The sequence below is a fragment of the Strix aluco genome, chromosome 9 (assembly GCF_031877795.1).
Source record: "Strix aluco isolate bStrAlu1 chromosome 9, bStrAlu1.hap1, whole genome shotgun sequence".
Classification (NCBI taxonomy): Eukaryota; Metazoa; Chordata; class Aves; order Strigiformes; family Strigidae; genus Strix; species Strix aluco.
Window position 1 is genome coordinate 1,649,002 of NC_133939.1, and position 68,722 is coordinate 1,717,723.

Genomic DNA, 68,722 nt, shown 5'->3' on the forward strand with positions numbered 1-68,722 from the left:
TACCAGTGGCATGTGCCAGCTGCCAGAACCGAGGGCTTGTCACCACCAGTGCAGCAGCTGACAGACTGCCCGCAGGGCTCGCGTTGCCCGCAGTACCCTTGGCAACAGCGCTGATGTCACAGGGTCGCTGGTTCCGGGGGCTGGGCGCGGTCGTCTCTAGGGGCGGGGGGGGCCACAACATGGGGGTTTCCAAGCAGGAGGGGAGGCAGAAGCTGGGATCGGACACCCCCAACAGACGCCCGCTGAATGCTCTGCTTGCAGGACTGGGTGTGCAGGCCCCGTGGCAGGCAGCAGCGTCGGCCCCCAGCACTGCCTGCCAACGGCGAGCAGGAAAAAACCCAGTGTGGCACCACAGCCTCTCTGGGGAACTCACTGACCCCTGCTCTCCGCAGCCCTTTGCCACCAGGTCCTTCCCAACAAACGTACATCAGGGAACGTGACTACTACAGGCAGTACGCACGTTTGGGTGTTAGAGAGCCGATCCGGTTACAGCCGCGGCAGGCAAGCAGTGATGTGCGAGCCCAATAAACCGAGCAGACCCAAGCAGCGTCACCCTTCCTGTCACCCCCGGCAACCCCCTCTGGCAGGCTTCCTGACCTTGCTGTCTGTGCGTTCTGTTGCTGTTCTGGGCCAGCACCGACAAGGGCGGTTGTGGCACCTGGTGCGCGTGGCCGAGGACAGGCAAGTGCAAGCCCTAAACAGAGAAGGCTGCTCCTGCTCTCAGCCCCACATGCCACTCTCCATGGCTTTGGTCAATCCTGCATCGGCCTCAGCTCGTCAGTCTGCCTTCTGCAGCTGTATGGCGGAGCCGTGCTCACATGCGGGCGTGCAGGGCAGTCACGGGAGAGAAGCAGGAGCCAGCCACCTGCGTTGCCTTTGCCGAGCAGGGCTGGGTCCCTGGAGGCCGTGGCTTGAAGAGCGGCAGCCTCAAAGCTCACGAAAGGTGTGGTGGGAGCTCCCTGCTGGCATCCTGGCTTGTGTGGATAGACATAAGGCACACAGCTGAGCGCCCAGCCTGGTCCCTAGGATGCCAGGGACTTTCTCTGTCTGAAAGTGGAACAGCTGCTCTCAGGGCCCTTGAGGTGTAGCACGGCTTCAGAGGCACCAGGGCTGGGCCCCAAACTGGACTCAAGGCTGCTTCGGTTTCTGAAAGTTGACCTGGAGGTGGTGCCCCAGATCTGCTCAGAGCAGGCAGAAGACGGCCTGAGAGAAGGCATCTTGTCTTCTCCAGAGGCCTGGCTGCTGGCAAAGAAAGAGCGTTCTGAAGGTGAAAAGTTGAACGGAAACAAAGCTTGGTGGGAACGACGGCCTCGCTTAGCTGACACCCAGTCCAGATTTCACAGGCTAGGGTAGTGGTAGCTCGTGTTCACGCTCAGAGCCCGCTTGCCCTTCACAGCCCGGTGCGTGTTTCCTTGACCTGGCTGAAAGGCGAGCGCAGCCTGTTCCCCCTTCTCCCCTCTCCTGTACGCGTATCCTCCGAGTAGCGGTACCTGACACTCCTGTCTGTCTGTCTGACAGGTCTGTTTGCACCCAGCCTCGCTTTTCCTTTCCTAAGCGTTAGCTCTGGCTTCCAAAGCCTCATTTTGATGCTCTAGGGCCTCATTTTGATGGTCCAAAGGCTCAACTGTAGTCTGCAGCATCTCCTGTGAAGGAGTTTGCGTGTGACCCCGTGGGAGGTGCGTTCTACGAGCGCACGCGTGGCTGGGTGCACGCTGTGAGCTTGCAGGTGGGCGCAGGGGTGTGTGCACGCGGGGTGCGTGCGTGCGGGGCGTGTGGGTGGGTGCGTTCCTCGTGCGTGCGTGCTGCAGCGTGTGCACGCGCTGCCTGTGCACGTGTGTGTGGGGGGTGTGTGTGTGGGTGTGTACGTGTGTGCACACTCGGGGGGTGTGTGTGAACACTGTGCGTTGCGCTCTGTGTTCCAGACGTGTGTCTTGGAGTACGGGTGTGCACACGCTGCGGGTGTGCATCGCACCTTCTCTTTGTAGCCCACGTGTGTCTCCAGGGAGCGTGTATGTGTGCACATGTCCCAAAGCTGTCTGCGTGTCACATTGATTTTTCCTGTCCTCTTTCTAGCCCCGAATGTGCCAGTCTTGTCTGTGCCGTGGTGACTCTGAGCACCCTCCTCTCCGACCAGGTCCCGGGTTCAGCCCTTCTGAGTGGCTCTTTCCCTTTGTGCCCGACCTGGCTGCCTGCAGCCTCATTTTGCAGGTGCCGGGCATGGAATCCTTGCCTTGCACAGGAGACTGAATTGGACTGCAGCGTGGTGAGCTGTGAAAATTGGCAACTTTATTTCCAGAACTGGAATGCTCAACTGGAGCGTTTGTGTGCGTGGCCAGGAGCGAGCAGGCCTTTGACACTGCGGCTGCCTTTGGATCAGCAGGCAGTGCCCCAGCAGGAGATGGTCGTGGTGCGCTGCAGCTTGAGCTGGGTCCTGCTCATGCTGCTGCCGGAGCCTTTTGACCCCACAGGCCCTGCAGGAGCTCCTGCAGCCGAGTGAAGAATTCCACCAGCTTCTGGAGTGGAAATGGACAGGCCGTAGAGCTGCCCGCTTGTGTTGGTATTGGCCTCGGCCTCTGAAAGGGGGTTGAGGTGAAGACTGGCCGTGGCGTTGGAGGAGCCGTTGCTGCTGGGTGCAGCCCCATCTGTACCAGGATCCAGTCATAGAAGTGCTGAGTGGAGGTGTAGACGCCGGGCCGTTTTGCTCTTGCGCAGCCTTTCCCCCAGCTGGTCACCCCAACAAGCCAGAAGTGGTCAGCATTGTTATCTTTGCAGACAAGAGGACCACCGCTGTCACCCTGCAGCAGAGGAGAGAGGGAGGGTTCAGGTGGTGTCGGGTGGCCGCTGGCAGCACTAGGGCTGGCTCCTTCTCTCTGCCACCAGCACCTGCCAGGGCTGTATGTGCTGCACAGAGAGGCTCTGCTCAGTGCTGGGGCCTGCAGCACCTTGTCAGGGAGAGGGTAGTAAGCCTGTGGGGTAGGGCTCTCTCTCATCTCGGCACAGCGATGCTGGCTGTGTGCAAGAGGGATGTTTTGGGATTGGGATCTGGACCTCGGGGCTGCCAGGAGCGCTGGATGGGCTTTCTGGGCAGAGCCCCGGGCCTCTGGGACAAGTGGGGCCCTGGGCAAGGAGCTGCAGCTGGGGAAGGGGAGGTGAGCCCCGCCAGCGGCGGGGACCCAGCGGTGGGAGGGCGACTTGCCAGGCAAAGCCCGTGCCGGGGTGTGTCTGGGCGGCCGTGCCGGGGCTGCCTGTGCCGCTGGGCGCTGCCTTGTCGCAGGCTCCTACCTGGCAGGTGTCGATGCCGCCCTGCGGATAGCCAGCGCACAGGTTGTGGGGGTGGACGGCCCCTGCGTACCACCGGCTGCTGTTGCAGAGGTTGACGCTGATGAGGTGGACCTTGGCCTCCTGCAGGACATCCGTTGATCCTCCGGCTGTGGGCACAGAAAGGAATTAACACCCAGCAGCTCGTTGCCAGGTCTCCTGCCCTGTCTGGGTGAACCCCTTCCCTGGGGCTTGCCCTTCTGTCTGGCCTTGGGCCCTGGGCCAGGCCCATCTCTCTATGGGCACACGTCCCCACAGCCGCACTCTGGCTCTCGCCCAAGCCACCTCCCCGAGCTCGCACTCAGGACACGAGCACTTTTGGGAACTCACATCTCGCCGTCGTGGACCCCCAGCCGCTGACGTAGCAGGTTGTCAGCTCTGACACTCGCAGGGAGGCGTCGGGCACACAGGCGAGCTGTACGTGGTAGCCGCACTGCACAGGCTGGTCCAACTCCAGCAGCGCAATGTCGTTTCTCTCCGAGATGCTGCTGTAGTGTTCGTGAACCAGCAGCCGCTTGATATTGCGCACTTGGGCCTCCGGTCCCAGATGAGTCAACTGGGTGGCCCCGATCACCACGCGCCACATGCTGATGTGCCTGGAAGGCAGATGGGGAGAGGGCTCAGAGGGAGAGGAGCCACGTGCTGCAGCAGCCCAGCAGTTCCCTGTCATCTGCTTCAGGCGGGGGAGAGGAAAGCAGCGCTACGGAGGCTGCGACTGCCCGAGCGTGCCTTGAGCTCAAGACGTGTTGAGCTGGAGGCTGCTAGGAAGCCGTGGCAGGAGCCCAGCCCTCTCCTGAGCAGCCTCTCAGCGGGGCTCTGCAGTGCCCAGGCACTGGGCGTACCGCAAGGAAAGGGGATGGGAGTAGCACGTGGTGCTGCGCACGGGGCACCCGCGAGTGCTGGGGGGAATATCCCCGTTCCTGGCCCTCCTTACCTGGCCTTGATGAAGCAGTGGGCTGCTGTGAGGACCCACTGTGGGCTGATTAGGGACCCTCCGCATATGTGCCCCGTGCCTGCTGCATAGGGATCCTGGATGCTCACGATCCAGGGCCAGGCCCCCGGCTGGGCGTCTGTGCCTCCCACAACGCGCGACGTGCCGGAGTGAGCAGCCGTGGGCCGCAGCCCGCAGGTCCTGTAACCAGAAACTCATCACCGTCCTGCTCGATGGCTCGCTGCTGTCCCGGCTGAAGGTCAGCCGTCTGCCCTCCCCACGATGCACTGCATGGACAGTGAGGCCAGAGAGCCCCGTGGGGCAGGCGGGCGGCCGCCCCCGTTTCTGCTTTAGCCCCCGCAGGCCAGTTGTGCCAGCAGCCCGGGCGCTGCAAGGAGCCGAGGCTCCCGCGTGGGGCTGGGGAAGCCATGGTGTGGCCACGGGGGACAAGCGGGCACCCTCCAGGGAACCCCATCAGGTTGCCCAAGCTCCCTCCCAGAGCCTCAGCCACTTACCCACAGCTGTCCCAGGCGCCGTGCGCAGGCCAGCACAGGGCCAGCAGGATGAGGAGCGGGAGCAAACTCATCGCTACCAGTGGCATGTGCCAGCTGCCAGAACCGAGGGCTTGTCACCACCAGTGCAGCAGCTGACAGACTGCCCGCAGGGCTCGCGTTGCCCGCAGTACCCTTGGCAACAGCGCTGATGTCACAGGGTCGCTGGTTCCGGGGGCTGGGCGCGGTCGTCTCTAGGGGCGGGGGGGGCCACAACATGGGGGTTTCCAAGCAGGAGGGGAGGCAGAAGCTGGGATCGGACACCCCCAACAGACGCCCGCTGAATGCTCTGCTTGCAGGACTGGGTGTGCAGGCCCCGTGGCAGGCAGCAGCGTCGGCCCCCAGCACTGCCTGCCAACGGCGAGCAGGAAAAAACCCAGTGTGGCACCACAGCCTCTCTGGGGAACTCACTGACCCCTGCTCTCCGCAGCCCTTTGCCACCAGGTCCTTCCCAACAAACGTACATCAGGGAACGTGACTACTACAGGCAGTACGCACGTTTGGGTGTTAGAGAGCCGATCCGGTTACAGCCGCGGCAGGCAAGCAGTGATGTGCGAGCCCAATAAACCGAGCAGACCCAAGCAGCGTCACCCTTCCTGTCACCCCCGGCAACCCCCTCTGGCAGGCTTCCTGACCTTGCTGTCTGTGCGTTCTGTTGCTGTTCTGGGCCAGCACCGACAAGGGCGGTTGTGGCACCTGGTGCGCGTGGCCGAGGACAGGCAAGTGCAAGCCCTAAACAGAGAAGGCTGCTCCTGCTCTCAGCCCCACATGCCACTCTCCATGGCTTTGGTCAATCCTGCATCGGCCTCAGCTCGTCAGTCTGCCTTCTGCAGCTGTATGGCGGAGCCGTGCTCACATGCGGGCGTGCAGGGCAGTCACGGGAGAGAAGCAGGAGCCAGCCACCTGCGTTGCCTTTGCCGAGCAGGGCTGGGTCCCTGGAGGCCGTGGCTTGAAGAGCGGCAGCCTCAAAGCTCACGAAAGGTGTGGTGGGAGCTCCCTGCTGGCATCCTGGCTTGTGTGGATAGACATAAGGCACACAGCTGAGCGCCCAGCCTGGTCCCTAGGATGCCAGGGACTTTCTCTGTCTGAAAGTGGAACAGCTGCTCTCAGGGCCCTTGAGGTGTAGCACGGCTTCAGAGGCACCAGGGCTGGGCCCCAAACTGGACTCAAGGCTGCTTCGGTTTCTGAAAGTTGACCTGGAGGTGGTGCCCCAGATCTGCTCAGAGCAGGCAGAAGACGGCCTGAGAGAAGGCATCTTGTCTTCTCCAGAGGCCTGGCTGCTGGCAAAGAAAGAGCGTTCTGAAGGTGAAAAGTTGAACGGAAACAAAGCTTGGTGGGAACGACGGCCTCGCTTAGCTGACACCCAGTCCAGATTTCACAGGCTAGGGTAGTGGTAGCTCGTGTTCACGCTCAGAGCCCGCTTGCCCTTCACAGCCCGGTGCGTGTTTCCTTGACCTGGCTGAAAGGCGAGCGCAGCCTGTTCCCCCTTCTCCCCTCTCCTGTACGCGTATCCTCCGAGTAGCGGTACCTGACACTCCTGTCTGTCTGTCTGACAGGTCTGTTTGCACCCAGCCTCGCTTTTCCTTTCCTAAGCGTTAGCTCTGGCTTCCAAAGCCTCATTTTGATGCTCTAGGGCCTCATTTTGATGGTCCAAAGGCTCAACTGTAGTCTGCAGCATCTCCTGTGAAGGAGTTTGCGTGTGACCCCGTGGGAGGTGCGTTCTACGAGCGCACGCGTGGCTGGGTGCACGCTGTGAGCTTGCAGGTGGGCGCAGGGGTGTGTGCACGCGGGGTGCGTGCGTGCGGGGCGTGTGGGTGGGTGCGTTCCTCGTGCGTGCGTGCTGCAGCGTGTGCACGCGCTGCCTGTGCACGTGTGTGTGGGGGGTGTGTGTGTGGGTGTGTACGTGTGTGCACACTCGGGGGGTGTGTGTGAACACTGTGCGTTGCGCTCTGTGTTCCAGACGTGTGTCTTGGAGTACGGGTGTGCACACGCTGCGGGTGTGCATCGCACCTTCTCTTTGTAGCCCACGTGTGTCTCCAGGGAGCGTGTATGTGTGCACATGTCCCAAAGCTGTCTGCGTGTCACATTGATTTTTCCTGTCCTCTTTCTAGCCCCGAATGTGCCAGTCTTGTCTGTGCCGTGGTGACTCTGAGCACCCTCCTCTCCGACCAGGTCCCGGGTTCAGCCCTTCTGAGTGGCTCTTTCCCTTTGTGCCCGACCTGGCTGCCTGCAGCCTCATTTTGCAGGTGCCGGGCATGGAATCCTTGCCTTGCACAGGAGACTGAATTGGACTGCAGCGTGGTGAGCTGTGAAAATTGGCAACTTTATTTCCAGAACTGGAATGCTCAACTGGAGCGTTTGTGTGCGTGGCCAGGAGCGAGCAGGCCTTTGACACTGCGGCTGCCTTTGGATCAGCAGGCAGTGCCCCAGCAGGAGATGGTCGTGGTGCGCTGCAGCTTGAGCTGGGTCCTGCTCATGCTGCTGCCGGAGCCTTTTGACCCCACAGGCCCTGCAGGAGCTCCTGCAGCCGAGTGAAGAATTCCACCAGCTTCTGGAGTGGAAATGGACAGGCCGTAGAGCTGCCCGCTTGTGTTGGTATTGGCCTCGGCCTCTGAAAGGGGGTTGAGGTGAAGACTGGCCGTGGCGTTGGAGGAGCCATTGCTGCTGGGTGCAGCCCCATCTGTACCAGGATCCAGTCATAGAAGTGCTGAGTGGAGGTGTAGACGCCGGGCCGTTTTGCTCTTGCGCAGCCTTTCCCCCAGCTGGTCACCCCAACAAGCCAGAAGTGGTCAGCATTGTTATCTTTGCAGACAAGAGGACCACCGCTGTCACCCTGCAGCAGAGGAGAGAGGGAGGGTTCAGGTGGTGTCGGGTGGCCGCTGGCAGCACTAGGGCTGGCTCCTTCTCTCTGCCACCAGCACCTGCCAGGGCTGTATGTGCTGCACAGAGAGGCTCTGCTCAGTGCTGGGGCCTGCAGCACCTTGTCAGGGAGAGGGTAGTAAGCCTGTGGGGTAGGGCTCTCTCTCATCTCGGCACAGCGATGCTGGCTGTGTGCAAGAGGGATGTTTTGGGATTGGGATCTGGACCTCGGGGCTGCCAGGAGCGCTGGATGGGCTTTCTGGGCAGAGCCCCGGGCCTCTGGGACAAGTGGGGCCCTGGGCAAGGAGCTGCAGCTGGGGAAGGGGAGGTGAGCCCCGCCAGCGGCGGGGACCCAGCGGTGGGAGGGCGACTTGCCAGGCAAAGCCCGTGCCGGGGTGTGTCTGGGCGGCCGTGCCGGGGCTGCCTGTGCCGCTGGGCGCTGCCTTGTCGCAGGCTCCTACCTGGCAGGTGTCGATGCCGCCCTGCGGATAGCCAGCGCACAGGTTGTGGGGGTGGACGGCCCCTGCGTACCACCGGCTGCTGTTGCAGAGGTTGACGCTGATGAGGTGGACCTTGGCCTCCTGCAGGACATCCGTTGATCCTCCGGCTGTGGGCACAGAAAGGAATTAACACCCAGCAGCTCGTTGCCAGGTCTCCTGCCCTGTCTGGGTGAACCCCTTCCCTGGGGCTTGCCCTTCTGTCTGGCCTTGGGCCCTGGGCCAGGCCCATCTCTCTATGGGCACACGTCCCCACAGCCGCACTCTGGCTCTCGCCCAAGCCACCTCCCCGAGCTCGCACTCAGGACACGAGCACTTTTGGGAACTCACATCTCGCCGTCGTGGACCCCCAGCCGCTGACGTAGCAGGTTGTCAGCTCTGACACTCGCAGGGAGGCGTCGGGCACACAGGCGAGCTGTACGTGGTAGCCGCACTGCACAGGCTGGTCCAACTCCAGCAGCGCAATGTCGTTTCTCTCCGAGATGCTGCTGTAGTGTTCGTGAACCAGCAGCCGCTTGATATTGCGCACTTGGGCCTCCGGTCCCAGATGAGTCAACTGGGTGGCCCCGATCACCACGCGCCACATGCTGATGTGCCTGGAAGGCAGATGGGGAGAGGGCTCAGAGGGAGAGGAGCCACGTGCTGCAGCAGCCCAGCAGTTCCCTGTCATCTGCTTCAGGCGGGGGAGAGGAAAGCAGCGCTACGGAGGCTGCGACTGCCCGAGCGTGCCTTGAGCTCAAGACGTGTTGAGCTGGAGGCTGCTAGGAAGCCGTGGCAGGAGCCCAGCCCTCTCCTGAGCAGCTTCTCAGCGGGGCTCTGCAGTGCCCAGGCACTGGGCGTACCGCAAGGAAAGGGGATGGGAGTAGCACGTGGTGCTGCGCACGGGGCACCCGCGAGTGCTGGGGGGATATCCCCGTTCCTGGCCCTCCTTACCTGGCCTTGATGAAGCAGTGGGCTGCTGTGAGGACCCACTGTGGGCTGATTAGGGACCCTCCGCATATGTGCCCCGTGCCTGCTGCATAGGGATCCTGGATGCTCACGATCCAGGGCCAGGCCCCCGGCTGGGCGTCTGTGCCTCCCACGACGCGCGACGTGCCGGAGTGAGCAGCCGTGGGCCGCAGCCCGCAGGTCCTGTAACCAGAAACTCATCACCGGTCCTGCTCGATGGCTCGCTGCTGTCCCGGCTGAAGGTCAGCCGTCTGCCCTCCCCACGATGCACTGCATGGACAGCGAGGCCAGAGAGCCCCGTGGGGCAGGCGGGCGGCCGCCCCCGTTTCTGCTTTAGCCCCCGCAGGCCAGTTGTGCCAGCAGCCCGGGCGCTGCAAGGAGCCGAGGCTCCCGCGTGGGGCTGGGGAAGCCGTGGTGTGGCCACGGGGGACAAGCGGGCACCCTCCAGGGAACCCCATCAGGTTGCCCAAGCTCCCTCCCAGAGCCTCAGCCACTTACCCACAGCTGTCCCAGGCGCCGTGCGCAGGCCAGCACAGGGCCAGCAGGATGAGGAGCGGGAGCAAACTCATCGCTACCAGTGGCATGTGCCAGCTGCCAGAACCGAGGGCTTGTCACCACCAGTGCAGCAGCTGACAGACTGCCCGCAGGGCTCGCGTTGCCCGCAGTACCCTTGGCAACAGCGCTGATGTCACAGGGTCGCTGGTTCCGGGGGCTGGGCGCGGTCGTCTCTAGGGGCGGGGGGGGCCACAACATGGGGGTTTCCAAGCAGGAGGGGAGGCAGAAGCTGGGATCGGACACCCCCAACAGACGCCCGCTGAATGCTCTGCTTGCAGGACTGGGTGTGCAGGCCCCGTGGCAGGCAGCAGCGTCGGCCCCCAGCACTGCCTGCCAACGGCGAGCAGGAAAAAACCCAGTGTGGCACCACAGCCTCTCTGGGGAACTCACTGACCCCTGCTCTCCGCAGCCCTTTGCCACCAGGTCCTTCCCAACAAACGTACATCAGGGAACGTGACTACTACAGGCAGTACGCACGTTTGGGTGTTAGAGAGCCGATCCGGTTACAGCTGCGGCAGGCAAGCAGTGATGTGCGAGCCCAATAAACCGAGCAGACCCAAGCAGCGTCACCCTTCCTGTCACCCCCGGCAACCCCCTCTGGCAGGCTTCCTGACCTTGCTGTCTGTGCGTTCTGTTGCTGTTCTGGGCCAGCACCGACAAGGGCGGTTGTGGCACCTGGTGCGCGTGGCCGAGGACAGGCAAGTGCAAGCCCTAAACAGAGAAGGCTGCTCCTGCTCTCAGCCCCACATGCCACTCTCCATGGCTTTGGTCAATCCTGCATCGGCCTCAGCTCGTCAGTCTGCCTTCTGCAGCTGTATGGCGGAGCCGTGCTCACATGCGGGCATGCAGGGCAGTCACGGGAGAGAAGCAGGAGCCAGCCACCTGCGTTGCCTTTGCCGAGCAGGGCTGGGTCCCTGGAGGCCGTGGCTTGAAGAGCGGCAGCCTCAAAGCTCACGAAAGGTGTGGTGGGAGCTCCCTGCTGGCATCCTGGCTTGTGTGGATAGACATAAGGCACACAGCTGAGCGCCCAGCCTGGTCCCTAGGATGCCAGGGACTTTCTCTGTCTGAAAGTGGAACAGCTGCTCTCAGGGCCCTTGAGGTGTAGCACGGCTTCAGAGGCACCAGGGCTGGGCCCCAAACTGGACTCAAGGCTGCTTCGGTTTCTGAAAGTTGACCTGGAGGTGGTGCCCCAGATCTGCTCAGAGCAGGCAGAAGACGGCCTGAGAGAAGGCATCTTGTCTTCTCCAGAGGCCTGGCTGCTGGCAAAGAAAGAGCGTTCTGAAGGTGAAAAGTTGAACGGAAACAAAGCTTGGTGGGAACGACGGCCTCGCTTAGCTGACACCCAGTCCAGATTTCACAGGCTAGGGTAGTGGTAGCTCGTGTTCACGCTCAGAGCCCGCTTGCCCTTCACAGCCCGGTGCGTGTTTCCTTGACCTGGCTGAAAGGCGAGCGCAGCCTGTTCCCCCTTCTCCCCTCTCCTGTACGCGTATCCTCCGAGTAGCGGTACCTGACACTCCTGTCTGTCTGTCTGACAGGTCTGTTTGCACCCAGCCTCGCTTTTCCTTTCCTAAGCGTTAGCTCTGGCTTCCAAAGCCTCATTTTGATGCTCTAGGGCCTCATTTTGATGGTCCAAAGGCTCAACTGTAGTCTGCAGCATCTCCTGTGAAGGAGTTTGCGTGTGACCCCGTGGGAGGTGCGTTCTACGAGCGCACGCGTGGCTGGGTGCACGCTGTGAGCTTGCAGGTGGGCGCAGGGGTGTGTGCACGCGGGGTGCGTGCGTGCGGGGCGTGTGGGTGGGTGCGTTCCTCGTGCGTGCGTGCTGCAGCGTGTGCACGCGCTGCCTGTGCACGTGTGTGTGGGGGGTGTGTGTGTGGGTGTGTATGTGTGTGCACACTCGGGGGGTGTGTGTGAACACTGTGCGTTGCGCTCTGTGTTCCAGACGTGTGTCTTGGAGTACGGGTGTGCACACGCTGCGGGTGTGCATCGCACCTTCTCTTTGTAGCCCACGTGTGTCTCCAGGGAGCGTGTATGTGTGCACATGTCCCAAAGCTGTCTGCGTGTCACATTGATTTTTCCTGTCCTCTTTCTAGCCCCGAATGTGCCAGTCTTGTCTGTGCCGTGGTGACTCTGAGCACCCTCCTCTCCGACCAGGTCCCGGGTTCAGCCCTTCTGAGTGGCTCTTTCCCTTTGTGCCCGACCTGGCTGCCTGCAGCCTCATTTTGCAGGTGCCGGGCATGGAATCCTTGCCTTGCACAGGAGACTGAATTGGACTGCAGCGTGGTGAGCTGTGAAAATTGGCAACTTTATTTCCAGAACTGGAATGCTCAACTGGAGCGTTTGTGTGCGTGGCCAGGAGCGAGCAGGCCTTTGACACTGCGGCTGCCTTTGGATCAGCAGGCAGTGCCCCAGCAGGAGATGGTCGTGGTGCGCTGCAGCTTGAGCTGGGTCCTGCTCATGCTGCTGCCGGAGCCTTTTGACCCCACAGGCCCTGCAGGAGCTCCTGCAGCCGAGTGAAGAATTCCACCAGCTTCTGGAGTGGAAATGGACAGGCCGTAGAGCTGCCCGCTTGTGTTGGTATTGGCCTCGGCCTCTGAAAGGGGGTTGAGGTGAAGACTGGCCGTGGCGTTGGAGGAGCCATTGCTGCTGGGTGCAGCCCCATCTGTACCAGGATCCAGTCATAGAAGTGCTGAGTGGAGGTGTAGACGCCGGGCCGTTTTGCTCTTGCGCAGCCTTTCCCCCAGCTGGTCACCCCAACAAGCCAGAAGTGGTCAGCATTGTTATCTTTGCAGACAAGAGGACCACCGCTGTCACCCTGCAGCAGAGGAGAGAGGGAGGGTTCAGGTGGTGTCGGGTGGCCGCTGGCAGCACTAGGGCTGGCTCCTTCTCTCTGCCACCAGCACCTGCCAGGGCTGTATGTGCTGCACAGAGAGGCTCTGCTCAGTGCTGGGGCCTGCAGCACCTTGTCAGGGAGAGGGTAGTAAGCCTGTGGGGTAGGGCTCTCTCTCATCTCGGCACAGCGATGCTGGCTGTGTGCAAGAGGGATGTTTTGGGATTGGGATCTGGACCTCGGGGCTGCCAGGAGCGCTGGATGGGCTTTCTGGGCAGAGCCCCGGGCCTCTGGGACAAGTGGGGCCCTGGGCAAGGAGCTGCAGCTGGGGAAGGGGAGGTGAGCCCCGCCAGCGGCGGGGACCCAGCGGTGGGAGGGCGACTTGCCAGGCAAAGCCCGTGCCGGGGTGTGTCTGGGCGGCCGTGCCGGGGCTGCCTGTGCCGCTGGGCGCTGCCTTGTCGCAGGCTCCTACCTGGCAGGTGTCGATGCCGCCCTGCGGATAGCCAGCGCACAGGTTGTGGGGGTGGACGGCCCCTGCGTACCACCGGCTGCTGTTGCAGAGGTTGACGCTGATGAGGTGGACCTTGGCCTCCTGCAGGACATCCGTTGATCCTCCGGCTGTGGGCACAGAAAGGAATTAACACCCAGCAGCTCGTTGCCAGGTCTCCTGCCCTGTCTGGGTGAACCCCTTCCCTGGGGCTTGCCCTTCTGTCTGGCCTTGGGCCCTGGGCCAGGCCCATCTCTCTATGGGCACACGTCCCCACAGCCGCACTCTGGCTCTCGCCCAAGCCACCTCCCCGAGCTCGCACTCAGGACACGAGCACTTTTGGGAACTCACATCTCGCCGTCGTGGACCCCCAGCCGCTGACGTAGCAGGTTGTCAGCTCTGACACTCGCAGGGAGGCGTCGGGCACACAGGCGAGCTGTACGTGGTAGCCGCACTGCACAGGCTGGTCCAACTCCAGCAGCGCAATGTCGTTTCTCTCCGAGATGCTGCTGTAGTGTTCGTGAACCAGCAGCCGCTTGATATTGCGCACTTGGGCCTCCGGTCCCAGATGAGTCAACTGGGTGGCCCCGATCACCACGCGCCACATGCTGATGTGCCTGGAAGGCAGATGGGGAGAGGGCTCAGAGGGAGAGGAGCCACGTGCTGCAGCAGCCCAGCAGTTCCCTGTCATCTGCTTCAGGCGGGGGAGAGGAAAGCAGCGCTACGGAGGCTGCGACTGCCCGAGCGTGCCTTGAGCTCAAGACGTGTTGAGCTGGAGGCTGCTAGGAAGCCGTGGCAGGAGCCCAGCCCTCTCCTGAGCAGCTTCTCAGCGGGGCTCTGCAGTGCCCAGGCACTGGGCGTACCGCAAGGAAAGGGGATGGGAGTAGCACGTGGTGCTGCGCACGGGGCACCCGCGAGTGCTGGGGGGATATCCCCGTTCCTGGCCCTCCTTACCTGGCCTTGATGAAGCAGTGGGCTGCTGTGAGGACCCACTGTGGGCTGATTAGGGACCCTCCGCATATGTGCCCCGTGCCTGCTGCATAGGGATCCTGGATGCTCACGATCCAGGGCCAGGCCCCCGGCTGGGCGTCTGTGCCTCCCACGACGCGCGACGTGCCGGAGTGAGCAGCCGTGGGCCGCAGCCCGCAGGTCCTGTAACCAGAAACTCATCACCGGTCCTGCTCGATGGCTCGCTGCTGTCCCGGCTGAAGGTCAGCCGTCTGCCCTCCCCACGATGCACTGCATGGACAGCGAGGCCAGAGAGCCCCGTGGGGCAGGCGGGCGGCCGCCCCCGTTTCTGCTTTAGCCCCCGCAGGCCAGTTGTGCCAGCAGCCCGGGCGCTGCAAGGAGCCGAGGCTCCTGCGTGGGGCTGGGGAAGCCGTGGTGTGGCCACGGGGGACAAGCGGGCACCCTCCAGGGAACCCCATCAGGTTGCCCAAGCTCCCTCCCAGAGCCTCAGCCACTTACCCACAGCTGTCCCAGGCGCCGTGCGCAGGCCAGCACAGGGCCAGCAGGATGAGGAGCGGGAGCAAACTCATCGCTACCAGTGGCATGTGCCAGCTGCCAGAACCGAGGGCTTGTCACCACCAGTGCAGCAGCTGACAGACTGCCCGCAGGGCTCGCGTTGCCCGCAGTACCCTTGGCAACAGCGCTGATGTCACAGGGTCGCTGGTTCCGGGGGCTGGGCGCGGTCGTCTCTAGGGGCGGGGGGGGCCACAACATGGGGGTTTCCAAGCAGGAGGGGAGGCAGAAGCTGGGATCGGACACCCCCAACAGACGCCCGCTGAATGCTCTGCTTGCAGGACTGGGTGTGCAGGCCCCGTGGCAGGCAGCAGCGTCGGCCCCCAGCACTGCCTGCCAACGGCGAGCAGGAAAAAACCCAGTGTGGCACCACAGCCTCTCTGGGGAACTCACTGACCCCTGCTCTCCGCAGCCCTTTGCCACCAGGTCCTTCCCAACAAACGTACATCAGGGAACGTGACTACTACAGGCAGTACGCACGTTTGGGTGTTAGAGAGCCGATCCGGTTACAGCTGCGGCAGGCAAGCAGTGATGTGCGAGCCCAATAAACCGAGCAGACCCAAGCAGCGTCACCCTTCCTGTCACCCCCGGCAACCCCCTCTGGCAGGCTTCCTGACCTTGCTGTCTGTGCGTTCTGTTGCTGTTCTGGGCCAGCACCGACAAGGGCGGTTGTGGCACCTGGTGCGCGTGGCCGAGGACAGGCAAGTGCAAGCCCTAAACAGAGAAGGCTGCTCCTGCTCTCAGCCCCACATGCCACTCTCCATGGCTTTGGTCAATCCTGCATCGGCCTCAGCTCGTCAGTCTGCCTTCTGCAGCTGTATGGCGGAGCCGTGCTCACATGCGGGCATGCAGGGCAGTCACGGGAGAGAAGCAGGAGCCAGCCACCTGCGTTGCCTTTGCCGAGCAGGGCTGGGTCCCTGGAGGCCGTGGCTTGAAGAGCGGCAGCCTCAAAGCTCACGAAAGGTGTGGTGGGAGCTCCCTGCTGGCATCCTGGCTTGTGTGGATAGACATAAGGCACACAGCTGAGCGCCCAGCCTGGTCCCTAGGATGCCAGGGACTTTCTCTGTCTGAAAGTGGAACAGCTGCTCTCAGGGCCCTTGAGGTGTAGCACGGCTTCAGAGGCACCAGGGCTGGGCCCCAAACTGGACTCAAGGCTGCTTCGGTTTCTGAAAGTTGACCTGGAGGTGGTGCCCCAGATCTGCTCAGAGCAGGCAGAAGACGGCCTGAGAGAAGGCATCTTGTCTTCTCCAGAGGCCTGGCTGCTGGCAAAGAAAGAGCGTTCTGAAGGTGAAAAGTTGAACGGAAACAAAGCTTGGTGGGAACGACGGCCTCGCTTAGCTGACACCCAGTCCAGATTTCACAGGCTAGGGTAGTGGTAGCTCGTGTTCACGCTCAGAGCCCGCTTGCCCTTCACAGCCCGGTGCGTGTTTCCTTGACCTGGCTGAAAGGCGAGCGCAGCCTGTTCCCCCTTCTCCCCTCTCCTGTACGCGTATCCTCCGAGTAGCGGTACCTGACACTCCTGTCTGTCTGTCTGACAGGTCTGTTTGCACCCAGCCTCGCTTTTCCTTTCCTAAGCGTTAGCTCTGGCTTCCAAAGCCTCATTTTGATGCTCTAGGGCCTCATTTTGATGGTCCAAAGGCTCAACTGTAGTCTGCAGCATCTCCTGTGAAGGAGTTTGCGTGTGACCCCGTGGGAGGTGCGTTCTACGAGCGCACGCGTGGCTGGGTGCACGCTGTGAGCTTGCAGGTGGGCGCAGGGGTGTGTGCACGCGGGGTGCGTGCGTGCGGGGCGTGTGGGTGGGTGCGTTCCTCGTGCGTGCGTGCTGCAGCGTGTGCACGCGCTGCCTGTGCACGTGTGTGTGGGGGGTGTGTGTGTGGGTGTGTACGTGTGTGCACACTCGGGGGGTGTGTGTGAACACTGTGCGTTGCGCTCTGTGTTCCAGACGTGTGTCTTGGAGTACGGGTGTGCACACGCTGCGGGTGTGCATCGCACCTTCTCTTTGTAGCCCACGTGTGTCTCCAGGGAGCGTGTATGTGTGCACATGTCCCAAAGCTGTCTGCGTGTCACATTGATTTTTCCTGTCCTCTTTCTAGCCCCGAATGTGCCAGTCTTGTCTGTGCCGTGGTGACTCTGAGCACCCTCCTCTCCGACCAGGTCCCGGGTTCAGCCCTTCTGAGTGGCTCTTTCCCTTTGTGCCCGACCTGGCTGCCTGCAGCCTCATTTTGCAGGTGCCGGGCATGGAATCCTTGCCTTGCACAGGAGACTGAATTGGACTGCAGCGTGGTGAGCTGTGAAAATTGGCAACTTTATTTCCAGAACTGGAATGCTCAACTGGAGCGTTTGTGTGCGTGGCCAGGAGCGAGCAGGCCTTTGACACTGCGGCTGCCTTTGGATCAGCAGGCAGTGCCCCAGCAGGAGATGGTCGTGGTGCGCTGCAGCTTGAGCTGGGTCCTGCTCATGCTGCTGCCGGAGCCTTTTGACCCCACAGGCCCTGCAGGAGCTCCTGCAGCCGAGTGAAGAATTCCACCAGCTTCTGGAGTGGAAATGGACAGGCCGTAGAGCTGCCCGCTTGTGTTGGTATTGGCCTCGGCCTCTGAAAGGGGGTTGAGGTGAAGACTGGCCGTGGCGTTGGAGGAGCCATTGCTGCTGGGTGCAGCCCCATCTGTACCAGGATCCAGTCATAGAAGTGCTGAGTGGAGGTGTAGACGCCGGGCCGTTTTGCTCTTGCGCAGCCTTTCCCCCAGCTGGTCACCCCAACAAGCCAGAAGTGGTCAGCATTGTTATCTTTGCAGACAAGAGGACCACCGCTGTCACCCTGCAGCAGAGGAGAGAGGGAGGGTTCAGGTGGTGTCGGGTGGCCGCTGGCAGCACTAGGGCTGGCTCCTTCTCTCTGCCACCAGCACCTGCCAGGGCTGTATGTGCTGCACAGAGAGGCTCTGCTCAGTGCTGGGGCCTGCAGCACCTTGTCAGGGAGAGGGTAGTAAGCCTGTGGGGTAGGGCTCTCTCTCATCTCGGCACAGCGATGCTGGCTGTGTGCAAGAGGGATGTTTTGGGATTGGGATCTGGACCTCGGGGCTGCCAGGAGCGCTGGATGGGCTTTCTGGGCAGAGCCCCGGGCCTCTGGGACAAGTGGGGCCCTGGGCAAGGAGCTGCAGCTGGGGAAGGGGAGGTGAGCCCCGCCAGCGGCGGGGACCCAGCGGTGGGAGGGCGACTTGCCAGGCAAAGCCCGTGCCGGGGTGTGTCTGGGCGGCCGTGCCGGGGCTGCCTGTGCCGCTGGGCGCTGCCTTGTCGCAGGCTCCTACCTGGCAGGTGTCGATGCCGCCCTGCGGATAGCCAGCGCACAGGTTGTGGGGGTGGACGGCCCCTGCGTACCACCGGCTGCTGTTGCAGAGGTTGACGCTGATGAGGTGGACCTTGGCCTCCTGCAGGACATCCGTTGATCCTCCGGCTGTGGGCACAGAAAGGAATTAACACCCAGCAGCTCGTTGCCAGGTCTCCTGCCCTGTCTGGGTGAACCCCTTCCCTGGGGCTTGCCCTTCTGTCTGGCCTTGGGCCCTGGGCCAGGCCCATCTCTCTATGGGCACACGTCCCCACAGCCGCACTCTGGCTCTCGCCCAAGCCACCTCCCCGAGCTCGCACTCAGGACACGAGCACTTTTGGGAACTCACATCTCGCCGTCGTGGACCCCCAGCCGCTGACGTAGCAGGTTGTCAGCTCTGACACTCGCAGGGAGGCGTCGGGCACACAGGCGAGCTGTACGTGGTAGCCGCACTGCACAGGCTGGTCCAACTCCAGCAGCGCAATGTCGTTTCTCTCCGAGATGCTGCTGTAGTGTTCGTGAACCAGCAGCCGCTTGATATTGCGCACTTGGGCCTCCGGTCCCAGATGAGTCAACTGGGTGGCCCCGATCACCACGCGCCACATGCTGATGTGCCTGGAAGGCAGATGGGGAGAGGGCTCAGAGGGAGAGGAGCCACGTGCTGCAGCAGCCCAGCAGTTCCCTGTCATCTGCTTCAGGCGGGGGAGAGGAAAGCAGCGCTACGGAGGCTGCGACTGCCCGAGCGTGCCTTGAGCTCAAGACGTGTTGAGCTGGAGGCTGCTAGGAAGCCGTGGCAGGAGCCCAGCCCTCTCCTGAGCAGCTTCTCAGCGGGGCTCTGCAGTGCCCAGGCACTGGGCGTACCGCAAGGAAAGGGGATGGGAGTAGCACGTGGTGCTGCGCACGGGGCACCCGCGAGTGCTGGGGGGATATCCCCGTTCCTGGCCCTCCTTACCTGGCCTTGATGAAGCAGTGGGCTGCTGTGAGGACCCACTGTGGGCTGATTAGGGACCCTCCGCGTATGTGCCCCGTGCCTGCTGCATAGGGATCCTGGATGCTCACGATCCAGGGCCAGGCCCCCGGCTGGGCGTCTGTGCCTCCCACGACGCGCGACGTGCCGGAGTGAGCAGCCGTGGGCCGCAGCCCGCAGGTCCTGTAACCAGAAACTCATCACCGGTCCTGCTCGATGGCTCGCTGCTGTCCCGGCTGAAGGTCAGCCGTCTGCCCTCCCCACGATGCACTGCATGGACAGCGAGGCCAGAGAGCCCCGTGGGGCAGGCGGGCGGCCGCCCCCGTTTCTGCTTTAGCCCCCGCAGGCCAGTTGTGCCAGCAGCCCGGGCGCTGCAAGGAGCCGAGGCTCCTGCGTGGGGCTGGGGAAGCCGTGGTGTGGCCACGGGGGACAAGCGGGCACCCTCCAGGGAACCCCATCAGGTTGCCCAAGCTCCCTCCCAGAGCCTCAGCCACTTACCCACAGCTGTCCCAGGCGCCGTGCGCAGGCCAGCACAGGGCCAGCAGGATGAGGAGCGGGAGCAAACTCATCGCTACCAGTGGCATGTGCCAGCTGCCAGAACCGAGGGCTTGTCACCACCAGTGCAGCAGCTGACAGACTGCCCGCAGGGCTCGCGTTGCCCGCAGTACCCTTGGCAACAGCGCTGATGTCACAGGGTCGCTGGTTCCGGGGGCTGGGCGCGGTCGTCTCTAGGGGCGGGGGGGGCCACAACATGGGGGTTTCCAAGCAGGAGGGGAGGCAGAAGCTGGGATCGGACACCCCCAACAGACGCCCGCTGAATGCTCTGCTTGCAGGACTGGGTGTGCAGGCCCCGTGGCAGGCAGCAGCGTCGGCCCCCAGCACTGCCTGCCAACGGCGAGCAGGAAAAAACCCAGTGTGGCACCACAGCCTCTCTGGGGAACTCACTGACCCCTGCTCTCCGCAGCCCTTTGCCACCAGGTCCTTCCCAACAAACGTACATCAGGGAACGTGACTACTACAGGCAGTACGCACGTTTGGGTGTTAGAGAGCCGATCCGGTTACAGCCGCGGCAGGCAAGCAGTGATGTGCGAGCCCAATAAACCGAGCAGACCCAAGCAGCGTCACCCTTCCTGTCACCCCCGGCAACCCCCTCTGGCAGGCTTCCTGACCTTGCTGTCTGTGCGTTCTGTTGCTGTTCTGGGCCAGCACCGACAAGGGCGGTTGTGGCACCTGGTGCGCGTGGCCGAGGACAGGCAAGTGCAAGCCCTAAACAGAGAAGGCTGCTCCTGCTCTCAGCCCCACATGCCACTCTCCATGGCTTTGGTCAATCCTGCATCGGCCTCAGCTCGTCAGTCTGCCTTCTGCAGCTGTATGGCGGAGCCGTGCTCACATGCGGGCATGCAGGGCAGTCACGGGAGAGAAGCAGGAGCCAGCCACCTGCGTTGCCTTTGCCGAGCAGGGCTGGGTCCCTGGAGGCCGTGGCTTGAAGAGCGGCAGCCTCAAAGCTCACGAAAGGTGTGGTGGGAGCTCCCTGCTGGCATCCTGGCTTGTGTGGATAGACATAAGGCACACAGCTGAGCGCCCAGCCTGGTCCCTAGGATGCCAGGGACTTTCTCTGTCTGAAAGTGGAACAGCTGCTCTCAGGGCCCTTGAGGTGTAGCACGGCTTCAGAGGCACCAGGGCTGGGCCCCAAACTGGACTCAAGGCTGCTTCGGTTTCTGAAAGTTGACCTGGAGGTGGTGCCCCAGATCTGCTCAGAGCAGGCAGAAGACGGCCTGAGAGAAGGCATCTTGTCTTCTCCAGAGGCCTGGCTGCTGGCAAAGAAAGAGCGTTCTGAAGGTGAAAAGTTGAACGGAAACAAAGCTTGGTGGGAACGACGGCCTCGCTTAGCTGACACCCAGTCCAGATTTCACAGGCTAGGGTAGTGGTAGCTCGTGTTCACGCTCAGAGCCCGCTTGCCCTTCACAGCCCGGTGCGTGTTTCCTTGACCTGGCTGAAAGGCGAGCGCAGCCTGTTCCCCCTTCTCCCCTCTCCTGTACGCGTATCCTCCGAGTAGCGGTACCTGACACTCCTGTCTGTCTGTCTGACAGGTCTGTTTGCACCCAGCCTCGCTTTTCCTTTCCTAAGCGTTAGCTCTGGCTTCCAAAGCCTCATTTTGATGCTCTAGGGCCTCATTTTGATGGTCCAAAGGCTCAACTGTAGTCTGCAGCATCTCCTGTGAAGGAGTTTGCGTGTGACCCCGTGGGAGGTGCGTTCTACGAGCGCACGCGTGGCTGGGTGCACGCTGTGAGCTTGCAGGTGGGCGCAGGGGTGTGTGCACGCGGGGTGCGTGCGTGCGGGGCGTGTGGGTGGGTGCGTTCCTCGTGCGTGCGTGCTGCAGCGTGTGCACGCGCTGCCTGTGCACGTGTGTGTGGGGGGTGTGTGTGTGGGTGTGTACGTGTGTGCACACTCGGGGGGGGTGTGTGAACACTGTGCGTTGCGCTCTGTGTTCCAGACGTGTGTCTTGGAGTACGGGTGTGCACACGCTGCGGGTGTGCATTGCACCTTCTCTTTGTAGCCCACGTGTGTCTCCAGGGAGCGTGTATGTGTGCACATGTCCCAAAGCTGTCTGCGTGTCACATTGATTTTTCCTGTCCTCTTTCTAGCCCCGAATGTGCCAGTCTTGTCTGTGCCGTGGTGACTCTGAGCACCCTCCTCTCCGACCAGGTCCCGGGTTCAGCCCTTCTGAGTGGCTCTTTCCCTTTGTGCCCGACCTGGCTGCCTGCAGCCTCATTTTGCAGGTGCCGGGCATGGAATCCTTGCCTTGCACAGGAGACTGAATTGGACTGCAGCGTGGTGAGCTGTGAAAATTGGCAACTTTATTTCCAGAACTGGAATGCTCAACTGGAGCGTTTGTGTGCGTGGCCAGGAGCGAGCAGGCCTTTGACACTGCGGCTGCCTTTGGATCAGCAGGCAGTGCCCCAGCAGGAGATGGTCGTGGTGCGCTGCAGCTTGAGCTGGGTCCTGCTCATGCTGCTGCCGGAGCCTTTTGACCCCACAGGCCCTGCAGGAGCTCCTGCAGCCGAGTGAAGAATTCCACCAGCTTCTGGAGTGGAAATGGACAGGCCGTAGAGCTGCCCGCTTGTGTTGGTATTGGCCTCGGCCTCTGAAAGGGGGTTGAGGTGAAGACTGGCCGTGGCGTTGGAGGAGCCGTTGCTGCTGGGTGCAGCCCCATCTGTACCAGGATCCAGTCATAGAAGTGCTGAGTGGAGGTGTAGACGCCGGGCCGTTTTGCTCTTGCGCAGCCTTTCCCCCAGCTGGTCACCCCAACAAGCCAGAAGTGGTCAGCATTGTTATCTTTGCAGACAAGAGGACCACCGCTGTCACCCTGCAGCAGAGGAGAGAGGGAGGGTTCAGGTGGTGTCGGGTGGCCGCTGGCAGCACTAGGGCTGGCTCCTTCTCTCTGCCACCAGCACCTGCCAGGGCTGTATGTGCTGCACAGAGAGGCTCTGCTCAGTGCTGGGGCCTGCAGCACCTTGTCAGGGAGAGGGTAGTAAGCCTGTGGGGTAGGGCTCTCTCTCATCTCGGCACAGCGATGCTGGCTGTGTGCAAGAGGGATGTTTTGGGATTGGGATCTGGACCTCGGGGCTGCCAGGAGCGCTGGATGGGCTTTCTGGGCAGAGCCCCGGGCCTCTGGGACAAGTGGGGCCCTGGGCAAGGAGCTGCAGCTGGGGAAGGGGAGGTGAGCCCCGCCAGCGGCGGGGACCCAGCGGTGGGAGGGCGACTTGCCAGGCAAAGCCCGTGCCGGGGTGTGTCTGGGCGGCCGTGCCGGGGCTGCCTGTGCCGCTGGGCGCTGCCTTGTCGCAGGCTCCTACCTGGCAGGTGTCGATGCCGCCCTGCGGATAGCCAGCGCACAGGTTGTGGGGGTGGACGGCCCCTGCGTACCACCGGCTGCTGTTGCAGAGGTTGACGCTGATGAGGTGGACCTTGGCCTCCTGCAGGACATCCGTTGATCCTCCGGCTGTGGGCACAGAAAGGAATTAACACCCAGCAGCTCGTTGCCAGGTCTCCTGCCCTGTCTGGGTGAACCCCTTCCCTGGGGCTTGCCCTTCTGTCTGGCCTTGGGCCCTGGGCCAGGCCCATCTCTCTATGGGCACACGTCCCCACAGCCGCACTCTGGCTCTCGCCCAAGCCACCTCCCCGAGCTCGCACTCAGGACACGAGCACTTTTGGGAACTCACATCTCGCCGTCGTGGACCCCCAGCCGCTGACGTAGCAGGTTGTCAGCTCTGACACTCGCAGGGAGGCGTCGGGCACACAGGCGAGCTGTACGTGGTAGCCGCACTGCACAGGCTGGTCCAACTCCAGCAGCGCAATGTCGTTTCTCTCCGAGATGCTGCTGTAGTGTTCGTGAACCAGCAGCCGCTTGATATTGCGCACTTGGGCCTCCGGTCCCAGATGAGTCAACTGGGTGGCCCCGATCACCACGCGCCACATGCTGATGTGCCTGGAAGGCAGATGGGGAGAGGGCTCAGAGGGAGAGGAGCCACGTGCTGCAGCAGCCCAGCAGTTCCCTGTCATCTGCTTCAGGCGGGGGAGAGGAAAGCAGCGCTACGGAGGCTGCGACTGCCCGAGCGTGCCTTGAGCTCAAGACGTGTTGAGCTGGAGGCTGCTAGGAAGCCGTGGCAGGAGCCCAGCCCTCTCCTGAGCAGCCTCTCAGCGGGGCTCTGCAGTGCCCAGGCACTGGGCGTACCGCAAGGAAAGGGGATGGGAGTAGCACGTGGTGCTGCGCACGGGGCACCCGCGAGTGCTGGGGGGATATCCCCGTTCCTGGCCCTCCTTACCTGGCCTTGATGAAGCAGTGGGCTGCTGTGAGGACCCACTGTGGGCTGATTAGGGACCCTCCGCATATGTGCCCCGTGCCTGCTGCATAGGGATCCTGGATGCTCACGATCCAGGGCCAGGCCCCCGGCTGGGCGTCTGTGCCTCCCACGACGCGCGACGTGCCGGAGTGAGCAGCCGTGGGCCGCAGCCCGCAGGTCCTGTAACCAGAAACTCATCACCGTCCTGCTCGATGGCTCGCTGCTGTCCCGGCTGAAGGTCAGCCGTCTGCCCTCCCCACGATGCACTGCATGGACAGTGAGGCCAGAGAGCCCCGTGGGGCAGGCGGGCGGCCGCCCCCGTTTCTGCTTTAGCCCCCGCAGGCCAGTTGTGCCAGCAGCCCGGGCGCTGCAAGGAGCCGAGGCTCCCGCGTGGGGCTGGGGAAGCCATGGTGTGGCCACGGGGGACAAGCGGGCACCCTCCAGGGAACCCCATCAGGTTGCCCAAGCTCCCTCCCAGAGCCTCAGCCACTTACCCACAGCTGTCCCAGGCGCCGTGCGCAGGCCAGCACAGGGCCAGCAGGATGAGGAGCGGGAGCAAACTCATCGCTACCAGTGGCATGTGCCAGCTGCCAGAACCGAGGGCTTGTCACCACCAGTGCAGCAGCTGACAGACTGCCCGCAGGGCTCGCGTTGCCCGCAGTACCCTTGGCAACAGCGCTGATGTCACAGGGTCGCTGGTTCCGAGGGCTGGGCGCGGTCATCTCTAGGGGCGGGGGGGGCCACAACATGGGGGTTTCCAAGCAGGAGGGGAGGCAGAAGCTGGGATCGGACACCCCCAACAGACGCCCGCTGAATGCTCTGCTTGCAGGACTGGGTGTGCAGGCCCCGTGGCAGGCAGCAGCGTCGGCCCCCAGCACTGCCTGCCAACGGCGAGCAGGAAAAAACCCAGTGTGGCACCACAGCCTCTCTGGGGAACTCACTGACCCCTGCTCTCCGCAGCCCTTTGCCACCAGGTCCTTCCCAACAAACGTACATCAGGGAACGTGACTACTACAGGCAGTACGCACGTTTGGGTGTTAGAGAGCCGATCCGGTTACAGCCGCGGCAGGCAAGCAGTGATGTGCGAGCCCAATAAACCGAGCAGACCCAAGCAGCGTCACCCTTCCTGTCACCCCCGGCAACCCCCTCTGGCAGGCTTCCTGACCTTGCTGTCTGTGCGTTCTGTTGCTGTTCTGGGCCAGCACCGACAAGGGCGGTTGTGGCACCTGGTGCGCGTGGCCGAGGACAGGCAAGTGCAAGCCCTAAACAGAGAAGGCTGCTCCTGCTCTCAGCCCCACATGCCACTCTCCATGGCTTTGGTCAATCCTGCATCGGCCTCAGCTCGTCAGTCTGCCTTCTGCAGCTGTATGGCGGAGCCGTGCTCACATGCGGGCGTGCAGGGCAGTCACGGGAGAGAAGCAGGAGCCAGCCACCTGCGTTGCCTTTGCCGAGCAGGGCTGGGTCCCTGGAGGCCGTGGCTTGAAGAGCGGCAGCCTCAAAGCTCACGAAAGGTGTGGTGGGAGCTCCCTGCTGGCATCCTGGCTTGTGTGGATAGACATAAGGCACACAGCTGAGCGCCCAGCCTGGTCCCTAGGATGCCAGGGACTTTCTCTGTCTGAAAGTGGAACAGCTGCTCTCAGGGCCCTTGAGGTGTAGCACGGCTTCAGAGGCACCAGGGCTGGGCCCCAAACTGGACTCAAGGCTGCTTCGGTTTCTGAAAGTTGACCTGGAGGTGGTGCCCCAGATCTGCTCAGAGCAGGCAGAAGACGGCCTGAGAGAAGGCATCTTGTCTTCTCCAGAGGCCTGGCTGCTGGCAAAGAAAGAGCGTTCTGAAGGTGAAAAGTTGAACGGAAACAAAGCTTGGTGGGAACGACGGCCTCGCTTAGCTGACACCCAGTCCAGATTTCACAGGCTAGGGTAGTGGTAGCTCGTGTTCACGCTCAGAGCCCGCTTGCCCTTCACAGCCCGGTGCGTGTTTCCTTGACCTGGCTGAAAGGCGAGCGCAGCCTGTTCCCCCTTCTCCCCTCTCCTGTACGCGTATCCTCCGAGTAGCGGTACCTGACACTCCTGTCTGTCTGTCTGACAGGTCTGTTTGCACCCAGCCTCGCTTTTCCTTTCCTAAGCGTTAGCTCTGGCTTCCAAAGCCTCATTTTGATGCTCTAGGGCCTCATTTTGATGGTCCAAAGGCTCAACTGTAGTCTGCAGCATCTCCTGTGAAGGAGTTTGCGTGTGACCCCGTGGGAGGTGCGTTCTACGAGCGCACGCGTGGCTGGGTGCACGCTGTGAGCTTGCAGGTGGGCGCAGGGGTGTGTGCACGCGGGGTGCGTGCGTGCGGGGCGTGTGGGTGGGTGCGTTCCTCGTGCGTGCGTGCTGCAGCGTGTGCACGCGCTGCCTGTGCACGTGTGTGTGGGGGGTGTGTGTGTGGGTGTGTACGTGTGTGCACACTCGGGGGGTGTGTGTGAACACTGTGCGTTGCGCTCTGTGTTCCAGACGTGTGTCTTGGAGTACGGGTGTGCACACGCTGCGGGTGTGCATCGCACCTTCTCTTTGTAGCCCACGTGTGTCTCCAGGGAGCGTGTATGTGTGCACATGTCCCAAAGCTGTCTGCGTGTCACATTGATTTTTCCTGTCCTCTTTCTAGCCCCGAATGTGCCAGTCTTGTCTGTGCCGTGGTGACTCTGAGCACCCTCCTCTCCGACCAGGTCCCGGGTTCAGCCCTTCTGAGTGGCTCTTTCCCTTTGTGCCCGACCTGGCTGCCTGCAGCCTCATTTTGCAGGTGCCGGGCATGGAATCCTTGCCTTGCACAGGAGACTGAATTGGACTGCAGCGTGGTGAGCTGTGAAAAATGGCAACTTTATTTCCAGAACTGGAATGCTCAACTGGAGCGTTTGTGTGCGTGGCCAGGAGCGAGCAGGCCTTTGACACTGCGGCTGCCTTTGGATCAGCAGGCAGTGCCCCAGCAGGAGATGGTCGTGGTGCGCTGCAGCTTGAGCTGGGTCCTGCTCATGCTGCTGCCGGAGCCTTTTGACCCCACAGGCCCTGCAGGAGCTCCTGCAGCCGAGTGAAGAATTCCACCAGCTTCTGGAGTGGAAATGGACAGGCCGTAGAGCTGCCCGCTTGTGTTGGTATTGGCCTCGGCCTCTGAAAGGGGGTTGAGGTGAAGACTGGCCGTGGCGTTGGAGGAGCCGTTGCTGCTGGGTGCAGCCCCATCTGTACCAGGATCCAGTCATAGAAGTGCTGAGTGGAGGTGTAGACGCCGGGCCGTTTTGCTCTTGCGCAGCCTTTCCCCCAGCTGGTCACCCCAACAAGCCAGAAGTGGTCAGCATTGTTATCTTTGCAGACAAGAGGACCACCGCTGTCACCCTGCAGCAGAGGAGAGAGGGAGGGTTCAGGTGGTGTCGGGTGGCCGCTGGCAGCACTAGGGCTGGCTCCTTCTCTCTGCCACCAGCACCTGCCAGGGCTGTATGTGCTGCACAGAGAGGCTCTGCTCAGTGCTGGGGCCTGCAGCACCTTGTCAGGGAGAGGGTAGTAAGCCTGTGGGGTAGGGCTCTCTCTCATCTCGGCACAGCGATGCTGGCTGTGTGCAAGAGGGATGTTTTGGGATTGGGATCTGGACCTCGGGGCTGCCAGGAGCGCTGGATGGGCTTTCTGGGCAGAGCCCCGGGCCTCTGGGACAAGTGGGGCCCTGGGCAAGGAGCTGCAGCTGGGGAAGGGGAGGTGAGCCCCGCCAGCGGCGGGGACCCAGCGGTGGGAGGGCGACTTGCCAGGCAAAGCCCGTGCCGGGGTGTGTCTGGGCGGCCGTGCCGGGGCTGCCTGTGCCGCTGGGCGCTGCCTTGTCGCAGGCTCCTACCTGGCAGGTGTCGATGCCGCCCTGCGGATAGCCAGCGCACAGGTTGTGGGGGTGGACGGCCCCTGCGTACCACCGGCTGCTGTTGCAGAGATTGACGCTGATGAGGTGGACCTTGGCCTCCTGCAGGACATCCGTTGATCCTCCGGCTGTGGGCACAGAAAGGAATTAACACCCAGCAGCTCGTTGCCAGGTCTCCTGCCCTGTCTGGGTGAACCCCTTCCCTGGGGCTTGCCCTTCTGTCTGGCCTTGGGCCCTGGGCCAGGCCCATCTCTCTATGGGCACACGTCCCCACAGCCGCACTCTGGCTCTCGCCCAAGCCACCTCCCCGAGCTCGCACTCAGGACACGAGCACTTTTGGGAACTCACATCTCGCCGTCGTGGACCCCCAGCCGCTGACGTAGCAGGTTGTCAGCTCTGACACTCGCAGGGAGGCGTCGGGCACACAGGCGAGCTGTACGTGGTAGCCGCACTGCACAGGCTGGTCCAACTCCAGCAGCGCAATGTCGTTTCTCTCCAAGATGCTGCTGTAGTGTTCGTGAACCAGCAGCCGCTTGATATTGCGCACTTGGGCCTCCGGTCCCAGATGAGTCAACTGGGTGGCCCCGATCACCACGCGCCACATGCTGATGTGCCTGGAAGGCAGATGGGGAGAGGGCTCAGAGGGAGAGGAGCCACGTGCTGCAGCAGCCCAGCAGTTCCCTGTCATCTGCTTCAGGCGGGGGAGAGGAAAGCAGCGCTACGGAGGCTGCGACTGCCCGAGCGTGCCTTGAGCTCAAGACGTGTTGAGCTGGAGGCTGCTAGGAAGCCGTGGTAGGAGCCCAGCCCTCTCCTGAGCAGCCTCTCAGCGGGGCTCTGCAGTGCCCAGGCACTGGGCGTACCGCAAGGAAAGGGGATGGGAGTAGCACGTGGTGCTGCGCACGGGGCACCCGCGAGTGCTGGGGGGATATCCCCGTTCCTGGCCCTCCTTACCTGGCCTTGATGAAGCAGTGGGCTGCTGTGAGGACCCACTGTGGGCTGATTAGGGACCCTCCGCATATGTGCCCCGTGCCTGCTGCATAGGGATCCTGGATGCTCACGATCCAGGGCCAGGCCCCCGGCTGGGCGTCTGTGCCTCCCACGACGCGCGACGTGCCGGAGTGAGCAGCCGTGGGCCGCAGCCCGCAGGTCCTGTAACCAGAAACTCATCACCGTCCTGCTCGATGGCTCGCTGCTGTCCCGGCTGAAGGTCAGCCGTCTGCCCTCCCCACGATGCACTGCATGGACAGCGAGGCCAGAGAGCCCCGTGGGGCAGGCGGGCGGCCGCCCCCGTTTCTGCTTTAGCCCCCGCAGGCCAGTTGTGCCAGCAGCCCGGGCGCTGCAAGGAGCCGAGGCTCCCGCATGGGGCTGGGGAAGCCGTGGTGTGGCCACGGGGGACAAGCGGGCACCCTCCAGGGAACCCCATCAGGTTGCCCAAGCTCCCTCCCAGAGCCTCAGCCACTTACCCACAGCTGTCCCAGGCGCCGTGCGCAGGCCAGCACAGGGCCAGCAGGATGAGGAGCGGGAGCAAACTCATCGCTACCAGTGGCATGTGCCAGCTGCCAGAACCGAGGGCTTGTCACCACCAGTGCAGCAGCTGACAGACTGCCCGCAGGGCTCGCGTTGCCCGCAGTACCCTTGGCAACAGCGCTGATGTCACAGGGTCGCTGGTTCCGAGGGCTGGGCGCGGTCATCTCTAGGGGCGGGGGGGGCCACAACATGGGGGTTTCCAAGCAGGAGGGGAGGCAGAAGCTGGGATCGGACACCCCCAACAGACGCCCGCTGAATGCTCTGCTTGCAGGACTGGGTGTGCAGGCCCCGTGGCAGGCAGCAGCGTCGGCCCCCAGCACTGCCTGCCAACGGCGAGCAGGAAAAAACCCAGTGTGGCACCACAGCCTCTCTGGGGAACTCACTGACCCCTGCTCTCCGCAGCCCTTTGCCACCAGGTCCTTCCCAACAAACGTACATCAGGGAACGTGACTACTACAGGCAGTATGCACGTTTGGGTGTTAGAGAGCCGATCCGGTTACAGCCGCGGCAGGCAAGCAGTGATGTGCGAGCCCAATAAACCGAGCAGACCCAAGCAGCGTCACCCTTCCTGTCACCCCCGGCAACCCCCTCTGGCAGGCTTCTTGACCTTGCTGTCTGTGCGTTCTGTTGCTGTTCTGGGCCAGCACCGACAAGGGCGGTTGTGGCACCTGGTGCGCGTGGCCGAGGACAGGCAAGTGCAAGCCCTAAACAGAGAAGGCTGCTCCTGCTCTCAGCCCCACATGCCACTCTCCATGGCTTTGGTCAATCCTGCATCGGCCTCAGCTCGTCAGTCTGCCTTCTGCAGCTGTATGGCGGAGCCGTGCTCACATGCGGGCGTGCAGGGCAGTCACGGGAGAGAAGCAGGAGCCAGCCACCTGCGTTGCCTTTGCCGAGCAGGGCTGGGTCCCTGGAGGCCGTGGCTTGAAGAGCGGCAGCCTCAAAGCTCACGAAAGGTGTGGTGGGAGCTCCCTGCTGGCATCCTGGCTTGTGTGGATAGACATAAGGCACACAGCTGAGCGCCCAGCCTGGTCCCTAGGATGCCAGGGACTTTCTCTGTCCGAAAGTGGAACAGCTGCTCTCAGGGCCCTTGAGGTGTAGCACGGCTTCAGAGGCACCGGGGCTGGGCCCCAAACTGGACTCAAGGCTGCTTCGGTTTCTGAAAGTTGACCTGGAGGTGGTGCCCCAGATCTGCTCAGAGCAGGCAGAAGACGGCCTGAGAGAAGGCATCTTGTCTTCTCCAGAGGCCTGGCTGCTGGCAAAGAAAGAGCGTTCTGAAGGTGAAAAGTTGAACGGAAACAAAGCTTGGTGGGAACGACGGCCTCGCTTAGCTGACACCCAGTCCAGATTTCACAGGCTAGGGTAGTGGTAGCTCGTGTTCACGCTCAGAGCCCGCTTGCCCTTCACAGCCCGGTGCGTGTTTCCTTGACCTGGCTGAAAGGCGAGCGCAGCCTGTTCCCCCTTCTCCCCTCTCCTGTACGCGTATCCTCCGAGTAGCGGTACCTGACACTCCTGTCTGTCTGTCTGACAGGTCTGTTTGCACCCAGCCTCGCTTTTCCTTTCCTAAGCGTTAGCTCTGGCTTCCAAAGCCTCATTTTGATGCTCTAGGGCCTCATTTTGATGGTCCAAAGGCTCAACTGTAGTCTGCAGCATCTCCTGTGAAGGAGTTTGCGTGTGACCCCGTGGGAGGTGCGTTCTACGAGCGCACGCGTGGCTGGGTGCACGCTGTGAGCTTGCAGGTGGGCGCAGGGGTGTGTGCACGCGGGGTGCGTGCGTGCGGGGCGTGTGGGTGGGTGCGTTCCTCGTGCGTGCGTGCTGCAGCGTGTGCACGCGCTGCCTGTGCACGTGTGTGTGGGGGGTGTGTGTGTGGGTGTGTACGTGTGTGCACACTCGGGGGGGGTGTGTGAACACTGTGCGTTGCGCTCTGTGTTCCAGACGTGTGTCTTGGAGTACGGGTGTGCACACGCTGCGGGTGTGCATCGCACCTTCTCTTTGTAGCCCACGTGTGTCTCCAGGGAGCGTGTATGTGTGCACATGTCCCAAAGCTGTCTGCGTGTCACATTGATTTTTCCTGTCCTCTTTCTAGCCCCGAATGTGCCAGTCTTGTCTGTGCCGTGGTGACTCTGAGCACCCTCCTCTCCGACCAGGTCCCGGGTTCAGCCCTTCTGAGTGGCTCTTTCCCTTTGTGCCCGACCTGGCTGCCTGCAGCCTCATTTTGCAGGTGCCGGGCATGGAATCCTTGCCTTGCACAGGAGACTGAATTGGACTGCAGCGTGGTGAGCTGTGAAAAATGGCAACTTTATTTCCAGAACTGGAATGCTCAACTGGAGCGTTTGTGTGCGTGGCCAGGAGCGAGCAGGCCTTTGACACTGCGGCTGCCTTTGGATCAGCAGGCAGTGCCCCAGCAGGAGATGGTCGTGGTGCGCTGCAGCTTGAGCTGGGTCCTGCTCATGCTGCTGCCGGAGCCTTTTGACCCCACAGGCCCTGCAGGAGCTCCTGCAGCCGAGTGAAGAATTCCACCAGCTTCTGGAGTGGAAATGGACAGGCCGTAGAGCTGCCCGCTTGTGTTGGTATTGGCCTCGGCCTCTGAAAGGGGGTTGAGGTGAAGACTGGCCGTGGCGTTGGAGGAGCCGTTGCTGCTGGGTGCAGCCCCATCTGTACCAGGATCCAGTCATAGAAGTGCTGAGTGGAGGTGTAGACGCCGGGCCGTTTTGCTCTTGCGCAGCCTTTCCCCCAGCTGGTCACCCCAACAAGCCAGAAGTGGTCAGCATTGTTATCTTTGCAGACAAGAGGACCACCGCTGTCACCCTGCAGCAGAGGAGAGAGGGAGGGTTCAGGTGGTGTCGGGTGGCCGCTGGCAGCACTAGGGCTGGCTCCTTCTCTCTGCCACCAGCACCTGCCAGGGCTGTATGTGCTGCACAGAGAGGCTCTGCTCAGTGCTGGGGCCTGCAGCACCTTGTCAGGGAGAGGGTAGTAAGCCTGTGGGGTAGGGCTCTCTCTCATCTCGGCACAGCGATGCTGGCTGTGTGCAAGAGGGATGTTTTGGGATTGGGATCTGGACCTCGGGGCTGCCAGGAGCGCTGGATGGGCTTTCTGGGCAGAGCCCCGGGCCTCTGGGACAAGTGGGGCCCTGGGCAAGGAGCTGCAGCTGGGGAAGGGGAGGTGAGCCCCGCCAGCGGCGGGGACCCAGCGGTGGGAGGGCGACTTGCCAGGCAAAGCCCGTGCCGGGGTGTGTCTGGGCGGCCGTGCCGGGGCTGCCTGTGCCGCTGGGCGCTGCCTTGTCGCAGGCTCCTACCTGGCAGGTGTCGATGCCGCCCTGCGGATAGCCAGCGCACAGGTTGTGGGGGTGGACGGCCCCTGCGTACCACCGGCTGCTGTTGCAGAGGTTGACGCTGATGAGGTGGACCTTGGCCTCCTGCAGGACATCCGTTGATCCTCCGGCTGTGGGCACAGAAAGGAATTAACACCCAGCAGCTCGTTGCCAGGTCTCCTGCCCTGTCTGGGTGAACCCCTTCCCTGGGGCTTGCCCTTCTGTCTGGCCTTGGGCCCTGGGCCAGGCCCATCTCTCTATGGGCACACGTCCCCACAGCCGCACTCTGGCTCTCGCCCAAGCCACCTCCCCGAGCTCGCACTCAGGACACGAGCACTTTTGGGAACTCACATCTCGCCGTCGTGGACCCCCAGCCGCTGACGTAGCAGGTTGTCAGCTCTGACACTCGCAGGGAGGCGTCGGGCACACAGGCGAGCTGTACGTGGTAGCCGCACTGCACAGGCTGGTCCAACTCCAGCAGCGCAATGTCGTTTCTCTCCGAGATGCTGCTGTAGTGTTCGTGAACCAGCAGCCGCTTGATATTGCGCACTTGGGCCTCCGGTCCCAGATGAGTCAACTGGGTGGCCCCGATCACCACGCGCCACATGCTGATGTGCCTGGAAGGCAGATGGGGAGAGGGCTCAGAGGGAGAGGAGCCACGTGCTGCAGCAGCCCAGCAGTTCCCTGTCATCTGCTTCAGGCGGGGGAGAGGAAAGCAGCGCTACGGAGGCTGCGACTGCCCGAGCGTGCCTTGAGCTCAAGACGTGTTGAGCTGGAGGCTGCTAGGAAGCCGTGGCAGGAGCCCAGCCCTCTCCTGAGCAGCCTCTCAGCGGGGCTCTGCAGTGCCCAGGCACTGGGCGTACCGCAAGGAAAGGGGATGGGAGTAGCACGTGGTGCTGCGCACGGGGCACCCGCGAGTGCTGGGGGGATATCCCCGTTCCTGGCCCTCCTTACCTGGCCTTGATGAAGCAGTGGGCTGCTGTGAGGACCCACTGTGGGCTGATTAGGGACCCTCCGCATATGTGCCCCGTGCCTGCTGCATAGGGATCCTGGATGCTCACGATCCAGGGCCAGGCCCCCGGCTGGGCGTCTGTGCCTCCCACGACGCGCGACGTGCCGGAGTGAGCAGCCGTGGGCCGCAGCCCGCAGGTCCTGTAACCAGAAACTCATCACCGTCCTGCTCGATGGCTCGCTGCTGTCCCGGCTGAAGGTCAGCCGTCTGCCCTCCCCACGATGCACTGCATGGACAGCGAGGCCAGAGAGCCCCGTGGGGCAGGCGGGCGGCCGCCCCCGTTTCTGCTTTAGCCCCCGCAGGCCAGTTGTGCCAGCAGCCCGGGCGCTGCAAGGAGCCGAGGCTCCCGCATGGGGCTGGGGAAGCCGTGGTGTGGCCACGGGGGACAAGCGGGCACCCTCCAGGGAACCCCATCAGGTTGCCCAAGCTCCCTCCCAGAGCCTCAGCCACTTACCCACAGCTGTCCCAGGCGCCGTGCGCAGGCCAGCACAGGGCCAGCAGGATGAGGAGCGGGAGCAAACTCATCGCTACCAGTGGCATGTGCCAGCTGCCAGAACCGAGGGCTTGTCACCACCAGTGCAGCAGCTGACAGACTGCCCGCAGGGCTCGCGTTGCCCGCAGTACCCTTGGCAACAGCGCTGATGTCACAGGGTCGCTGGTTCCGAGGGCTGGGCGCGGTCATCTCTAGGGGCGGGGGGGGCCACAACATGGGGGTTTCCAAGCAGGAGGGGAGGCAGAAGCTGGGATCGGACACCCCCAACAGACGCCCGCTGAATGCTCTGCTTGCAGGACTGGGTGTGCAGGCCCCGTGGCAGGCAGCAGCGTCGGCCCCCAGCACTGCCTGCCAACGGCGAGCAGGAAAAAACCCAGTGTGGCACCACAGCCTCTCTGGGGAACTCACTGACCCCTGCTCTCCGCAGCCCTTTGCCACCAGGTCCTTCCCAACAAACGTACATCAGGGAACGTGACTACTACAGGCAGTATGCACGTTTGGGTGTTAGAGAGCCGATCCGGTTACAGCCGCGGCAGGCAAGCAGTGATGTGCGAGCCCAATAAACCGAGCAGACCCAAGCAGCGTCACCCTTCCTGTCACCCCCGGCAACCCCCTCTGGCAGGCTTCTTGACCTTGCTGTCTGTGCGTTCTGTTGCTGTTCTGGGCCAGCACCGACAAGGGCGGTTGTGGCACCTGGTGCGCGTGGCCGAGGACAGGCAAGTGCAAGCCCTAAACAGAGAAGGCTGCTCGTGCTCTCAGCCCCACATGCCACTCTCCATGGCTTTGGTCAATCCTGCATCGGCCTCAGCTCGTCAGTCTGCCTTCTGCAGCTGTATGGCGGAGCCGTGCTCACATGCGGGCGTGCAGGGCAGTCACGGGAGAGAAGCAGGAGCCAGCCACCTGCGTTGCCTTTGCCGAGCAGGGCTGGGTCCCTGGAGGCCGTGGCTTGAAGAGCGGCAGCCTCAAAGCTCACGAAAGGTGTGGTGGGAGCTCCCTGCTGGCATCCTGGCTTGTGTGGATAGACATAAGGCACACAGCTGAGCGCCCAGCCTGGTCCCTAGGATGCCAGGGACTTTCTCTGTCTGAAAGTGGAACAGCTGCTCTCAGGGCCCTTGAGGTGTAGCACGGCTTCAGAGGCACCAGGGCTGGGCCCCAAACTGGACTCAAGGCTGCTTCGGTTTCTGAAAGTTGACCTGGAGGTGGTGCCCCAGATCTGCTCAGAGCAGGCAGAAGACGGCCTGAGAGAAGGCATCTTGTCTTCTCCAGAGGCCTGGCTGCTGGCAAAGAAAGAGCGTTCTGAAGGTGAAAAGTTGAACGGAAACAAAGCTTGGTGGGAACGACGGCCTCGCTTAGCTGACACCCAGTCCAGATTTCACAGGCTAGGGTAGTGGTAGCTCGTGTTCACTCTCAGAGCCCGCTTGCCCTTCACAGCCCGGTGCGTGTTTCCTTGACCTGGCTGAAAGGCGAGCGCAGCCTGTTCCCCCTTCTCCCCTCTCCTGTACGCGTATCCTCCGAGTAGCGGTACCTGACACTCCTGTCTGTCTGTCTGACAGGTCTGTTTGCACCCAGCCTCGCTTTTCCTTTCCTAAGCGTTAGCTCTGGCTTCCAAAGCCTCATTTTGATGCTCTAGGGCCTCATTTTGGTGGTCCAAAGGCTCAACTGTAGTCTGCAGCATCTCCTGTGAAGGAGTTTGCGTGTGACCCTGTGGGAGGTGCGTTCTACGAGCGCACGCGTGGCTGGGTGCACGCTGTGAGCTTGCAGGTGGGCGCAGGGGTGTGTGCACGCGGGGTGCGTGCGTGCGGGGCGTGTGGGTGGGTGCGTTCCTCGTGCGTGCGTGCTGCAGCGTGTGCACGCGCTGCCTGTGCACGTGTGTGTGTGGGGGGTGTGTGTGGGTGTGTACGTGTGTGCACACTCGGGGGGGGTGTGTGAACACTGTGCGTTGCGCTCTGTGTTCCAGACGTGTGTCTTGGAGTACGGGTGTGCACACGCTGCGGGTGTGCATTGCACCTTCTCTTTGTAGCCCACGTGTGTCTCCAGGGAGCGTGTATGTGTGCACATGTCCCAAAGCTGTCTGCGTGTCACATTGATTTTTCCTGTCCTCTTTCTAGCCCCGAATGTGCCAGTCTTGTCTGTGCCGTGGTGACTCTGAGCACCCTCCTCTCCGACCAGGTCCCGGGTTCAGCCCTTCTGAGTGGCTCTTTCCCTTTGTGCCCGACCTGGCTGCCTGCAGCCTCATTTTGCAGGTGCCGGGCATGGAATCCTTGCCTTGCACAGGAGACTGAATTGGACTGCAGCGTGGTGAGCTGTGAAAAATGGCAACTTTATTTCCAGAACTGGAATGCTCAACTGGAGCGTTTGTGTGCGTGGCCAGGAGCGAGCAGGCCTTTGACACTGCGGCTGCCTTTGGATCAGCAGGCAGTGCCCCAGCAGGAGATGGTCGTGGTGCGCTGCAGCTTGAGCTGGGTCCTGCTCATGCTGCTGCCGGAGCCTTTTGACCCCACAGGCCCTGCAGGAGCTCCTGCAGCCGAGTGAAGAATTCCACCAGCTTCTGGAGTGGAAATGGACAGGCCGTAGAGCTGCCCGCTTGTGTTGGTATTGGCCTCGGCCTCTGAAAGGGGGTTGAGGTGAAGACTGGCCGTGGCGTTGGAGGAGCCGTTGCTGCTGGGTGCAGCCCCATCTGTACCAGGATCCAGTCATAGAAGTGCTGAGTGGAGGTGTAGACGCCGGGCCGTTTTGCTCTTGCGCAGCCTTTCCCCCAGCTGGTCACCCCAACAAGCCAGAAGTGGTCAGCATTGTTATCTTTGCAGACAAGAGGACCACCGCTGTCACCCTGCAGCAGAGGAGAGAGGGAGGGTTCAGGTGGTGTCGGGTGGCCGCTGGCAGCACTAGGGCTGGCTCCTTCTCTCTGCCACCAGCACCTGCCAGGGCTGTATGTGCTGCACAGAGAGGCTCTGCTCAGTGCTGGGGCCTGCAGCACCTTGTCAGGGAGAGGGTAGTAAGCCTGTGGGGTAGGGCTCTCTCTCATCTCGGCACAGCGATGCTGGCTGTGTGCAAGAGGGATGTTTTGGGATTGGGATCTGGACCTCGGGGCTGCCAGGAGCGCTGGATGGGCTTTCTGGGCAGAGCCCCGGGCCTCTGGGACAAGTGGGGCCCTGGGCAAGGAGCTGCAGCTGGGGAAGGGGAGGTGAGCCCCGCCAGCGGCGGGGACCCAGCGGTGGGAGGGCGACTTGCCAGGCAAAGCCCGTGCCGGGGTGTGTCTGGGCGGCCGTGCCGGGGCTGCCTGTGCCGCTGGGCGCTGCCTTGTCGCAGGCTCCTACCTGGCAGGTGTCGATGCCGCCCTGCGGATAGCCAGCGCACAGGTTGTGGGGGTGGACGGCCCCTGCGTACCACCGGCTGCTGTTGCAGAGGTTGACGCTGATGAGGTGGACCTTGGCCTCCTGCAGGACATCCGTTGATCCTCCGGCTGTGGGCACAGAAAGGAATTAACACCCAGCAGCTCGTTGCCAGGTCTCCTGCCCTGTCTGGGTGAACCCCTTCCCTGGGGCTTGCCCTTCTGTCTGGCCTTGGGCCCTGGGCCAGGCCCATCTCTCTATGGGCACACGTCCCCACAGCCGCACTCTGGCTCTCGCCCAAGCCACCTCCCCGAGCTCGCACTCAGGACACGAGCACTTTTGGGAACTCACATCTCGCCGTCGTGGACCCCCAGCCGCTGACGTAGCAGGTTGTCAGCTCTGACACTCGCAGGGAGGCGTCGGGCACACAGGCGAGCTGTACGTGGTAGCCGCACTGCACAGGCTGGTCCAACTCCAGCAGCGCAATGTCGTTTCTCTCCGAGATGCTGCTGTAGTGTTCGTGAACCAGCAGCCGCTTGATATTGCGCACTTGGGCCTCCGGTCCCAGATGAGTCAACTGGGTGGCCCCGATCACCACGCGCCACATGCTGATGTGCCTGGAAGGCAGATGGGGAGAGGGCTCAGAGGGAGAGGAGCCACGTGCTGCAGCAGCCCAGCAGTTCCCTGTCATCTGCTTCAGGCGGGGGAGAGGAAAGCAGCGCTACGGAGGCTGCAACTGCCCGAGCGTGCCTTGAGCTCAAGACGTGTTGAGCTGGAGGCTGCTAGGAAGCCGTGGTAGGAGCCCAGCCCTCTCCTGAGCAGCCTCTCAGCGGGGCTCTGCAGTGCCCAGGCACTGGGCGTACCGCAAGGAAAGGGGATGGGAGTAGCACGTGGTGCTGCGCACGGGGCACCCGCGAGTGCTGGGGGGATATCCCCGTTCCTGGCCCTCCTTACCTGGCCTTGATGAAGCAGTGGGCTGCTGTGAGGACCCACTGTGGGCTGATTAGGGACCCTCCGCATATGTGCCCCGTGCCTGCTGCATAGGGATCCTGGATGCTCACGATCCAGGGCCAGGCCCCCGGCTGGGCGTCTGTGCCTCCCACGACGCGCGACGTGCCGGAGTGAGCAGCCGTGGGCCGCAGCCCGCAGGTCCTGTAACCAGAAACTCATCACCGTCCTGCTCGATGGCTCGCTGCTGTCCCGGCTGAAGGTCAGCCGTCTGCCCTCCCCACGATGCACTGCATGGACAGCGAGGCCAGAGAGCCCCGTGGGGCAGGCGGGCGGCCGCCCCCGTTTCTGCTTTAGCCCCCGCAGGCCAGTTGTGCCAGCAGCCCGGGCGCTGCAAGGAGCCGAGGCTCCCGCATGGGGCTGGGGAAGCCGTGGTGTGGCCACGGGGGACAAGCGGGCACCCTCCAGGGAACCCCATCAGGTTGCCCAAGCTCCCTCCCAGAGCCTCAGCCACTTACCCACAGCTGTCCCAGGCGCCGTGCGCAGGCCAGCACAGGGCCAGCAGGATGAGGAGCGGGAGCAAACTCATCGCTACCAGTGGCATGTGCCAGCTGCCAGAACCGAGGGCTTGTCACCACCAGTGCAGCAGCTGACAGACTGCCCGCAGGGCTCGCGTTGCCCGCAGTACCCTTGGCAACAGCGCTGATGTCACAGGGTCGCTGGTTCCGAGGGCTGGGCGCGGTCATCTCTAGGGGCGGGGGGGGCCACAACATGGGGGTTTCCAAGCAGGAGGGGAGGCAGAAGCTGGGATCGGACACCCCCAACAGACGCCCGCTGAATGCTCTGCTTGCAGGACTGGGTGTGCAGGCCCCGTGGCAGGCAGCAGCGTCGGCCCCCAGCACTGCCTGCCAACGGCGAGCAGGAAAAAACCCAGTGTGGCACCACAGCCTCTCTGGGGAACTCACTGACCCCTGCTCTCCGCAGCCCTTTGCCACCAGGTCCTTCCCAACAAACGTACATCAGGGAACGTGACTACTACAGGCAGTATGCACGTTTGGGTGTTAGAGAGCCGATCCGGTTACAGCCGCGGCAGGCAAGCAGTGATGTGCGAGCCCAATAAACCGAGCAGACCCAAGCAGCGTCACCCTTCCTGTCACTCCCGGCAACCCCCTCTGGCAGGCTTCTTGACCTTGCTGTCTGTGCGTTCTGTTGCTGTTCTGGGCCAGCACCGACAAGGGCGGTTGTGGCACCTGGTGCGCGTGGCCGAGGACAGGCAAGTGCAAGCCCTAAACAGAGAAGGCTGCTCCTGCTCTCAGCCCCACATGCCACTCTCCATGGCTTTGGTCAATCCTGCATCGGCCTCAGCTCGTCAGTCTGCCTTCTGCAGCTGTATGGCGGAGCCGTGCTCACATGCGGGCGTGCAGGGCAGTCACGGGAGAGAAGCAGGAGCCAGCCACCTGCGTTGCCTTTGCCGAGCAGGGCTGGGTCCCTGGAGGCCGTGGCTTGAAGAGCGGCAGCCTCAAAGCTCACGAAAGGTGTGGTGGGAGCTCCCTGCTGGCATCCTGGCTTGTGTGGATAGACATAAGGCACACAGCTGAGCGCCCAGCCTGGTCCCTAGGATGCCAGGGACTTTCTCTGTCCGAAAGTGGAACAGCTGCTCTCAGGGCCCTTGAGGTGTAGCACGGCTTCAGAGGCACCGGGGCTGGGCCCCAAACTGGACTCAAGGCTGCTTCGGTTTCTGAAAGTTGACCTGGAGGTGGTGCCCCAGATCTGCTCAGAGCAGGCAGAAGACGGCCTGAGAGAAGGCATCTTGTCTTCTCCAGAGGCCTGGCTGCTGGCAAAGAAAGAGCGTTCTGAAGGTGAAAAGTTGAACGGAAACAAAGCTTGGTGGGAACGACGGCCTCGCTTAGCTGACACCCAGTCCAGATTTCACAGGCTAGGGTAGTGGTAGCTCGTGTTCACGCTCAGAGCCCGCTTGCCCTTCACAGCCCGGTGCGTGTTTCCTTGACCTGGCTGAAAGGCGAGCGCAGCCTGTTCCCCCTTCTCCCCTCTCCTGTACGCGTATCCTCCGAGTAGCGGTACCTGACACTCCTGTCTGTCTGTCTGACAGGTCTGTTTGCACCCAGCCTCGCTTTTCCTTTCCTAAGCGTTAGCTCTGGCTTCCAAAGCCTCATTTTGATGCTCTAGGGCCTCATTTTGATGGTCCAAAGGCTCAACTGTAGTCTGCAGCATCTCCTGTGAAGGAGTTTGCGTGTGACCCCGTGGGAGGTGCGTTCTACGAGCGCACGCGTGGCTGGGTGCACGCTGTGAGCTTGCAGGTGGGCGCAGGGGTGTGTGCACGCGGGGTGCGTGCGTGCGGGGCGTGTGGGTGGGTGCGTTCCTCGTGCGTGCGTGCTGCAGCGTGTGCACGCACTGCCTGTGCACGTGTGTGTGGGGGGGGTGTGTGTGGGTGTGTACGTGTGTGCACACTCGGGGGGGGTGTGTGAACACTGTGCGTTGCGCTCTGTGTTCCAGACGTGTGTCTTGGAGTACGGGTGTGCACACGCTGCGGGTGTGCATCGCACCTTCTCTTTGTAGCCCACGTGTGTCTCCAGGGAGCGTGTATGTGTGCACATGTCCCAAAGCTGTCTGCGTGTCACATTGATTTTTCCTGTCCTCTTTCTAGCCCCGAATGTGCCAGTCTTGTCTGTGCCGTGGTGACTCTGAGCACCCTCCTCTCCGACCAGGTCCCGGGTTCAGCCCTTCTGAGTGGCTCTTTCCCTTTGTGCCCGACCTGGCTGCCTGCAGCCTCATTTTGCAGGTGCCGGGCATGGAATCCTTGCCTTGCACAGGAGACTGAATTGGACTGCAGCGTGGTGAGCTGTGAAAATTGGCAACTTTATTTCCAGAACTGGAATGCTCAACTGGAGCGTTTGTGTGCGTGGCCAGGAGCGAGCAGGCCTTTGACACTGCGGCTGCCTTTGGATCAGCAGGCAGTGCCCCAGCAGGAGATGGTCGTGGTGCGCTGCAGCTTGAGCTGGGTCCTGCTCATGCTGCTGCCGGAGCCTTTTGACCCCACAGGCCCTGCAGGAGCTCCTGCAGCCGAGTGAAGAATTCCACCAGCTTCTGGAGTGGAAATGGACAGGCCGTAGAGCTGCCCGCTTGTGTTGGTATTGGCCTCGGCCTCTGAAAGGGGGTTGAGGTGAAGACTGGCCGTGGCGTTGGAGGAGCCGTTGCTGCTGGGTGCAGCCCCATCTGTACCAGGATCCAGTCATAGAAGTGCTGAGTGGAGGTGTAGACGCCGGGCCGTTTTGCTCTTGCGCAGCCTTTCCCCCAGCTGGTCACCCCAACAAGCCAGAAGTGGTCAGCATTGTTATCTTTGCAGACAAGAGGACCACCGCTGTCACCCTGCAGCAGAGGAGAGAGGGAGGGTTCAGGTGGTGTCGGGTGGCCGCTGGCAGCACTAGGGCTGGCTCCTTCTCTCTGCCACCAGCACCTGCCAGGGCTGTATGTGCTGCACAGAGAGGCTCTGCTCAGTGCTGGGGCCTGCAGCACCTTGTCAGGGAGAGGGTAGTAAGCCTGTGGGGTAGGGCTCTCTCTCATCTCGGCACAGCGATGCTGGCTGTGTGCAAGAGGGATGTTTTGGGATTGGGATCTGGACCTCGGGGCTGCCAGGAGCGCTGGATGGGCTTTCTGGGCAGAGCCCCGGGCCTCTGGGACAAGTGGGGCCCTGGGCAAGGAGCTGCAGCTGGGGAAGGGGAGGTGAGCCCCGCCAGCGGCGGGGACCCAGCGGTGGGAGGGCGACTTGCCAGGCAAAGCCCGTGCCGGGGTGTGTCTGGGCGGCCGTGCCGGGGCTGCCTGTGCCGCTGGGCGCTGCCTTGTCGCAGGCTCCTACCTGGCAGGTGTCGATGCCGCCCTGCGGATAGCCAGCGCACAGGTTGTGGGGGTGGACGGCCCCTGCGTACCACCGGCTGCTGTTGCAGAGGTTGACGCTGATGAGGTGGACCTTGGCCTCCTGCAGGACATCCGTTGATCCTCCGGCTGTGGGCACAGAAAGGAATTAACACCCAGCAGCTCGTTGCCAGGTCTCCTGCCCTGTCTGGGTGAACCCCTTCCCTGGGGCTTGCCCTTCTGTCTGGCCTTGGGCCCTGGGCCAGGCCCATCTCTCTATGGGCACACGTCCCCACAGCCGCACTCTGGCTCTCGCCCAAGCCACCTCCCCGAGCTCGCACTCAGGACACGAGCACTTTTGGGAACTCACATCTCGCCGTCGTGGACCCCCAGCCGCTGACGTAGCAGGTTGTCAGCTCTGACACTCGCAGGGAGGCGTCGGGCACACAGGCGAGCTGTACGTGGTAGCCGCACTGCACAGGCTGGTCCAACTCCAGCAGCGCAATGTCGTTTCTCTCCGAGATGCTGCTGTAGTGTTCGTGAACCAGCAGCCGCTTGATATTGCGCACTTGGGCCTCCGGTCCCAGATGAGTCAACTGGGTGGCCCCGATCACCACGCGCCACATGCTGATGTGCCTGGAAGGCAGATGGGGAGAGGGCTCAGAGGGAGAGGAGCCACGTGCTGCAGCAGCCCAGCAGTTCCCTGTCATCTGCTTCAGGCGGGGGAGAGGAAAGCAGCGCTACGGAGGCTGCGACTGCCCGAGCGTGCCTTGAGCTCAAGACGTGTTGAGCTGGAGGCTGCTAGGAAGCCGTGGCAGGAGCCCAGCCCTCTCCTGAGCAGCCTCTCAGCGGGGCTCTGCAGTGCCCAGGCACTGGGCGTACCGCAAGGAAAGGGGATGGGAGTAGCACGTGGTGCTGCGCACGGGGCACCCGCGAGTGCTGGGGGGATATCCCCGTTCCTGGCCCTCCTTACCTGGCCTTGATGAAGCAGTGGGCTGCTGTGAGGACCCACTGTGGGCTGATTAGGGACCCTCCGCATATGTGCCCCGTGCCTGCTGCATAGGGATCCTGGATGCTCACGATCCAGGGCCAGGCCCCCGGCTGGGCGTCTGTGCCTCCCACGACGCGCGACGTGCCGGAGTGAGCAGCCGTGGGCCGCAGCCCGCAGGTCCTGTAACCAGAAACTCATCACCGTCCTGCTCGATGGCTCGCTGCTGTCCCGGCTGAAGGTCAGCCGTCTGCCCTCCCCACGATGCACTGCATGGACAGCGAGGCCAGAGAGCCCCGTGGGGCAGGCGGGCGGCCGCCCCCGTTTCTGCTTTAGCCCCCGCAGGCCAGTTGTGCCAGCAGCCCGGGCGCTGCAAGGAGCCGAGGCTCCCGCATGGGGCTGGGGAAGCCGTGGTGTGGCCACGGGGGACAAGCGGGCACCCTCCAGGGAACCCCATCAGGTTGCCCAAGCTCCCTCCCAGAGCCTCAGCCACTTACCCACAGCTGTCCCAGGCGCCGTGCGCAGGCCAGCACAGGGCCAGCAGGATGAGGAGCGGGAGCAAACTCATCGCTACCAGTGGCATGTGCCAGCTGCCAGAACCGAGGGCTTGTCACCACCAGTGCAGCAGCTGACAGACTGCCCGCAGGGCTCGCGTTGCCCGCAGTACCCTTGGCAACAGCGCTGATGTCACAGGGTCGCTGGTTCCGAGGGCTGGGCGCGGTCATCTCTAGGGGCGGGGGGGGCCACAACATGGGGGTTTCCAAGCAGGAGGGGAGGCAGAAGCTGGGATCGGACACCCCCAACAGACGCCCGCTGAATGCTCTGCTTGCAGGACTGGGTGTGCAGGCCCCGTGGCAGGCAGCAGCGTCGGCCCCCAGCACTGCCTGCCAACGGCGAGCAGGAAAAAACCCAGTGTGGCACCACAGCCTCTCTGGGGAACTCACTGACCCCTGCTCTCCGCAGCCCTTTGCCACCAGGTCCTTCCCAACAAACGTACATCAGGGAACGTGACTACTACAGGCAGTATGCACGTTTGGGTGTTAGAGAGCCGATCCGGTTACAGCCGCGGCAGGCAAGCAGTGATGTGCGAGCCCAATAAACCGAGCAGACCCAAGCAGCGTCACCCTTCCTGTCACCCCCGGCAACCCCCTCTGGCAGGCTTCCTGACCTTGCTGTCTGTGCGTTCTGTTGCTGTTCTGGGCCAGCACCGACAAGGGCGGTTGTGGCACCTGGTGCGCGTGGCCGAGGACAGGCAAGTGCAAGCGCTAAACAGAGAAGGCTGCTCCTGCTCTCAGCCCCACATGCCACTCTCCATGGCTTTGGTCAATCCTGCATCGGCCTCAGCTCGTCAGTCTGCCTTCTGCAGCTGTATGGCGGAGCCGTGCTCACATGCGGGCGTGCAGGGCAGTCACGGGAGAGAAGCAGGAGCCAGCCACCTGCGTTGCCTTTGCCGAGCAGGGCTGGGTCCCTGGAGGCCGTGGCTTGAAGAGCGGCAGCCTCAAAGCTCACGAAAGGTGTGGTGGGAGCTCCCTGCTGGCATCCTGGCTTGTGTGGATAGACATAAGGCACACAGCTGAGCGCCCAGCCTGGTCCCTAGGATGCCAGGGACTTTCTCTGTCCGAAAGTGGAACAGCTGCTCTCAGGGCCCTTGAGGTGTAGCACGGCTTCAGAGGCACCGGGGCTGGGCCCCAAACTGGACTCAAGGCTGCTTCGGTTTCTGAAAGTTGACCTGGAGGTGGTGCCCCAGATCTGCTCAGAGCAGGCAGAAGACGGCCTGAGAGAAGGCATCTTGTCTTCTCCAGAGGCCTGGCTGCTGGCAAAGAAAGAGCGTTCTGAAGGTGAAAAGTTGAACGGAAACAAAGCTTGGTGGGAACGACGGCCTCGCTTAGCTGACACCCAGTCCAGATTTCACAGGCTAGGGTAGTGGTAGCTCGTGTTCACGCTCAGAGCCCGCTTGCCCTTCACAGCCCGGTGCGTGTTTCCTTGACCTGGCTGAAAGGCGAGCGCAGCCTGTTCCCCCTTCTCCCCTCTCCTGTACGCGTATCCTCCGAGTAGCGGTACCTGACACTCCTGTCTGTCTGTCTGACAGGTCTGTTTGCACCCAGCCTCGCTTTTCCTTTCCTAAGCGTTAGCTCTGGCTTCCAAAGCCTCATTTTGATGCTCTAGGGCCTCATTTTGATGGTCCAAAGGCTCAACTGTAGTCTGCAGCATCTCCTGTGAAGGAGTTTGCGTGTGACCCCGTGGGAGGTGCGTTCTACGAGCGCACGCGTGGCTGGGTGCACGCTGTGAGCTTGCAGGTGGGCGCAGGGGTGTGTGCACGCGGGGTGCGTGCGTGCGGGGCGTGTGGGTGGGTGCGTTCCTCGTGCGTGCGTGCTGCAGCGTGTGCACGCACTGCCTGTGCACGTGTGTGTGGGGGGGGTGTGTGTGGGTGTGTACGTGTGTGCACACTCGGGGGGGGTGTGTGAACACTGTGCGTTGCGCTCTGTGTTCCAGACGTGTGTCTTGGAGTACGGGTGTGCACACGCTGCGGGTGTGCATCGCACCTTCTCTTTGTAGCCCACGTGTGTCTCCAGGGAGCGTGTATGTGTGCACATGTCCCAAAGCTGTCTGCGTGTCACATTGATTTTTCCTGTCCTCTTTCTAGCCCCGAATGTGCCAGTCTTGTCTGTGCCGTGGTGACTCTGAGCACCCTCCTCTCCGACCAGGTCCCGGGTTCAGCCCTTCTGAGTGGCTCTTTCCCTTTGTGCCCGACCTGGCTGCCTGCAGCCTCATTTTGCAGGTGCCGGGCATGGAATCCTTGCCTTGCACAGGAGACTGAATTGGACTGCAGCGTGGTGAGCTGTGAAAATTGGCAACTTTATTTCCAGAACTGGAATGCTCAACTGGAGCGTTTGTGTGCGTGGCCAGGAGCGAGCAGGCCTTTGACACTGCGGCTGCCTTTGGATCAGCAGGCAGTGCCCCAGCAGGAGATGGTCGTGGTGCGCTGCAGCTTGAGCTGGGTCCTGCTCATGCTGCTGCCGGAGCCTTTTGACCCCACAGGCCCTGCAGGAGCTCCTGCAGCCGAGTGAAGAATTCCACCAGCTTCTGGAGTGGAAATGGACAGGCCGTAGAGCTGCCCGCTTGTGTTGGTATTGGCCTCGGCCTCTGAAAGGGGGTTGAGGTGAAGACTGGCCGTGGCGTTGGAGGAGCCGTTGCTGCTGGGTGCAGCCCCATCTGTACCAGGATCCAGTCATAGAAGTGCTGAGTGGAGGTGTAGACGCCGGGCCGTTTTGCTCTTGCGCAGCCTTTCCCCCAGCTGGTCACCCCAACAAGCCAGAAGTGGTCAGCATTGTTATCTTTGCAGACAAGAGGACCACCGCTGTCACCCTGCAGCAGAGGAGAGAGGGAGGGTTCAGGTGGTGTCGGGTGGCCGCTGGCAGCACTAGGGCTGGCTCCTTCTCTCTGCCACCAGCACCTGCCAGGGCTGTATGTGCTGCACAGAGAGGCTCTGCTCAGTGCTGGGGCCTGCAGCACCTTGTCAGGGAGAGGGTAGTAAGCCTGTGGGGTAGGGCTCTCTCTCATCTCGGCACAGCGATGCTGGCTGTGTGCAAGAGGGATGTTTTGGGATTGGGATCTGGACCTCGGGGCTGCCAGGAGCGCTGGATGGGCTTTCTGGGCAGAGCCCCGGGCCTCTGGGACAAGTGGGGCCCTGGGCAAGGAGCTGCAGCTGGGGAAGGGGAGGTGAGCCCCGCCAGCGGCGGGGACCCAGCGGTGGGAGGGCGACTTGCCAGGCAAAGCCCGTGCCGGGGTGTGTCTGGGCGGCCGTGCCGGGGCTGCCTGTGCCGCTGGGCGCTGCCTTGTCGCAGGCTCCTACCTGGCAGGTGTCGATGCCGCCCTGCGGATAGCCAGCGCACAGGTTGTGGGGGTGGACGGCCCCTGCGTACCACCGGCTGCTGTTGCAGAGGTTGACGCTGATGAGGTGGACCTTGGCCTCCTGCAGGACATCCGTTGATCCTCCGGCTGTGGGCACAGAAAGGAATTAACACCCAGCAGCTCGTTGCCAGGTCTCCTGCCCTGTCTGGGTGAACCCCTTCCCTGGGGCTTGCCCTTCTGTCTGGCCTTGGGCCCTGGGCCAGGCCCATCTCTCTATGGGCACACGTCCCCACAGCCGCACTCTGGCTCTCGCCCAAGCCACCTCCCCGAGCTCGCACTCAGGACACGAGCACTTTTGGGAACTCACATCTCGCCGTCGTGGACCCCCAGCCGCTGACGTAGCAGGTTGTCAGCTCTGACACTCGCAGGGAGGCGTCGGGCACACAGGCGAGCTGTACGTGGTAGCCGCACTGCACAGGCTGGTCCAACTCCAGCAGCGCAATGTCGTTTCTCTCCGAGATGCTGCTGTAGTGTTCGTGAACCAGCAGCCGCTTGATATTGCGCACTTGGGCCTCCGGTCCCAGATGAGTCAACTGGGTGGCCCCGATCACCACGCGCCACATGCTGATGTGCCTGGAAGGCAGATGGGGAGAGGGCTCAGAGGGAGAGGAGCCACGTGCTGCAGCAGCCCAGCAGTTCCCTGTCATCTGCTTCAGGCGGGGGAGAGGAAAGCAGCGCTACGGAGGCTGCGACTGCCCGAGCGTGCCTTGAGCTCAAGACGTGTTGAGCTGGAGGCTGCTAGGAAGCCGTGGCAGGAGCCCAGCCCTCTCCTGAGCAGCCTCTCAGCGGGGCTCTGCAGTGCCCAGGCACTGGGCGTACCGCAAGGAAAGGGGATGGGAGTAGCACGTGGTGCTGCGCACGGGGCACCCGCGAGTGCTGGGGGGATATCCCCGTTCCTGGCCCTCCTTACCTGGCCTTGATGAAGCAGTGGGCTGCTGTGAGGACCCACTGTGGGCTGATTAGGGACCCTCCGCATATGTGCCCCGTGCCTGCTGCATAGGGATCCTGGATGCTCACGATCCAGGGCCAGGCCCCCGGCTGGGCGTCTGTGCCTCCCACGACGCGCGACGTGCCGGAGTGAGCAGCCGTGGGCCGCAGCCCGCAGGTCCTGTAACCAGAAACTCATCACCGTCCTGCTCGATGGCTCGCTGCTGTCCCGGCTGAAGGTCAGCCGTCTGCCCTCCCCACGATGCACTGCATGGACAGCGAGGCCAGAGAGCCCCGTGGGGCAGGCGGGCGGCCGCCCCCGTTTCTGCTTTAGCCCCCGCAGGCCAGTTGTGCCAGCAGCCCGGGCGCTGCAAGGAGCCGAGGCTCCCGCATGGGGCTGGGGAAGCCGTGGTGTGGCCACGGGGGACAAGCGGGCACCCTCCAGGGAACCCCATCAGGTTGCCCAAGCTCCCTCCCAGAGCCTCAGCCACTTACCCACAGCTGTCCCAGGCGCCGTGCGCAGGCCAGCACAGGGCCAGCAGGATGAGGAGCGGGAGCAAACTCATCGCTACCAGTGGCATGTGCCAGCTGCCAGAACCGAGGGCTTGTCACCACCAGTGCAGCAGCTGACAGACTGCCCGCAGGGCTCGCGTTGCCCGCAGTACCCTTGGCAACAGCGCTGATGTCACAGGGTCGCTGGTTCCGAGGGCTGGGCGCGGTCATCTCTAGGGGCGGGGGGGGCCACAACATGGGGGTTTCCAAGCAGGAGGGGAGGCAGAAGCTGGGATCGGACACCCCCAACAGACGCCCGCTGAATGCTCTGCTTGCAGGACTGGGTGTGCAGGCCCCGTGGCAGGCAGCAGCGTCGGCCCCCAGCACTGCCTGCCAACGGCGAGCAGGAAAAAACCCAGTGTGGCACCACAGCCTCTCTGGGGAACTCACTGACCCCTGCTCTCCGCAGCCCTTTGCCACCAGGTCCTTCCCAACAAACGTACATCAGGGAACGTGACTACTACAGGCAGTATGCACGTTTGGGTGTTAGAGAGCCGATCCGGTTACAGCCGCGGCAGGCAAGCAGTGATGTGCGAGCCCAATAAACCGAGCAGACCCAAGCAGCGTCACCCTTCCTGTCACCCCCGGCAACCCCCTCTGGCAGGCTTCTTGACCTTGCTGTCTGTGCGTTCTGTTGCTGTTCTGGGCCAGCACCGACAAGGGCGGTTGTGGCACCTGGTGCGCGTGGCCGAGGACAGGCAAGTGCAAGCCCTAAACAGAGAAGGCTGCTCCTGCTCTCAGCCCCACATGCCACTCTCCATGGCTTTGGTCAATCCTGCATCGGCCTCAGCTCGTCAGTCTGCCTTCTGCAGCTGTATGGCGGAGCCGTGCTCACATGCGGGCGTGCAGGGCAGTCACGGGAGAGAAGCAGGAGCCAGCCACCTGCGTTGCCTTTGCCGAGCAGGGCTGGGTCCCTGGAGGCCGTGGCTTGAAGAGCGGCAGCCTCAAAGCTCACGAAAGGTGTGGTGGGAGCTCCCTGCTGGCATCCTGGCTTGTGTGGATAGACATAAGGCACACAGCTGAGCGCCCAGCCTGGTCCCTAGGATGCCAGGGACTTTCTCTGTCCGAAAGTGGAACAGCTGCTCTCAGGGCCCTTGAGGTGTAGCACGGCTTCAGAGGCACCGGGGCTGGGCCCCAAACTGGACTCAAGGCTGCTTCGGTTTCTGAAAGTTGACCTGGAGGTGGTGCCCCAGATCTGCTCAGAGCAGGCAGAAGACGGCCTGAGAGAAGGCATCTTGTCTTCTCCAGAGGCCTGGCTGCTGGCAAAGAAAGAGCGTTCTGAAGGTGAAAAGTTGAACAGAAACAAAGCTTGGTGGGAACGACGGCCTCGCTTAGCTGACACCCAGTCCAGATTTCACAGGCTAGGGTAGTGGTAGCTCGTGTTCACGCTCAGAGCCCGCTTGCCCTTCACAGCCCGGTGCGTGTTTCCTTGACCTGGCTGAAAGGCGAGCGCAGCCTGTTCCCCCTTCTCCCCTCTCCTGTACGCGTATCCTCCGAGTAGCGGTACCTGACACTCCTGTCTGTCTGTCTGACAGGTCTGTTTGCACCCAGCCTCGCTTTTCCTTTCCTAAGCGTTAGCTCTGGCTTCCAAAGCCTCATTTTGATGCTCTAGGGCCTCATTTTGATGGTCCAAAGGCTCAACTGTAGTCTGCAGCATCTCCTGTGAAGGAGTTTGCGTGTGACCCCGTGGGAGGTGCGTTCTACGAGCGCACGCGTGGCTGGGTGCACGCTGTGAGCTTGCAGGTGGGCGCAGGGGTGTGTGCACGCGGGGTGCGTGCGTGCGGGGCGTGTGGGTGGGTGCGTTCCTCGTGCGTGCGTGCTGCAGCGTGTGCACGCACTGCCTGTGCACGTGTGTGTGGGGGGGGTGTGTGTGGGTGTGTACGTGTGTGCACACTCGGGGGGGGTGTGTGAACACTGTGCGTTGCGCTCTGTGTTCCAGACGTGTGTCTTGGAGTACGGGTGTGCACACGCTGCGGGTGTGCATCGCACCTTCTCTTTGTAGCCCACGTGTGTCTCCAGGGAGCGTGTATGTGTGCACATGTCCCAAAGCTGTCTGCGTGTCACATTGATTTTTCCTGTCCTCTTTCTAGCCCCGAATGTGCCAGTCTTGTCTGTGCCGTGGTGACTCTGAGCACCCTCCTCTCCGACCAGGTCCCGGGTTCAGCCCTTCTGAGTGGCTCTTTCCCTTTGTGCCCGACCTGGCTGCCTGCAGCCTCATTTTGCAGGTGCCGGGCATGGAATCCTTGCCTTGCACAGGAGACTGAATTGGACTGCAGCGTGGTGAGCTGTGAAAATTGGCAACTTTATTTCCAGAACTGGAATGCTCAACTGGAGCGTTTGTGTGCGTGGCCAGGAGCGAGCAGGCCTTTGACACTGCGGCTGCCTTTGGATCAGCAGGCAGTGCCCCAGCAGGAGATGGTCGTGGTGCGCTGCAGCTTGAGCTGGGTCCTGCTCATGCTGCTGCCGGAGCCTTTTGACCCCACAGGCCCTGCAGGAGCTCCTGCAGCCGAGTGAAGAATTCCACCAGCTTCTGGAGTGGAAATGGACAGGCCGTAGAGCTGCCCGCTTGTGTTGGTATTGGCCTCGGCCTCTGAAAGGGGGTTGAGGTGAAGACTGGCCGTGGCGTTGGAGGAGCCGTTGCTGCTGGGTGCAGCCCCATCTGTACCAGGATCCAGTCATAGAAGTGCTGAGTGGAGGTGTAGACGCCGGGCCGTTTTGCTCTTGCGCAGCCTTTCCCCCAGCTGGTCACCCCAACAAGCCAGAAGTGGTCAGCATTGTTATCTTTGCAGACAAGAGGACCACCGCTGTCACCCTGCAGCAGAGGAGAGAGGGAGGGTTCAGGTGGTGTCGGGTGGCCGCTGGCAGCACTAGGGCTGGCTCCTTCTCTCTGCCACCAGCACCTGCCAGGGCTGTATGTGCTGCACAGAGAGGCTCTGCTCAGTGCTGGGGCCTGCAGCACCTTGTCAGGGAGAGGGTAGTAAGCCTGTGGGGTAGGGCTCTCTCTCATCTCGGCACAGCGATGCTGGCTGTGTGCAAGAGGGATGTTTTGGGATTGGGATCTGGACCTCGGGGCTGCCAGGAGCGCTGGATGGGCTTTCTGGGCAGAGCCCCGGGCCTCTGGGACAAGTGGGGCCCTGGGCAAGGAGCTGCAGCTGGGGAAGGGGAGGTGAGCCCCGCCAGCGGCGGGGACCCAGCGGTGGGAGGGCGACTTGCCAGGCAAAGCCCGTGCCGGGGTGTGTCTGGGCGGCCGTGCCGGGGCTGCCTGTGCCGCTGGGCGCTGCCTTGTCGCAGGCTCCTACCTGGCAGGTGTCGATGCCGCCCTGCGGATAGCCAGCGCACAGGTTGTGGGGGTGGACGGCCCCTGCGTACCACCGGCTGCTGTTGCAGAGGTTGACGCTGATGAGGTGGACCTTGGCCTCCTGCAGGACATCCGTTGATCCTCCGGCTGTGGGCACAGAAAGGAATTAACACCCAGCAGCTCGTTGCCAGGTCTCCTGCCCTGTCTGGGTGAACCCCTTCCCTGGGGCTTGCCCTTCTGTCTGGCCTTGGGCCCTGGGCCAGGCCCATCTCTCTATGGGCACACGTCCCCACAGCCGCACTCTGGCTCTCGCCCAAGCCACCTCCCCGAGCTCGCACTCAGGACACGAGCACTTTTGGGAACTCACATCTCGCCGTCGTGGACCCCCAGCCGCTGACGTAGCAGGTTGTCAGCTCTGACACTCGCAGGGAGGCGTTGGGCACACAGGCGAGCTGTACGTGGTAGCCGCACTGCACAGGCTGGTCCAACTCCAGCAGCGCAATGTCGTTTCTCTCCGAGATGCTGCTGTAGTGTTCGTGAACCAGCAGCCGCTTGATATTGCGCACTTGGGCCTCCGGTCCCAGATGAGTCAACTGGGTGGCCCCGATCACCACGCGCCACATGCTGATGTGCCTGGAAGGCAGATGGGGAGAGGGCTCAGAGGGAGAGGAGCCACGTGCTGCAGCAGCCCAGCAGTTCCCTGTCATCTGCTTCAGGCGGGGGAGAGGAAAGCAGCGCTACGGAGGCTGCGACTGCCCGAGCGTGCCTTGAGCTCAAGACGTGTTGAGCTGGAGGCTGCTAGGAAGCCGTGGCAGGAGCCCAGCCCTCTCCTGAGCAGCCTCTCAGCGGGGCTCTGCAGTGCCCAGGCACTGGGCGTACCGCAAGGAAAGGGGATGGGAGTAGCACGTGGTGCTGCGCACGGGGCACCCGCGAGTGCTGGGGGGATATCCCCGTTCCTGGCCCTCCTTACCTGGCCTTGATGAAGCAGTGGGCTGCTGTGAGGACCCACTGTGGGCTGATTAGGGACCCTCCGCATATGTGCCCCGTGCCTGCTGCATAGGGATCCTGGATGCTCACGATCCAGGGCCAGGCCCCCGGCTGGGCGTCTGTGCCTCCCACGACGCGCGACGTGCCGGAGTGAGCAGCCGTGGGCCGCAGCCCGCAGGTCCTGTAACCAGAAACTCATCACCGTCCTGCTCGATGGCTCGCTGCTGTCCCGGCTGAAGGTCAGCCGTCTGCCCTCCCCACGATGCACTGCATGGACAGCGAGGCCAGAGAGCCCCGTGGGGCAGGCGGGCGGCCGCCCCCGTTTCTGCTTTAGCCCCCGCAGGCCAGTTGTGCCAGCAGCCCGGGCGCTGCAAGGAGCCGAGGCTCCCGCGTGGGGCTGGGGAAGCCGTGGTGTGGCCACGGGGGACAAGCGGGCACCCTCCAGGGAACCCCATCAGGTTGCCCAAGCTCCCTCCCAGAGCCTCAGCCACTTACCCACAGCTGTCCCAGGCGCCGTGCGCAGGCCAGCACAGGGCCAGCAGGATGAGGAGCGGGAGCAAACTCATCGCTACCAGTGGCATGTGCCAGCTGCCAGAACCGAGGGCTTGTCACCACCAGTGCAGCAGCTGACAGACTGCCCGCAGGGCTCGCGTTGCCCGCAGTACCCTTGGCAACAGCGCTGATGTCACAGGGTCGCTGGTTCCGAGGGCTGGGCGCGGTCATCTCTAGGGGCGGGGGGGGCCACAACATGGGGGTTTCCAAGCAGGAGGGGAGGCAGAAGCTGGGATCGGACACCCCCAACAGACGCCCGCTGAATGCTCTGCTTGCAGGACTGGGTGTGCAGGCCCCGTGGCAGGCAGCAGCGTCGGCCCCCAGCACTGCCTGCCAACGGCGAGCAGGAAAAAACCCAGTGTGGCACCACAGCCTCTCTGGGGAACTCACTGACCCCTGCTCTCCGCAGCCCTTTGCCACCAGGTCCTTCCCAACAAACGTACATCAGGGAACGTGACTACTACAGGCAGTATGCACGTTTGGGTGTTAGAGAGCCGATCCGGTTACAGCCGCGGCAGGCAAGCAGTGATGTGCGAGCCCAATAAACCGAGCAGACCCAAGCAGCGTCACCCTTCCTGTCACCCCCGGCAACCCCCTCTGGCAGGCTTCCTGACCTTGCTGTCTGTGCGTTCTGTTGCTGTTCTGGGCCAGCACCGACAAGGGCGGTTGTGGCACCTGGTGCGCGTGGCCGAGGACAGGCAAGTGCAAGCCCTAAACAGAGAAGGCTGCTCCTGCTCTCAGCCCCACATGCCACTCTCCATGGCTTTGGTCAATCCTGCATCGGCCTCAGCTCGTCAGTCTGCCTTCTGCAGCTGTATGGCGGAGCCGTGCTCACATGCGGGCGTGCAGGGCAGTCACGGGAGAGAAGCAGGAGCCAGCCACCTGCGTTGCCTTTGCCGAGCAGGGCTGGGTCCCTGGAGGCCGTGGCTTGAAGAGCGGCAGCCTCAAAGCTCACGAAAGGTGTGGTGGGAGCTCCCTGCTGGCATCCTGGCTTGTGTGGATAGACATAAGGCACACAGCTGAGCGCCCAGCCTGGTCCCTAGGATGCCAGGGACTTTCTCTGTCCGAAAGTGGAACAGCTGCTCTCAGGGCCCTTGAGGTGTAGCACGGCTTCAGAGGCACCGGGGCTGGGCCCCAAACTGGACTCAAGGCTGCTTCGGTTTCTGAAAGTTGACCTGGAGGTGGTGCCCCAGATCTGCTCAGAGCAGGCAGAAGACGGCCTGAGAGAAGGCATCTTGTCTTCTCCAGAGGCCTGGCTGCTGGCAAAGAAAGAGCGTTCTGAAGGTGAAAAGTTGAACAGAAACAAAGCTTGGTGGGAACGACGGCCTCGCTTAGCTGACACCCAGTCCAGATTTCACAGGCTAGGGTAGTGGTAGCTCGTGTTCACGCTCAGAGCCCGCTTGCCCTTCACAGCCCGGTGCGTGTTTCCTTGACCTGGCTGAAAGGCGAGCGCAGCCTGTTCCCCCTTCTCCCCTCTCCTGTACGCGTATCCTCCGAGTAGCGGTACCTGACACTCCTGTCTGTCTGTCTGACAGGTCTGTTTGCACCCAGCCTCGCTTTTCCTTTCCTAAGCGTTAGCTCTGGCTTCCAAAGCCTCATTTTGATGCTCTAGGGCCTCATTTTGATGGTCCAAAGGCTCAACTGTAGTCTGCAGCATCTCCTGTGAAGGAGTTTGCGTGTGACCCCGTGGGAGGTGCGTTCTACGAGCGCACGCGTGGCTGGGTGCACGCTGTGAGCTTGCAGGTGGGCGCAGGGGTGTGTGCACGCGGGGTGCGTGCGTGCGGGGCGTGTGGGTGGGTGCGTTCCTCGTGCGTGCGTGCTGCAGCGTGTGCACGCACTGCCTGTGCACGTGTGTGTGGGGGGGGTGTGTGTGGGTGTGTACGTGTGTGCACACTCGGGGGGGGTGTGTGAACACTGTGCGTTGCGCTCTGTGTTCCAGACGTGTGTCTTGGAGTACGGGTGTGCACACGCTGCGGGTGTGCATCGCACCTTCTCTTTGTAGCCCACGTGTGTCTCCAGGGAGCGTGTATGTGTGCACATGTCCCAAAGCTGTCTGCGTGTCACATTGATTTTTCCTGTCCTCTTTCTAGCCCCGAATGTGCCAGTCTTGTCTGTGCCGTGGTGACTCTGAGCACCCTCCTCTCCGACCAGGTCCCGGGTTCAGCCCTTCTGAGTGGCTCTTTCCCTTTGTGCCCGACCTGGCTGCCTGCAGCCTCATTTTGCAGGTGCCGGGCATGGAATCCTTGCCTTGCACAGGAGACTGAATTGGACTGCAGCGTGGTGAGCTGTGAAAATTGGCAACTTTATTTCCAGAACTGGAATGCTCAACTGGAGCGTTTGTGTGCGTGGCCAGGAGCGAGCAGGCCTTTGACACTGCGGCTGCCTTTGGATCAGCAGGCAGTGCCCCAGCAGGAGATGGTCGTGGTGCGCTGCAGCTTGAGCTGGGTCCTGCTCATGCTGCTGCCGGAGCCTTTTGACCCCACAGGCCCTGCAGGAGCTCCTGCAGCCGAGTGAAGAATTCCACCAGCTTCTGGAGTGGAAATGGACAGGCCGTAGAGCTGCCCGCTTGTGTTGGTATTGGCCTCGGCCTCTGAAAGGGGGTTGAGGTGAAGACTGGCCGTGGCGTTGGAGGAGCCGTTGCTGCTGGGTGCAGCCCCATCTGTACCAGGATCCAGTCATAGAAGTGCTGAGTGGAGGTGTAGACGCCGGGCCGTTTTGCTCTTGCGCAGCCTTTCCCCCAGCTGGTCACCCCAACAAGCCAGAAGTGGTCAGCATTGTTATCTTTGCAGACAAGAGGACCACCGCTGTCACCCTGCAGCAGAGGAGAGAGGGAGGGTTCAGGTGGTGTCGGGTGGCCGCTGGCAGCACTAGGGCTGGCTCCTTCTCTCTGCCACCAGCACCTGCCAGGGCTGTATGTGCTGCACAGAGAGGCTCTGCTCAGTGCTGGGGCCTGCAGCACCTTGTCAGGGAGAGGGTAGTAAGCCTGTGGGGTAGGGCTCTCTCTCATCTCGGCACAGCGATGCTGGCTGTGTGCAAGAGGGATGTTTTGGGATTGGGATCTGGACCTCGGGGCTGCCAGGAGCGCTGGATGGGCTTTCTGGGCAGAGCCCCGGGCCTCTGGGACAAGTGGGGCCCTGGGCAAGGAGCTGCAGCTGGGGAAGGGGAGGTGAGCCCCGCCAGCGGCGGGGACCCAGCGGTGGGAGGGCGACTTGCCAGGCAAAGCCCGTGCCGGGGTGTGTCTGGGCGGCCGTGCCGGGGCTGCCTGTGCCGCTGGGCGCTGCCTTGTCGCAGGCTCCTACCTGGCAGGTGTCGATGCCGCCCTGCGGATAGCCAGCGCACAGGTTGTGGGGGTGGACGGCCCCTGCGTACCACCGGCTGCTGTTGCAGAGGTTGACGCTGATGAGGTGGACCTTGGCCTCCTGCAGGACATCCGTTGATCCTCCGGCTGTGGGCACAGAAAGGAATTAACACCCAGCAGCTCGTTGCCAGGTCTCCTGCCCTGTCTGGGTGAACCCCTTCCCTGGGGCTTGCCCTTCTGTCTGGCCTTGGGCCCTGGGCCAGGCCCATCTCTCTATGGGCACACGTCCCCACAGCCGCACTCTGGCTCTCGCCCAAGCCACCTCCCCGAGCTCGCACTCAGGACACGAGCACTTTTGGGAACTCACATCTCGCCGTCGTGGACCCCCAGCCGCTGACGTAGCAGGTTGTCAGCTCTGACACTCGCAGGGAGGCGTCGGGCACACAGGCGAGCTGTACGTGGTAGCCGCACTGCACAGGCTGGTCCAACTCCAGCAGCGCAATGTCGTTTCTCTCCGAGATGCTGCTGTAGTGTTCGTGAACCAGCAGCCGCTTGATATTGCGCACTTGGGCCTCCGGTCCCAGATGAGTCAACTGGGTGGCCCCGATCACCACGCGCCACATGCTGATGTGCCTGGAAGGCAGATGGGGAGAGGGCTCAGAGGGAGAGGAGCCACGTGCTGCAGCAGCCCAGCAGTTCCCTGTCATCTGCTTCAGGCGGGGGAGAGGAAAGCAGCGCTACGGAGGCTGCGACTGCCCGAGCGTGCCTTGAGCTCAAGACGTGTTGAGCTGGAGGCTGCTAGGAAGCCGTGGCAGGAGCCCAGCCCTCTCCTGAGCAGCCTCTCAGCGGGGCTCTGCAGTGCCCAGGCACTGGGCGTACCGCAAGGAAAGGGGATGGGAGTAGCACGTGGTGCTGCGCACGGGGCACCCGCGAGTGCTGGGGGGATATCCCCGTTCCTGGCCCTCCTTACCTGGCCTTGATGAAGCAGTGGGCTGCTGTGAGGACCCACTGTGGGCTGATTAGGGACCCTCCGCATATGTGCCCCGTGCCTGCTGCATAGGGATCCTGGATGCTCACGATCCAGGGCCAGGCCCCTGGCTGGGCGTCTGTGCCTCCCACGACGCGCGACGTGCCGGAGTGAGCAGCCGTGGGCCGCAGCCCGCAGGTCCTGTAACCAGAAACTCATCACCGTCCTGCTCGATGGCTCGCTGCTGTCCCGGCTGAAGGTCAGCCGTCTGCCCTCCCCACGATGCACTGCATGGACAGCGAGGCCAGAGAGCCCCGTGGGGCAGGCGGGCGGCCGCCCCCGTTTCTGCTTTAGCCCCCGCAGGCCAGTTGTGCCAGCAGCCCGGGCGCTGCAAGGAGCCGAGGCTCCCGCATGGGGCTGGGGAAGCCGTGGTGTGGCCACGGGGGACAAGCGGGCACCCTCCAGGGAACCCCATCAGGTTGCCCAAGCTCCCTCCCAGAGCCTCAGCCACTTACCCACAGCTGTCCCAGGCGCCGTGCGCAGGCCAGCACAGGGCCAGCAGGATGAGGAGCGGGAGCAAACTCATCGCTACCAGTGGCATGTGCCAGCTGCCAGAACCGAGGGCTTGTCACCACCAGTGCAGCAGCTGACAGACTGCCCGCAGGGCTCGCGTTGCCCGCAGTACCCTTGGCAACAGCGCTGATGTCACAGGGTCGCTGGTTCCGAGGGCTGGGCGCGGTCATCTCTAGGGGCGGGGGGGGCCACAACATGGGGGTTTCCAAGCAGGAGGGGAGGCAGAAGCTGGGATCGGACACCCCCAACAGACGCCCGCTGAATGCTCTGCTTGCAGGACTGGGTGTGCAGGCCCCGTGGCAGGCAGCAGCGTCGGCCCCCAGCACTGCCTGCCAACGGCGAGCAGGAAAAAACCCAGTGTGGCACCACAGCCTCTCTGGGGAACTCACTGACCCCTGCTCTCCGCAGCCCTTTGCCACCAGGTCCTTCCCAACAAACGTACATCAGGGAACGTGACTACTACAGGCAGTATGCACGTTTGGGTGTTAGAGAGCCGATCCGGTTACAGCCGCGGCAGGCAAGCAGTGATGTGCGAGCCCAATAAACCGAGCAGACCCAAGCAGCGTCACCCTTCCTGTCACCCCCGGCAACCCCCTCTGGCAGGCTTCTTGACCTTGCTGTCTGTGCGTTCTGTTGCTGTTCTGGGCCAGCACCGACAAGGGCGGTTGTGGCACCTGGTGCGCGTGGCCGAGGACAGGCAAGTGCAAGCCCTAAACAGAGAAGGCTGCTCCTGCTCTCAGCCCCACATGCCACTCTCCATGGCTTTGGTCAATCCTGCATCGGCCTCAGCTCGTCAGTCTGCCTTCTGCAGCTGTATGGCGGAGCCGTGCTCACATGCGGGCGTGCAGGGCAGTCACGGGAGAGAAGCAGGAGCCAGCCACCTGCGTTGCCTTTGCCGAGCAGGGCTGGGTCCCTGGAGGCCGTGGCTTGAAGAGCGGCAGCCTCAAAGCTCACGAAAGGTGTGGTGGGAGCTCCCTGCTGGCATCCTGGCTTGTGTGGATAGACATAAGGCACACAGCTGAGCGCCCAGCCTGGTCCCTAGGATGCCAGGGACTTTCTCTGTCCGAAAGTGGAACAGCTGCTCTCAGGGCCCTTGAGGTGTAGCACGGCTTCAGAGGCACCGGGGCTGGGCCCCAAACTGGACTCAAGGCTGCTTCGGTTTCTGAAAGTTGACCTGGAGGTGGTGCCCCAGATCTGCTCAGAGCAGGCAGAAGACGGCCTGAGAGAAGGCATCTTGTCTTCTCCAGAGGCCTGGCTGCTGGCAAAGAAAGAGCGTTCTGAAGGTGAAAAGTTGAACGGAAACAAAGCTTGGTGGGAACGACGGCCTCGCTTAGCTGACACCCAGTCCAGATTTCACAGGCTAGGGTAGTGGTAGCTCGTGTTCACGCTCAGAGCCCGCTTGCCCTTCACAGCCCGGTGCGTGTTTCCTTGACCTGGCTGAAAGGCGAGCGCAGCCTGTTCCCCCTTCTCCCCTCTCCTGTACGCGTATCCTCCGAGTAGCGGTACCTGACACTCCTGTCTGTCTGTCTGACAGGTCTGTTTGCACCCAGCCTCGCTTTTCCTTTCCTAAGCGTTAGCTCTGGCTTCCAAAGCCTCATTTTGATGCTCTAGGGCCTCATTTTGATGGTCCAAAGGCTCAACTGTAGTCTGCAGCATCTCCTGTGAAGGAGTTTGCGTGTGACCCCGTGGGAGGTGCGTTCTACGAGCGCACGCGTGGCTGGGTGCACGCTGTGAGCTTGCAGGTGGGCGCAGGGGTGTGTGCACGCGGGGTGCGTGCGTGCGGGGCGTGTGGGTGGGTGCGTTCCTCGTGCGTGCGTGCTGCAGCGTGTGCACGCGCTGCCTGTGCACGTGTGTGTGGGGGGTGTGTGTGTGGGTGTGTACGTGTGTGCACACTCGGGGGGGGTGTGTGAACACTGTGCGTTGCGCTCTGTGTTCCAGACGTGTGTCTTGGAGTACGGGTGTGCACACGCTGCGGGTGTGCATCGCACCTTCTCTTTGTAGCCCACGTGTGTCTCCAGGGAGCGTGTATGTGTGCACATGTCCCAAAGCTGTCTGCGTGTCACATTGATTTTTCCTGTCCTCTTTCTAGCCCCGAATGTGCCAGTCTTGTCTGTGCCGTGGTGACTCTGAGCACCCTCCTCTCCGACCAGGTCCCGGGTTCAGCCCTTCTGAGTGGCTCTTTCCCTTTGTGCCCGACCTGGCTGCCTGCAGCCTCATTTTGCAGGTGCCGGGCATGGAATCCTTGCCTTGCACAGGAGACTGAATTGGACTGCAGCGTGGTGAGCTGTGAAAATTGGCAACTTTATTTCCAGAACTGGAATGCTCAACTGGAGCGTTTGTGTGCGTGGCCAGGAGCGAGCAGGCCTTTGACACTGCGGCTGCCTTTGGATCAGCAGGCAGTGCCCCAGCAGGAGATGGTCGTGGTGCGCTGCAGCTTGAGCTGGGTCCTGCTCATGCTGCTGCCGGAGCCTTTTGACCCCACAGGCCCTGCAGGAGCTCCTGCAGCCGAGTGAAGAATTCCACCAGCTTCTGGAGTGGAAATGGACAGGCCGTAGAGCTGCCCGCTTGTGTTGGTATTGGCCTCGGCCTCTGAAAGGGGGTTGAGGTGAAGACTGGCCGTGGCGTTGGAGGAGCCGTTGCTGCTGGGTGCAGCCCCATCTGTACCAGGATCCAGTCATAGAAGTGCTGAGTGGAGGTGTAGACGCCGGGCCGTTTTGCTCTTGCGCAGCCTTTCCCCCAGCTGGTCACCCCAACAAGCCAGAAGTGGTCAGCATTGTTATCTTTGCAGACAAGAGGACCACCGCTGTCACCCTGCAGCAGAGGAGAGAGGGAGGGTTCAGGTGGTGTCGGGTGGCCGCTGGCAGCACTAGGGCTGGCTCCTTCTCTCTGCCACCAGCACCTGCCAGGGCTGTATGTGCTGCACAGAGAGGCTCTGCTCAGTGCTGGGGCCTGCAGCACCTTGTCAGGGAGAGGGTAGTAAGCCTGTGGGGTAGGGCTCTCTCTCATCTCGGCACAGCGATGCTGGCTGTGTGCAAGAGGGATGTTTTGGGATTGGGATCTGGACCTCGGGGCTGCCAGGAGCGCTGGATGGGCTTTCTGGGCAGAGCCCCGGGCCTCTGGGACAAGTGGGGCCCTGGGCAAGGAGCTGCAGCTGGGGAAGGGGAGGTGAGCCCCGCCAGCGGCGGGGACCCAGCGGTGGGAGGGCGACTTGCCAGGCAAAGCCCGTGCCGGGGTGTGTCTGGGCGGCCGTGCCGGGGCTGCCTGTGCCGCTGGGCGCTGCCTTGTCGCAGGCTCCTACCTGGCAGGTGTCGATGCCGCCCTGCGGATAGCCAGCGCACAGGTTGTGGGGGTGGACGGCCCCTGCGTACCACCGGCTGCTGTTGCAGAGGTTGACGCTGATGAGGTGGACCTTGGCCTCCTGCAGGACATCCGTTGATCCTCCGGCTGTGGGCACAGAAAGGAATTAACACCCAGCAGCTCGTTGCCAGGTCTCCTGCCCTGTCTGGGTGAACCCCTTCCCTGGGGCTTGCCCTTCTGTCTGGCCTTGGGCCCTGGGCCAGGCCCATCTCTCTATGGGCACACGTCCCCACAGCCGCACTCTGGCTCTCGCCCAAGCCACCTCCCCGAGCTCGCACTCAGGACACGAGCACTTTTGGGAACTCACATCTCGCCGTCGTGGACCCCCAGCCGCTGACGTAGCAGGTTGTCAGCTCTGACACTCGCAGGGAGGCGTCGGGCACACAGGCGAGCTGTACGTGGTAGCCGCACTGCACAGGCTGGTCCAACTCCAGCAGCGCAATGTCGTTTCTCTCCGAGATGCTGCTGTAGTGTTCGTGAACCAGCAGCCGCTTGATATTGCGCACTTGGGCCTCCGGTCCCAGATGAGTCAACTGGGTGGCCCCGATCACCACGCGCCACATGCTGATGTGCCTGGAAGGCAGATGGGGAGAGGGCTCAGAGGGAGAGGAGCCACGTGCTGCAGCAGCCCAGCAGTTCCCTGTCATCTGCTTCAGGCGGGGGAGAGGAAAGCAGCGCTACGGAGGCTGCGACTGCCCGAGCGTGCCTTGAGCTCAAGACGTGTTGAGCTGGAGGCTGCTAGGAAGCCGTGGCAGGAGCCCAGCCCTCTCCTGAGCAGCCTCTCAGCGGGGCTCTGCAGTGCCCAGGCACTGGGCGTACCGCAAGGAAAGGGGATGGGAGTAGCACGTGGTGCTGCGCACGGGGCACCCGCGAGTGCTGGGGGGATATCCCCGTTCCTGGCCCTCCTTACCTGGCCTTGATGAAGCAGTGGGCTGCTGTGAGGACCCACTGTGGGCTGATTAGGGACCCTCCGCATATGTGCCCCGTGCCTGCTGCATAGGGATCCTGGATGCTCACGATCCAGGGCCAGGCCCCCGGCTGGGCGTCTGTGCCTCCCACGACGCGCGACGTGCCGGAGTGAGCAGCCGTGGGCCGCAGCCCGCAGGTCCTGTAACCAGAAACTCATCACCGTCCTGCTCGATGGCTCGCTGCTGTCCCGGCTGAAGGTCAGCCGTCTGCCCTCCCCACGATGCACTGCATGGACAGCGAGGCCAGAGAGCCCCGTGGGGCAGGCGGGCGGCCGCCCCCGTTTCTGCTTTAGCCCCCGCAGGCCAGTTGTGCCAGCAGCCCGGGCGCTGCAAGGAGCCGAGGCTCCCGCGTGGGGCTGGGGAAGCCGTGGTGTGGCCACGGGGGACAAGCGGGCACCCTCCAGGGAACCCCATCAGGTTGCCCAAGCTCCCTCCCAGAGCCTCAGCCACTTACCCACAGCTGTCCCAGGCGCCGTGCGCAGGCCAGCACAGGGCCAGCAGGATGAGGAGCGGGAGCAAACTCATCGCTACCAGTGGCATGTGCCAGCTGCCAGAACCGAGGGCTTGTCACCACCAGTGCAGCAGCTGACAGACTGCCCGCAGGGCTCGCGTTGCCCGCAGTACCCTTGGCAACAGCGCTGATGTCACAGGGTCGCTGGTTCCGGGGGCTGGGCGCGGTCGTCTCTAGGGGCGGGGGGGGCCACAACATGGGGGTTTCCAAGCAGGAGGGGAGGCAGAAGCTGGGATCGGACACCCCCAACAGACGCCCGCTGAATGCTCTGCTTGCAGGACTGGGTGTGCAGGCCCCGTGGCAGGCAGCAGCGTCGGCCCCCAGCACTGCCTGCCAACGGCGAGCAGGAAAAAACCCAGTGTGGCACCACAGCCTCTCTGGGGAACTCACTGACCCCTGCTCTCCGCAGCCCTTTGCCACCAGGTCCTTCCCAACAAACGTACATCAGGGAACGTGACTACTACAGGCAGTACGCACGTTTGGGTGTTAGAGAGCCGATCCGGTTACAGCCGCGGCAGGCAAGCAGTGATGTGCGAGCCCAATAAACCGAGCAGACCCAAGCAGCGTCACCCTTCCTGTCACCCCCGGCAACCCCCTCTGGCAGGCTTCCTGACCTTGCTGTCTGTGCGTTCTGTTGCTGTTCTGGGCCAGCACCGACAAGGGCGGTTGTGGCACCTGGTGCGCGTGGCCGAGGACAGGCAAGTGCAAGCCCTAAACAGAGAAGGCTGCTCCTGCTCTCAGCCCCACATGCCACTCTCCATGGCTTTGGTCAATCCTGCATCGGCCTCAGCTCGTCAGTCTGCCTTCTGCAGCTGTATGGCGGAGCCGTGCTCACATGCGGGCGTGCAGGGCAGTCACGGGAGAGAAGCAGGAGCCAGCCACCTGCGTTGCCTTTGCCGAGCAGGGCTGGGTCCCTGGAGGCCGTGGCTTGAAGAGCGGCAGCCTCAAAGCTCACGAAAGGTGTGGTGGGAGCTCCCTGCTGGCATCCTGGCTTGTGTGGATAGACATAAGGCACACAGCTGAGCGCCCAGCCTGGTCCCTAGGATGCCAGGGACTTTCTCTGTCTGAAAGTGGAACAGCTGCTCTCAGGGCCCTTGAGGTGTAGCACGGCTTCAGAGGCACCAGGGCTGGGCCCCAAACTGGACTCAAGGCTGCTTCGGTTTCTGAAAGTTGACCTGGAGGTGGTGCCCCAGATCTGCTCAGAGCAGGCAGAAGACGGCCTGAGAGAAGGCATCTTGTCTTCTCCAGAGGCCTGGCTGCTGGCAAAGAAAGAGCGTTCTGAAGGTGAAAAGTTGAACGGAAACAAAGCTTGGTGGGAACGACGGCCTCGCTTAGCTGACACCCAGTCCAGATTTCACAGGCTAGGGTAGTGGTAGCTCGTGTTCACGCTCAGAGCCCGCTTGCCCTTCACAGCCCGGTGCGTGTTTCCTTGACCTGGCTGAAAGGCGAGCGCAGCCTGTTCCCCCTTCTCCCCTCTCCTGTACGCGTATCCTCCGAGTAGCGGTACCTGACACTCCTGTCTGTCTGTCTGACAGGTCTGTTTGCACCCAGCCTCGCTTTTCCTTTCCTAAGCGTTAGCTCTGGCTTCCAAAGCCTCATTTTGATGCTCTAGGGCCTCATTTTGATGGTCCAAAGGCTCAACTGTAGTCTGCAGCATCTCCTGTGAAGGAGTTTGCGTGTGACCCCGTGGGAGGTGCATTCTACGAGCGCACGCGTGGCTGGGTGCACGCTGTGAGCTTGCAGGTGGGCGCAGGGGTGTGTGCACGCGGGGTGCGTGCGTGCGGGGCGTGTGGGTGGGTGCGTTCCTCGTGCGTGCGTGCTGCAGCGTGTGCACGCGCTGCCTGTGCACGTGTGTGTGGGGGGTGTGTGTGTGGGTGTGTACGTGTGTGCACACTCGGGGGGTGTGTGTGAACACTGTGCGTTGCGCTCTGTGTTCCAGACGTGTGTCTTGGAGTACGGGTGTGCACACGCTGCGGGTGTGCATCGCACCTTCTCTTTGTAGCCCACGTGTGTCTCCAGGGAGCGTGTATGTGTGCACATGTCCCAAAGCTGTCTGCGTGTCACATTGATTTTTCCTGTCCTCTTTCTAGCCCCGAATGTGCCAGTCTTGTCTGTGCCGTGGTGACTCTGAGCACCCTCCTCTCCGACCAGGTCCCGGGTTCAGCCCTTCTGAGTGGCTCTTTCCCTTTGTGCCCGACCTGGCTGCCTGCAGCCTCATTTTGCAGGTGCCGGGCATGGAATCCTTGCCTTGCACAGGAGACTGAATTGGACTGCAGCGTGGTGAGCTGTGAAAATTGGCAACTTTATTTCCAGAACTGGAATGCTCAACTGGAGCGTTTGTGTGCGTGGCCAGGAGCGAGCAGGCCTTTGACACTGCGGCTGCCTTTGGATCAGCAGGCAGTGCCCCAGCAGGAGATGGTCGTGGTGCGCTGCAGCTTGAGCTGGGTCCTGCTCATGCTGCTGCCGGAGCCTTTTGACCCCACAGGCCCTGCAGGAGCTCCTGCAGCCGAGTGAAGAATTCCACCAGCTTCTGGAGTGGAAATGGACAGGCCGTAGAGCTGCCCGCTTGTGTTGGTATTGGCCTCGGCCTCTGAAAGGGGGTTGAGGTGAAGACTGGCCGTGGCGTTGGAGGAGCCGTTGCTGCTGGGTGCAGCCCCATCTGTACCAGGATCCAGTCATAGAAGTGCTGAGTGGAGGTGTAGACGCCGGGCCGTTTTGCTCTTGCGCAGCCTTTCCCCCAGCTGGTCACCCCAACAAGCCAGAAGTGGTCAGCATTGTTATCTTTGCAGACAAGAGGACCACCGCTGTCACCCTGCAGCAGAGGAGAGAGGGAGGGTTCAGGTGGTGTCGGGTGGCCGCTGGCAGCACTAGGGCTGGCTCCTTCTCTCTGCCACCAGCACCTGCCAGGGCTGTATGTGCTGCACAGAGAGGCTCTGCTCAGTGCTGGGGCCTGCAGCACCTTGTCAGGGAGAGGGTAGTAAGCCTGTGGGGTAGGGCTCTCTCTCATCTCGGCACAGCGATGCTGGCTGTGTGCAAGAGGGATGTTTTGGGATTGGGATCTGGACCTCGGGGCTGCCAGGAGCGCTGGATGGGCTTTCTGGGCAGAGCCCCGGGCCTCTGGGACAAGTGGGGCCCTGGGCAAGGAGCTGCAGCTGGGGAAGGGGAGGTGAGCCCCGCCAGCGGCGGGGACCCAGCGGTGGGAGGGCGACTTGCCAGGCAAAGCCCGTGCCGGGGTGTGTCTGGGCGGCCGTGCCGGGGCTGCCTGTGCCGCTGGGCGCTGCCTTGTCGCAGGCTCCTACCTGGCAGGTGTCGATGCCGCCCTGCGGATAGCCAGCGCACAGGTTGTGGGGGTGGACGGCCCCTGCGTACCACCGGCTGCTGTTGCAGAGGTTGACGCTGATGAGGTGGACCTTGGCCTCCTGCAGGACATCCGTTGATCCTCCGGCTGTGGGCACAGAAAGGAATTAACACCCAGCAGCTCGTTGCCAGGTCTCCTGCCCTGTCTGGGTGAACCCCTTCCCTGGGGCTTGCCCTTCTGTCTGGCCTTGGGCCCTGGGCCAGGCCCATCTCTCTATGGGCACACGTCCCCACAGCCGCACTCTGGCTCTCGCCCAAGCCACCTCCCCGAGCTCGCACTCAGGACACGAGCACTTTTGGGAACTCACATCTCGCCGTCGTGGACCCCCAGCCGCTGACGTAGCAGGTTGTCAGCTCTGACACTCGCAGGGAGGCGTCGGGCACACAGGCGAGCTGTACGTGGTAGCCGCACTGCACAGGCTGGTCCAACTCCAGCAGCGCAATGTCGTTTCTCTCCGAGATGCTGCTGTAGTGTTCGTGAACCAGCAGCCGCTTGATATTGCGCACTTGGGCCTCCGGTCCCAGATGAGTCAACTGGGTGGCCCCGATCACCACGCGCCACATGCTGATGTGCCTGGAAGGCAGATGGGGAGAGGGCTCAGAGGGAGAGGAGCCACGTGCTGCAGCAGCCCAGCAGTTCCCTGTCATCTGCTTCAGGCGGGGGAGAGGAAAGCAGCGCTACGGAGGCTGCGACTGCCCGAGCGTGCCTTGAGCTCAAGACGTGTTGAGCTGGAGGCTGCTAGGAAGCCGTGGCAGGAGCCCAGCCCTCTCCTGAGCAGCCTCTCAGCGGGGCTCTGCAGTGCCCAGGCACTGGGCGTACCGCAAGGAAAGGGGATGGGAGTAGCACGTGGTGCTGCGCACGGGGCACCCGCGAGTGCTGGGGGGATATCCCCGTTCCTGGCCCTCCTTACCTGGCCTTGATGAAGCAGTGGGCTGCTGTGAGGACCCACTGTGGGCTGATTAGGGACCCTCCGCATATGTGCCCCGTGCCTGCTGCATAGGGATCCTGGATGCTCACGATCCAGGGCCAGGCCCCTGGCTGGGCGTCTGTGCCTCCCACGACGCGCGACGTGCCGGAGTGAGCAGCCGTGGGCCGCAGCCCGCAGGTCCTGTAACCAGAAACTCATCACCGTCCTGCTCGATGGCTCGCTGCTGTCCCGGCTGAAGGTCAGCCGTCTGCCCTCCCCACGATGCACTGCATGGACAGCGAGGCCAGAGAGCCCCGTGGGGCAGGCGGGCGGCCGCCCCCGTTTCTGCTTTAGCCCCCGCAGGCCAGTTGTGCCAGCAGCCCGGGCGCTGCAAGGAGCCGAGGCTCCCGCGTGGGGCTGGGGAAGCCGTGGTGTGGCCACGGGGGACAAGCGGGCACCCTCCAGGGAACCCCATCAGGTTGCCCAAGCTCCCTCCCAGAGCCTCAGCCACTTACCCACAGCTGTCCCAGGCGCCGTGCGCAGGCCAGCACAGGGCCAGCAGGATGAGGAGCGGGAGCAAACTCATCGCTACCAGTGGCATGTGCCAGCTGCCAGAACCGAGGGCTTGTCACCACCAGTGCAGCAGCTGACAGACTGCCCGCAGGGCTCGCGTTGCCCGCAGTACCCTTGGCAACAGCGCTGATGTCACAGGGTCGCTGGTTCCGGGGGCTGGGCGCGGTCGTCTCTAGGGGCGGGGGGGGCCACAACATGGGGGTTTCCAAGCAGGAGGGGAGGCAGAAGCTGGGATCGGACACCCCCAACAGACGCCCGCTGAATGCTCTGCTTGCAGGACTGGGTGTGCAGGCCCCGTGGCAGGCAGCAGCGTCGGCCCCCAGCACTGCCTGCCAACGGCGAGCAGGAAAAAACCCAGTGTGGCACCACAGCCTCTCTGGGGAACTCACTGACCCCTGCTCTCCGCAGCCCTTTGCCACCAGGTCCTTCCCAACAAACGTACATCAGGGAACGTGACTACTACAGGCAGTACGCACGTTTGGGTGTTAGAGAGCCGATCCGGTTACAGCCGCGGCAGGCAAGCAGTGATGTGCGAGCCCAATAAACCGAGCAGACCCAAGCAGCGTCACCCTTCCTGTCACCCCCGGCAACCCCCTCTGGCAGGCTTCCTGACCTTGCTGTCTGTGCGTTCTGTTGCTGTTCTGGGCCAGCACCGACAAGGGCGGTTGTGGCACCTGGTGCGCGTGGCCGAGGACAGGCAAGTGCAAGCCCTAAACAGAGAAGGCTGCTCCTGCTCTCAGCCCCACATGCCACTCTCCATGGCTTTGGTCAATCCTGCATCGGCCTCAGCTCGTCAGTCTGCCTTCTGCAGCTGTATGGCGGAGCCGTGCTCACATGCGGGCGTGCAGGGCAGTCACGGGAGAGAAGCAGGAGCCAGCCACCTGCGTTGCCTTTGCCGAGCAGGGCTGGGTCCCTGGAGGCCGTGGCTTGAAGAGCGGCAGCCTCAAAGCTCACGAAAGGTGTGGTGGGAGCTCCCTGCTGGCATCCTGGCTTGTGTGGATAGACATAAGGCACAC